General features: G+C 38.9%; 2 long non-coding RNA genes across 8 annotated transcripts; one reads left to right on the top strand and one right to left on the bottom strand.

The window, feature by feature from the left end:
- The first annotated feature begins 39552 nt into the window (after positions 1–39552).
- LOC145166477 (uncharacterized) lies at positions 39553–40734 on the top strand. The gene is made up of 2 exons (XR_013740557.1): positions 39553–39997; positions 40079–40734. It is a non-coding gene; the product is annotated as an uncharacterized LOC145166477 (long non-coding RNA).
- Positions 40735–42287: 1553 nt separating this feature from the next.
- Positions 42288–44777, bottom strand: LOC145166475 (uncharacterized). 7 transcript variants are annotated; one of them, XR_013740555.1, is made up of 4 exons: positions 44578–44777; positions 44214–44450; positions 44049–44112; positions 42840–43933 (listed from the first exon to the last, which is right to left on the bottom strand). It is a non-coding gene; the product is annotated as an uncharacterized LOC145166475 (long non-coding RNA). The 7 variants fall into 7 exon arrangements; XR_013740553.1 differs by adding an exon at positions 42288–42785 and having other exon boundaries at positions 42859–44450; XR_013740552.1 differs by adding an exon at positions 42288–42785 and having other exon boundaries at positions 43446–44450.
- Between the last annotated feature and the right edge of the window lie 27312 nt (positions 44778–72089).

Here is a 72089-nt window from a genome sequence, read left to right as displayed (position 1 = left end):
AGAGACAATAAGCGTCAAAAATAACTTTTTTTATATAAGATTATTTAGAATAAATAATCCTGACCAAGTTATAGTATATGTCACAAGGGTTCGTACATATAAAGAACGCTGAAATTCGAGTTATAACAGAGAAGTTATGACCCGTCGAAGTCGTACGGCAAAACCGACACGACACCGTGAATCGTAAAAAGTGAATTTACGATAAAATACTTTCTAGCCTTAGCGATCTAAATGAAAGTCGTAGTATATGTTAAACCAAGATTGTGCATAAAAAGAACGTCCAAATCTGACTTCATATGAGGAAGTTATGATTTTTCTAAGATTTAGCATAGTAGTGCACAACTCGAAATTCGAATTTTAGATCGGTCGATTTTTAACCAAAACAGTCTAAATGAGAATTTAAGATCTCGTTAATAGGAGCTCAACAATAAAAAGACAGTCGAAAACGGAGCTCGTATGCGAAAGATATGGACAAAACTTAATCCCTACTCTTCAAGCGCGACAAATTCGATACAGATTTGTAAATTCGAGATAGAATGAGAATTAGCCGATGGAGTCTAAATGAAAGTTGTAGTACTCATAAATACCAATGCTTGGATATAAAGAACTTCGAAAATAGAGATCGTATGTTAAAGATATGGACGAAACTTGGTCCCTACTCTTCGAGCGCGATAAATTCGATGCAGTTTTGTAAATCTGAGATAGAATGAGAATTAGCTGACGACGTCTAAATGAAAGTTGTAGTACTCGTAAATACCAACGCGTGGATATAAAGAACGTCAAAAATGAATTTCGTATGAACGAGTTATAGTTTTTAATAGCACATTTACGTATTAAAATAAAGCGTAAATCATATATACGTCTACATATATATACATATGTATATATCATTAGAAAGGTATCGACGATGCGGTCGTTATAAGAGTCGACATTAGTTTAGTACAAATATTATTAAATCTATTTAAAATCTTATTATAAATGGGTGTTTAGTCATTTAAGTAAATATAGAGGGTGGTTTTTGAAAATTCAATTACTATAAATAAGAGCCTCTAGGCTCTCATATTTCTCGCACTATTCTCTTGATTGAAGAGTCTTTCTCTTCTTATCCCCCGAGCATTTTGGTCCCTCGTGATTCGACTTCTCTTTCAGTAGTTTTTAGTAAAGTAAGGTGAGCGCTGCAAGAATCTTTCTTAGAACGATTCAGCGGCGAAGTTTTGCCCCTGCAGAGCCCGACTCCTAGCTAAGTAAGTTATGCTACCCTAATTTAAATATAGCTTATAATATCGTTATTATGAACCTATAAATAAAATTTATCAGTGATTAAAAGTCGTTATACTGATTGAACTACTTACAGGAGAGGTGTCTAGAATGGTCACGTTGGGTTTGGTTGTTGGATTTCAGAAAAGCTATATGCCGAAATGGTCCTGCCTCCCAACTGTCTTGCTTGGCTGATCCTTACTTGATAGATCATGAAGTAGACTCTGAGTTAATGACGAATCTAAACTAATAATTAGTCGCAATAAATATTAGACTAAAATTTAGCGATAATAATGCTAGGTTTCTTCGAAGGAAAATAGAATCGTTAGAAGCGAAACGCTGCCCGAGTTTGGAATCATCACTTTAACAAGTGAGTGCATAGTCCATTTTATGAACATGATTTTAATACAAGTATTGAATAATGTATTAAATGTTTGTTGGTGTGTAAAATATTTGATATTGCCTGAAATACGTGTTAAAGAACATACCTGATAATATACGATGATTTAGGATACAGAGTAAACCTAAATTAATTATGAGGAATATTGGGTAGTGTCTCTTTATGAGAACGAGTGAGATATACACGGAGAATAGAACTTTAAAATATGTCATTGATCCGGGAGCATGGATTAGACATAGTCATTGTCCCTGGTCCGAGAGTATGGATTGGACATAGTCAATTGTCACTAATCTGGGAGTATGGATTAAGACATAGTCAGGTGTCCTTAGTCCGAGAGTCTGGATAGGACATAGTTATTTGTCATTAATCCGGGAGTATGGATTTAGACATAGACATTTGTCCCTAGTCCGAGAGTATGGAATGGGAAGAGTCATTGATCCGAGAGCATGGATTAGATCCGAGAGTATGGATTAAGTAAGAGGTAAAATTTAAGGTCCGAGAGTATGGATAGTGTCATTGGGAGGATCGACGGGGTGGGGTAAGAGTTGCTTATATTTATATGGTGAAATTGTATATTTTGTGAGTTCTAAATTATATATATGATATAACATTGTGGGATTGAAATCCCTATGTACTCACCAGGTTTCCCAACCTGACCCACTCAAGTTTATTTGTATCACAGGTGTTGATACGAAGCTACTTTACACTGAGAGATTTAAAAGAGATGTAGATCACTAGTGTAAAAGAATGTAAGGTCTGTTTATGCTTTTGTTTCTGTATTGACGATGACATCCTAATGTTTTAAAAATGAATATACATTTCTTCGGAAATGCTTGATAACGTATTTCTCATGTTTTTCTGGGAACAAATTCTGCAAAACTTTTCTTTAAAATGTTACTCTAATTTTCAAAATAAAGCATAAACAAATCAGTCTTTTCTGGCCGTGAAAATGGGGATGTCACATTATTGTCCAATATCGCCACCGATCTCTCTACATAATTCAAGCGCTTATCAACCTGAATGTCGTCCGAAGGGACCACTGTTGTATCATCTACCAAGCACTTCTGGAGCTGAGAAACATGGAAAGTGCTATGAATCTGGCTCAACTCCTCAGACAAATCTAACAGGTAGGTTACCTTGCCAACCCTGTCCACCACTCGAAAAGGTACGATGAATCAAGGTCCAACTTTCTCTACTTTATGAAGTGTATAACACCCTTCCAGGGTGAGATCTTCAGCAAAACCACATATCCAGCCTGAAACTCTAAATCGGACCATCATCTATCAACATAACTATTTTGTCGACTCTATGTCGTCTGCAACCTCTGTCTGATCTGCTGAATGAGCTTTGTCGTCTGGAGTAGCACCTTAATACTCCCCATGATCATCTGCCCGACCTCACCCCAACATATAAGGGTATGACACTTTCTCCCATATAGAAGCTCGAATGGAGGTGCCCTAATGTTGGAGTGGTAGATGTTGTTCGAAAACTCTGCCAAAGGAAGGTAGATATACTAGATCCCACCAAAATCAATGATACAAACTCTCAACATGTCTTCCAAAGTCTAAATTGTCCGCTTACTCTGATCATCTGTTTGCGGATGATAGGTCATGCTGAAATGCAGTCTAGTACCCAACTCCTTATTGAATATCTTCCAAGACCTTGAAGTAAACAGAGCGTCTCGATCCGATACAATAGAGATAGGCACATCGTGGAGAGAAACCACCTCCTGAATATAAATGTCAGCTAACTTCTCCTCCGAGGAACTCTCCCAAATAGCAAGTAAGTGCACGCTCTTAGTCAACCAATCAAAAATAACCCATATAGCATCAAATCCTCTAGAAGTCCGGTGTAGCTTTGTAATGAAATCCATGAAAATATGCTCCATTTCCATATGATAATCTCCAAAGGTTGCAACTTGTAGTGAGACATCTGATGTTCGGCCTTGACTTTCCTGCAAGTGAAGCACCTCTCTACAAACTCGGCTAACTCCCTCTTCATGCAAGGCCACTAATAAATGAGCTCAAGTCCCGATAATTCCTGGTCACACCAGGATGAATGAAAAATCAAGACTTGTGTGCCTCATCCATCAGAATATGTCTAACCTCTCTAGTATCCAGAATCCAAACTCTGCCACACCGAGTCAATAACCCACAAGTATCCAAAACAAAAGTGACAACCTGTCCCTTAATCTTCTCTTTCTTTCGATTCTATTACTTGATTCCCTCGACCTGAGCCTCTCTCATCAAATCCATAAGTGGTAAAGAGATAGTCATTCTCAAAAACAGGTCTCCGATAAGAGCACTAACCACCTTGCGACTCAACACATTGGCCACCACATTGGCCTTTCCCGAGTGGTACAAAATCTCACAGTCGTAATCCTTTACCACATCGAGCCATATCCGTTGCCTCATGTTCAGATTTGGTTGATCCATCAGATACCTCAAACTCTTATGATCCATGTGGATGGTACAATGGACTCCATAATGGTAATGCCTCCAAATGTTGAGGGCAAAAACCACCGTCCCCAACTCCAAATCATAAGTAGGGTAATTATCCTCGTGAGGCTTTAGCTGCATGGAAGCATAAGTAATCACTCTACCCCGCTGCATGAGCACCGCCCCCATACCCATGATGGAAGCATTATAATAAACCACAAAATACTTGAACTTCAAGAACATATCAAAGATTTCTGGGAATCGGCTTGTGCAAGGAATTCCTAAAATGCAGTTTGTTAAAGATAAACTATGTTCAGCATGTGAAAAGGGAAAGAAAACCAAGTCATCTTTCAAGCCAAAGTCATGTTCCTCCATCACCAAATCCCTTCATCTCCTCTATATGGACAGATCCCAGTTAAGTCAACATCTGGGAAAAAGTTCATTATTGTCATCGTGGATGAGTATTCAAGATTTACACGGGTGATCTTTTTGAAAAAGAAAAGTCATGATGCTGATGAAATTATATTTCTCATTAAGCAATGGGAAGTTCTTTATGACTATCAAGTCATTAAATTGCGCAGTGATCATGGAACTGAATTCAAAATTTCCTCCTTAGAAGACTTTTGCCTAAACTCTTGAATCTCTCAAAACTTCTCTGTAGTTAGAACCCCCCCCCCTAACAAAATGACATTGTTTAGAGACAAAATCAGACTCTCATTGAACCTGGGCGAACTATGGTTGTTGAAGATGGTCTTTCTCTATCCTTTTGGGTTGAAGTTGTCAACACAACGTGTTACACTCAAAACTGTTCCATCATTGTAAAGCATCATGGTCAACTGCCTATGACCTGCTTAAAGGGAGAAAACCCAACGTTTCTTACTTTCATGTGTTTGGCTATGTCTGCTATATTCTGAATCAGAGAGATCAGCATTCAAAGTTCGAAGCTAATGCTGAGGAAGGAGTGTTTTTAAGATACTCTAGTGTGTCCAAGACTTTCAGGGTGTTCAATCTTTCAAGGAAAATTATTGAAGAAACTGCCCATGTTATGTTTGATGAAGACTCATTCATCCATGATCGGATTGATCATCCTTCTTCTGTAACACCAGTTAAAATAGGTCAATAACAATCACATGTGATTATGCCGATCATGTAATGCGATTTTGTTAAACTAGTAATATGATAAACTTACTATGTAACTCATGTTAAAGTATGAACTTTCATACATAATTTATGATACAACTCAAAGTATACGTCCATACGATTCCAAAAATATAGAGAACGTCTAAATCTGACTTCGCGTGAAGAAGTTATGATAAACCCTAACACTATAAATCTCTATAATATGAGGAATTTAAAATAGAATTAGAATTAGATATTGGAATCTAAAAGAGAGTTGTAGTAGTCGTAAATACCTATGCGTGGATATATAAAACGTCAAAAACGGAGTTCGTATGCAAAAGTTGTGGCCTTTCGAAGTTACAGCTGCCTGAGAGCATGACACGTGTCAGAAACCCTAATCTGACTGAACTCACGACGTGAGCATAAAAACTCACGACGTGAGGAGTCAAAACGCCACATTTCGAAGCTAGAAGTCTACAGAACGATAACCCAAAGCTCACGACGTGAGCAAGGTTTTCTCACGACGTGAGGACGCTGCAGGACACTAATCGAGCCTAGAAAACACCTGGGAAGACTACGGGATGACTCATGGAAGTTCACGACGTGAACCTATCATGTTCATGACGTGAATGAGCCCATAACACCTTATAAATAGCGATCAAAGCTCATTCAATCCTTACACCTTCTCCTTTCATTCTCTCTCGTTTCTGAAGGTCGTTTCCCTTCTCAAGCCTGACAACGACGAGCCTCTGAGCGTTTAGATTCAATAGATCACGCTACTAGGGTGAGTTTCACGGCCCCACTTTTAAATGTTTTCGGGGGGAAATGCATGCTAAATATTGTATTTAAGTTAATATTATGTCTATATGATAGTATATTTGTATCAACATAGATAGTTATATTAACCGGGATATAGTTGTTTTGAATATGATATTTCGAAAACATATAACTATCGTAAACTTGTTAGCATAATATTATACTAATGTAGACCCTGAGTTATACTTGGGAGTTCTATATATATGTTATGTGCGATATAGTTCCAGAGTTATACTCGGAAGTTCTATATGTTAATTGATAAGTATGTTGTTATTGTTGGTTTTATGTTAAGATAAAACCTGGTATGTCATATGTTGTTATTGTTAGTTTTATGTCAAGATAAAACTTGGTATGTTATATATTGTTATTGTTGGTTTTATGTTAAGATAAAACCGGGTTTTACCTCAAGTTATAGCTGTTGTAGTGCCTAAAGTATTATGAACTTAGTAGTAATGTTTAAAAGCATAGTCTAGTAACTTAGGGTTTTAGACACGAATATGCTTTGTTGTTAGAGTTATAGGAAGTCGACAAAGTCTACATGAGCTACCTCATTCATCAACTAATATTGGGAATCTTAGTGGAAATCCTCTGACCTGTAACCGTTAATCTCGTGTGAGCAGGAAGTTGTGTATGGATCTATGTGGGTTAACACCCCATCCATGGTTGTTGGCTACAACCCAATCGGTTTTACGATGGACTATAAATCTATGTGGGTTGACGACCCCACCCGTGGTTGCTAGCTACAACCCAATGGTCTGCGGGTGACGAACTTGTTGGATTAGTGTCTAAGTCCATAACTATTTTGGTATGTACTTGACCCGATTATGAGCATGGTCCTTTTGGGTTGCCTTCACCATAGCAATATGTAGGATGAATTAAGGAGAGAAAGGTTTAATTATGATTTATTAATATATTATAAGAATAATATATTAAAGGAGAAATCATATTGGTTAATTAATATTAGTCAAGAATTAATTAAGAATTAATTTTGTGGCTAAAAGAGATTAATTAAACTTAGGGGACTGGAATTGTAATTATAGGATAATTGCAATTGGGTTATGGATCACCTTGGAATAATAGGTTGAACGAATTCTATGGGGAAGCCCATTAGAAATCGTCCAAGGCATGTTCCAGAAGGGGTCCATGGGCTGCTTAGGGCTTAAGCAGTCAAATTAGGGTTTCCTTGTTAGATAACCCTAATTGCCTACCTATTTAAGGAGCCCCTAAGCCCCAAAAACGTGGTGAATGATTCCCTTAGGGTTTCTGGACGATTTTGGGCAGCCACTTCTGTTCTCCTCTTCATCCAATTGCTTAGTGGTGTTTGTGACTCCATTAGAGGTGCAACACTTGAGGCACTAAGCTTTCTGAAGCCAAGGAATTGATTGTTATTGCTACATAACAATCAAGGTAAGATCCAAACCCTAGTTTACATGTTTATTTGATTAATTGTGTGCTAGATCTAGGGTTTATAAGTCTTGGAAGTATATTGAATGTTCAAATTAGAAAAACTAGATCCAAGCAATTAGGGTTGCATGAACACCATAGGATTGATGTTATGCTCAAAACCCATCAGTGGTATCAGAGCCTATGTCGTTTTTCTATTGAATAGATGCATAATTGGACTGCCAAAGAACTGAAAATCGAAAATTTTTGCTCACTGCCTAATGAACTCGCCGAGTTTTCTCTAAAAACTCGACGAGTTTCATGAACTCGACGAGTTCCAAAGAGGACTCGACGAGTTGGCTGTTCTATTGACGGGATTTTCGAATTTCTGGCCAGATTTTGATGGGGATAATTACCATAACTCGTTTTTATTGCCTAAAATCGATTTTTCATGTTTGGAATGTTTATCCTTGTCAAAATTAATGGATTTGGTTAAATATGGATAATATAGGATTATTATTATATATATATTTGACCTAGTAAGTTTGAAAAGTTTCAATTTACACCCTTTAGGTCTAATAGTTTAAATTTGAACTTAAAAGTTTCTGATTTTTGAAATTTAAATAGTTAAACCTTAATGTTTTGAAAGGTTTCAAAACTTGTCCTCGAGTTTTGGAATTTAAATTTTGATTAAAAGTTTAATTTTGAAATATTTAAATTCTAAACCCTAAGTTTGAAAAAGTTTCAAAACTTGCCCTTAAGTTTTGGATTTTAATATTTAATTAAAAGTCTTAATTTGAAGTTTTTAAAATCTAAAACTCAAGTGCTTTGAAAAGTTCAAATTACACCCTTATGGTTTTATTAATTAATTAAAGTGTATAATTAAAAGAGATTTAATAAATCCATAAAGTTTTGGCTTACATTTAACTAAATTAAAAGTATAATTCATTAGATTAAATCACCTAGTATTTTAAAAGTGTAAAATACACCCTATACTATATATAACATTAAAAGTCTAATATTATATATATGTATGAGTAAACAGTCAGTCTTACCGTTAGTAGGCCTCATTCACGAAGCTAGTCTATAAGGGGTGTTTAAGGAGATTGCCTATAAAATGGCGATTGAATGGGTATCCACTCTTACCCACCGCACTCTTGACTAGTGGAGGGTCGTTAGCCGAACGGGTAGGATAGGACGAAACCTTCCATTATAAGTATAATGAAGTACAAAGTAACTAAATGTTTTACAAATTCCCAAATCATAGTTACTTTAGGCAAAATGTGAAATTGTATGCTAATCCATGGAATTACACTTCATACCCTTGTCGAAACGTTAGTGGAGCGTGTGTGGTTAACCGGCACACTAATTTGGGTTTGGCATTGGTGGCGAAGGGTGGCTCGATGTTTATTATAGATCAATGGAGCGTGTGTGGCTAACCGGCACATTGATTAGGTGATAGTAGCAATTGGGTGAACCACGTGATTCGTATGGTTATTCACACCTTGTTTGTGGTCCTCGGCATCCCAGTCGCAAACTTGAAGGGCATAATCGAGATTAAACATGCCATTGAAAAGTTTAATGAATCTCAAAAGATCTAGGAGTTTCAATTCATTTAAAACTTAAACGTCTTTTTCGTTTTTCATGGTGGAAATTGGTAAATCGTCATTTACCTACCTTCAAATATTCTGCAACTAGATTACGACATCCCTCTTCTAGGTTGTAGAGTATTGTGATGGATCCTAGCCTTGATGTTTCGTATGGGTGTTACATCAAGGATTCTAATCAACTTGACTTGAATTTTCTCCCGTTTTGTAGATGTCTGAATCTAACAATGGTCTTCCTAAATCCATTGGAACAAGCTTTCCAAATGAAGATGGCGTTCCAAGATACGATCAAGGAAATGAGAGTCATGCTTCACTTCCTCCACCTCCTCCAATTGTTCTCCCTAACCCACAAGTTCGAAGGCTTGAAATGTTCAAGCTCACTCAAGCCCTTTTGGCAAGTAAACACGAAGATGGGAAACCTGTGTGTGCACACATCTTAGAGATGAAGTCACACATTGATAGGTTAAGGATGATGGGTGTCAATATCTCATAAATGTTGGCTGTTGACTGGGTTCTTCAGTCACTTCCTGAATCATATAGTGAGTTCGTTAGAGAGTACTATATGATGGACCATGACGTGACCCTCATTGATTTGGCCTATTTGCTTATAGCTGCTGAATCAGAAATGATTTGGCGTGCTGATCAAGCAAATTTGTCTGGCAAATCAAACTCCCAAACTTCAATGGACATTGAAAATGGTGACATTGGAAATCCAGAAAAGGTAAATTTTGCAATAGTTCCTTGTGCCATTCCAAAAGAGTCCATCTGCTTCTATTGCCAAGAGAAGGGGCATTGGAGACGAAGCTGCCCTGTTTACCTGAGAGATCTAAGAGATGGGAGAGTCAAGACGTATGGCTCTACTTCAGGTAAAATCCATTAACTGACTCTATAAGTTCCTATTTTTGATTCTTAATACATGATGTGATAAGATTACATTTTGATGTTTTGCAGGATCGAAGAAAAGAAAGGAAACTTAAGGAAGAAGCGTGCTGAATCTGATCACAAAGAAATGGATTTTGATCGCAAGGATTCAAAGATCGGATTTGTGAGCTGTTACTTTAGAGTTAGGGTAGATTTCTAAGAAATATGTAATAGCATAGTTTTTCAATTGAATTGCATTGTAAGGACAAAGTTTTTTCGCAATAAAATAAAATTTGTTTTTGTCTTATTTATTTATCCTTGCAATGGCATGTATGAAAAATTGATGTTTGAATGTTTTTGATTCTTAATTGTGTTATTTGTGCAAAATGTCGAGAATTTACCAAATAGGGAGAGTTTCTCATCACCCAAGTTTCAATTGGACAGAAACTTGGAATCATGCAAACTGCATTGTGTGATGAATGAGAAACTTCATATTTAAAAAATTAAACTAATTCCTTGACAAAGTGTCAAGTGAAAGACTAAGAGATCGAGTACACTAGGTTGTGCGTCGATCAAGTCCACCACAAGAGTAATAAAGATATTCGTCATGATTTACTAAAGTTTAGTAAATATGGTTATACTTATAAGATTGAGTATAATTCTAAGTTGATTGAAAGAGTTTCAATCAATAGCAGAACGAATAAGAAGAATCTAGTAGGCAGAAAGATAAAAGTTTCTCTATTCTAAGAAGAAGGGAGAGTAACTTTTATTGTGTTTTATGATAGGTCTTAATGATTAAGAACCATGTCTCAATTGATCCTCTAAGTGAGTCTTAGTGTAATTGCATGTCTAAGAAGAGGAATCGAGACTTGTAGAAATGGTTAAATCAAGAAGTCAATCATACTTCGTTCCAATATCAAGTCTTAAAGTCTAAGATTGTGACTTGAGTGACAAGTCTTAAGAAGGTTTATGGCACTCATCAAATGTGGAATTTGGAAAAGTTTTCATATTCTTGCACATTTAAAATTGGTAAGTTGTGATGTCTTGGATAAGTCAAAGACCAACTAAGACCAATTGTGTGAAGTGTTAAGCTTGATAAGAAGCTACACTAACTCTTGAATATTTGTTTGTCAAGAAATGTTTCTTGACAAGAGAACCTTATATGTCAAGGATTCAGTGGGAGTCTTAATGGTCTTGAAAAGGTTCAAGAATAAATCAAGAATAAACCTAATTGATCATCACTAGCGCACGACTTGAGGTTTGTAACCTATCGTGGATGACAATTTTGTTTTCTGCGCTATTCCAGTTAAGTTAGTTATGCTTATGAGTTCTATGAGTTCTCATCTGTATGCATAAAGGCAAGCACCTTGATCAATGGAAGGTACATTGATATGTAAGGGTGAGTTGCTAAACTACTTGGAAGACATGGTGGGCACTCGTGTTACCATGAGACAAGAAATCAAGATTGAGAAAGATCAGTCCATATGTTTTTGGATTTGTCGCAAACCTTCGTTTTGGCAAATTCACATGGATAGGAACACATACACCATAAAATATAAGTGACATAAGGTTTCCCTCCTTCATGAAAATGATTGTGAGGAAATGCTTTCACTAAGAGAGATTTTAAGAAGATAGCAATTGTGAAAATTGTATTCTCAAATTCGATTATGATTACGGCATCCCTTTTCATAGTTCGAATTGTGAGATTTGGCAATTGGTCTGAACATCTGGGACTTAGTAACATAAATTCTGAATTGTTTAGACACACATGTGAGCTGTCTAAGGCAAAGGTGTATGAGCTTAAAAAAAACTTAGATAAAGGCTTATCAAAGCATTAGGTATTAGAAATATGAACTTACGGAATTCAATAAGCATTGTTTTCTGGAAGTTCAATTGTTTTCTGAATACATGTCAAAGCTAGTGGGAGCATAAGTGTTATGCTGGTAAGAAAATAATCATCATGTTAGTGGGAGCATGATTATTATGGTAAGTATTGCAAGTTAGCAATATTAATTATAGAAAAACAAAGATTAACTTTGCAAAGTTGTAGGGGTTGAAAAGTTGTTTTGCTATAATTAAGGGTGAGAATATTATACTTCGTTTCAATATCTAAAGCTTAGATTGAGAAATTTTAATAAATTTAGTCAAAGGCTACATAGTATGTTCTCAAATTTCGATTATGATTACGGCATCCCTCTTCATAGTTCGAATTGTGAGAACGTGACACATAAAATATTATGGCAGAAGATTGATAAAGTATCATATTTTTATGTGAGACATTATGCATCATGTCCAATACGCTTCGGGTATAGGATCGATTGCAAATGCTATAATATTTGACCATTCTAAAATTTTCCAAATGCCTAGGGCATTAAGAGGGAAAAGGGACTAGAACTGGTTTTGACTAAAATAATTAAACAACTATCAAAGGACGATCTAAGGTTCACTGAGGATTTTTCGCTTGTGAGTAATTGGAAGTATAGTATTGGATGGACTATATTGACATTATTATGAATAGATAGGATTCTATTAAGAATGAGTTGTCATATGGAAAATATGGAAATGTTTCCATTAATGGGAGTTGGATATTAAGAATCTATGTAGATTAGAAACTTTTATGCAAAAGGATGTTCAAAGGAATGTACTTTGAGTGAGAGACATCACATCTATAAAATTGTTATGTAACAATTTCTGATAGAGAACTTAGTAAATTCATTAGCCAAGTCCTGGTGACTTTTGTGCTATGACTTTACGAAAGGATCATTGCATAAAATGTTAGAATCTGACATATTCTAAAAGTGGCAAGAATTTGGTATTCTTACACTAATGATAAGGATTGGGGATTGTGAAATGAGTATCATTGGAAAAGTTTTTCAATTGATCTATTTCACAAAGTAAGGATCATAGGAAATCAAAGTGTGCATGCTTGGAGCATGGGACAATTGTGGTTATAATTCGAGTGATAAGTTGATTTTCTGAAACAGTAAGCAATGAATAATGAGTAATCAATATGGTGTTTAAATAAAAGTGTTTTATTTACGCTCAAAAGTTTTGGGGCCATATAGGATTAAGTATTATCGTTGTGTTTCATTTGGCATGTTTTGACTTCCAGAATAACTGGGTTATTCGAACCTCCACAGTCGGTCATATGTTGGAAGTAGGTATGAAGGAAGACTGTCATGAATCTGTCTATAGATTGTCTAAGTGTTTAGACATAGCACAAGTTTGCTGCAGAGTTCATGAGTGCTTTGATAAGATTAGAGTATTGGATCAAACCCACGCTCACTTGAATCACTTCATGTTTTTTATCATGAGTAATTGTGAGACGATAACATTGTATATTCTTGAAACCGAGACATGTAAGTTGTTATTTGTTGGTCGGTTGCGCATTGATAATAAGAAAACGCACCAGTAACTTGGTGTTAAAACTTATTGTTGTGTGTGATTCGATCAGTAAATGCAAGCGAGCATTTGAGTCAAAGTTTATCCATTCCTTTTACCCAAAGTGGGATAAAAGCGATATATGTGGGCCTCTCGATGATTTAGTGATGACACCCTAAGTGCTTGGCCAAGCCGGGACTAAGTTGATGTGTTCAATTGTAGTCTGTTGTCAGTCGTCATAAATCGGAAGTCGGGAAACAGTATAGAGAGAATGATCAAATTCATGTCTTGTGTCTATACGATATCTTGAGAATAGAGGAATATATAATCCCTTATCTAAAGGACACGCGTATCTGATAAGATCAGAGTTGACAGCGGCTTTTGAAAGCTACGATTGCTGATCAGGTTCTGAAGTTATACAAAATAGTTATTAGACTTATCCAAGTGGGAGACTGTTGGATTAGTGTCTAAGTCCATAACTATTTTGGTATGTACTTGACCCGATTATGAGCATGATCCTTTTGGGTTGCCTTCACCATAGCAATATGTAGGATGAATTAAGGAGAGAAAGGTTTAATTATGATTTATTAATATATTATAAGAATAATATATTAAAGGAGAAATCATATTGGTTAATTAATATTAGTCAAGAATTAATTAAGAATTAATTTTGTGGCTAAAAGAGATTAATTAAACTTAGGGGACTGAAATTGTAATTATAGGATAATTGCAATTGGGTTATGGATCACCTTGGAATAATAGGTTGGACGAATTCTATGGGGAAGCCCATTAGAAATCGTCCAAGGCATGTTCCAGAAGGGGTCCATGGGCTGCTTAGGGCTTAAGCAGTCAAATTAGGGTTTCCTTGTTAGATAACCCTAATTGCCTACCTATTTAAGGAGCCCCTAAGCCCCAAAAACGTGGTGAATGATTCCCTTAGGGTTTCTGGACGATTTTGGGCAGCCACTTCTCTTCTCCTCTTCATCCAATTGCTTAGTGGTGTTTGTGACTCCATTAGAGGTGCAACACTTGAGGCACTAAGCTTTCTGAAGCCAAGGAATTGATTGTTATTGCTACATAACAATCAAGGTAAGATCCAAACCCTAGTTTACATGTTTATTTGATTAATTGTGTACTAGATCTAGGGTTTATAAGTCTTGGAAGTATATTGCATGTTCAAAGTAGAAAAACTAGATCCAAGCAATTAGGGTTGCATGAACACCATATGATTGATGTTATGCTCAAAACCCATCAGAACTGTCCTATTGATTGATATGGACCCGGCGTTGATGAAGCGTACGGGGGAAGTATTTACCTTGGTGGAATCCTTTATGGCACCAATGGCGGTTTTATTGTGGCACCAATGGAGGAACCATTGGTGGGATATCTTTTAATCAGAGGTTTGTATGTCTAGCAGCGGTTACGGACTCATGGTAGCACAACTTTAGAAGCATTATACTTTGTCGATATACAAGTATGAATGTTAAGTATAAGTTTCCCAAAGACTTATACTCTAAGTACAAGGAACTTGTAGGTATACTACTTGCTCATTAAGTAGACAATTATACCTAACACACTTACTCGTATAGAATTGAAATAGATTTATACGTAGCGGTTTTACTCGTATAGAATTGAAATAGATTTATACGTAGCAGTTTTACTCGTATAGAATTGAAATAGATTTATACATAGCGGTTTTACTCGTATAGAGTTGAAATAGATTTATACGTAGCGGTTTTACTCGTATAGAATTGAAATAGATTTATACGTAGCGGTTTTACTCGTATAGAATTGAAATAAGATTTATACGTAGCAACCTTAGTTTGTATGGGATTACAATCATTTATTCATAATATGTGAAACTTATAGGTATATCACTTATTTAATAAGTAAACCATTATACCTAATATATATACTAAATGTTGGAGAGTCAAAATGATACTTTCAAAACTATACTTTTGAACTTGAGAAAAAGTGTTATTTTATATGGAGTCAAAACCTGTGAACTCACCAACTTTATGTTGACGTATTTTAAAATGCATGTGTTTTCAGGAAGTTGATAACTATGATACAAGAAATGACGTTACACTACCCGGTGTTTCCGTCACCGGCCGGGGTGTGACATCTTCCATTCTCAGTGAGCTCGCTTTCAGTCCATTAGACCCTGTTCCTAAGTTATTGCCAAATGTCATTGAGCCTGTTGTTCCTAATATTGATCAAATTATCAATTCTCATTCTGACTCTGAAGATCAGGCTGTCATCTCTGAAGAAGCTGAGCCATCCAATTCTTCAAATCAGGAAGATTCTAATGTGAATTAAAGTGCTAATTTTAGAATTCTTTGAGATCATCCTGAATCTCAAATCAGTGGAGATGTAAGTTCTAGGATTCTCCCTCGTAGAAGAGTTAGCAATAACTTCTGCATGTTTGTGAACTTTGTCTTGATGATCTAACCAAAGAATGTTGTTGATACCCTCAAGGAAGCTGAATGGATCTAGTATATGCAAGACGAGTTGAATGAGTTTGAATGTCATCGCGTGTGGGCTGTACTTCCTAGGCCTCAAGGAAAAACCATTATTTGTACTCTGATGTGTATATTTAATGCACTGGTTTTTTATTTATAAATCCTAGTCTATCACATCTAACCACACCTTACAGGTAGAGAACCTGATCGAGCAAAGTTTAGTTTTGATAAGCAAGGGTGTCGAACACAAGGGGAAGGGTGGTGAAATAATTTTAGAATTTTTGATTGTAGGTTATACAAAACACACAAAAGCAATAAGAAGGGTTTTATTAAATTAAAAAACTAAGATAACAACTTAACATCAAATATCAATAAACTAACTGGAAGAAAAATCTCTTTAGGTACTTTGGTTTAGACTGGATTTCATCTCAAGGCTAATTACTCAAGTGCAATGGACATTCATTCGTTATTCACCGATTCCAAAAATGACTAGCATCATGGTCATGACTACTAATCCGTTGATTTTAACACAACTATTAATTCATTGATCAAGTGAACAAACAATCATCCAAATCAGTATTTAATTTATATTAAGAAAGATTTGATCTTATTTAACCCTAATGGTCATATGAGTTAAATCATGCATAGAATAGTCATCTACTAATGCACACACACTAAAGTTCACCACTTTATTTCCTAACCCTAGGTTTTGGTCCAACTCTAGTCATAATTTCCAATGATCATGGACAACTATGATTCAAATTAACATAGTAAGAATGGTCATCTTAACTCTATTAATTCAACAATAGGGAATAAAGTAACAATCTTTACCACATATGGATCTTTCAATCAAACTTGACAAAATAAATTAAATAAGAATAAACAATTCAAATAGCAATTAATCCACAAACTCAAAAATTCATTCAATCATAAACACAAAGTAAAGGGTTTTAACACCCAAATCAGAAAGTAACACATATTGGAATCACAGTGGAATGCTAATCCTGGTCAGAACAACAAACCACATGATCTCTGATGTGAATCTGCTCTCTAATCCCTCACATCTTCGCTCCTGTCAGCTTAACGGCCCTCCGGCCACCTTCTAGACTCTCAAGCCGGCAGAAGGAATGTTACTTGTCAACTAAGGATCAATAAAAATCGAGTTCCCCCTTTTGGTTGACCGAAAATTACAATTTATAAGTTTTAGAACCGACTTACGTACGTTGGGCGTAAGTCGGTTTACGCGGGACGTACTAAGAAAGAAGTCGCGATCTGGATTCGGACACCTATCCCAGTATGTTGGGCGTACTCCGAAGTTACGCTGGGCGTACGTAAAAGCAATCCATAAATAGACATTATCAAACTACCCCACACTGGTCTTTTGCTTGCCCCTAGGAAAACTGATTTTTAATTTACCAATATCGCATAAAACAATCCATTTTAAACCCAACCATTATTCCAAGACTGCAATGCTTGTATTTGTGTCTATAATTCCTAAAAACTTCCCAACACTAAATACTCACAATCCTTTTGAACATTCACCCCTTAGTTTATACGACACTCATTTTTGCAACCCTCCGAATCCATCTTTAGAAATCTTTCTTAACCTCAAGGTATTTTTGGTTAAGCTTCCCAAGCATACATATGATCTAGAAAGAATTACAACTTTGATACGACAATGGAACTCTTTGAATTCATTACTTCTTTGATATTTGCTCTTTGATTTCTTCGAATTCAACACCTTTTTGTTTGATTTTTGGCATCTTTAATTTTTTTATTCTTCATAATTTTTTATCTTTTGATCTTCATACTTGATAACTCCAAAATTCTTTCAACTTTTGCAATTCTCTCTCTCTCTCTCTCTCTCTCTCTCTCTCTCTCTGTTTCATAGCTCACTTTTTTCGCTCAAATCCTACATAATTAGGCAAGGGAGCTTAACTTCAACCTTTATTGGTTAGAGGCATTAGTCTAAGTGCAATGACTACATAAGCTCTCCTGGATAGATTTCTGGTACACGCTGCAAAACTTTTTATATCGTACAAACTACCAGATTACCGTTCATATCTCATGACTTTTCACTAGGAATGGGAAACCACAAATACACTATAACATATATTGGCTTAGGTAAACATTTGGGTTCGCATCGGATCATTCCATACAATACTAGCATTAAGTTTTTTAATTATCACTAGATTTCATATTAAACCATTTTTCAAGTTTATACATTTTTAAATTTTCCTGATCTAGCAATTTTTAATTTTCTAATTTAAACTTAAATTCCTTTTTCGACCCTCTACCCTACACTTATTTCATACAATGCTCTCATTGTATGCATAAAACTTTTTAAGCACATAAAAGCAGTAAAAAAGGAGAAAAATGAACAAACTCCCCTGGGGTAGTAGTGACGAGATCGAATGGGCTGCTAAAAGTTGCTCCATAAATTTGCTGGAAGACTGGAAACTGGAATTCTTTCTTCTGAATGGGCCGGAAAATAAAACCAAGAACATCGACTTCTGAAATGTGGTGCAAAGGATTTCAAAGTAATGCAATGTATAGTGACCACGACATGGGAAAGTGTCGACTACGTCGTATCGTCAAATGAGAAAAAAGTTTGAATTGTGAATAATAGCATGGCCATGACGTGGTAAGTGTTAACCACGTCGTGGTGTCTAAAATGGCAGCCTCCTTTCACGATGAAAAACTCCCCCACGACATAGGAAAGTTTCAAGCATGTCGTGGCACCCGGGATGATACTTCTACTTTGCGTCAAAATAAAACTCCATGGCGTGGGAATAATTCTTCCATGGCATAGGAATCAATCTATAGTTAGAAACACCACTCTTCGAAAATAATCTCTCATGAAATCGAAGTGCACCCCACACTTATTGAAAGTTGTGGCTCTCGATTGTCATCTTCAAACTCTCACACAACTTTTTCTTTTTTGATAAAACAACAGCCGGTCCTAGCGGTTGAACTTACTGCCAGCTTTCCAAGGGCGAAGGTTCTACAAAAATCTAAAAGATCAAAGAGCATCAACATGGAAAACAAAATTACATAAACCAAAAATAAAACATCCTAATTTAAACAAACTAAATACATGTCAAAATAAAAATAAAACTAAGTATAATAAACCAAAAACAAACTAAAAATAAAATAAAAAGGATAACTCAATCACTTATCATCATCGTCGTCCTAATGCTGCATCCCGGATGGCCGTGCTCCATCACCCCTTTTTCCATATAGTGGAGGAAAGGGAACTGGATGATGATACCCATGTGAAGAAAAGAATCTGGTCAATTCCCCCTCAAACCACTGCTGCCTAGTCCAGACATAATCAAATCAGTCATCCATCTTTAGAAATAGGACATCCATACGTTGAAATAGGTAACCAATATCGATCTCCGACTGTGGTCCCTGCTGGGCTCCTTGTGGACCAGGTCTATGTCTCCCTTGTCTCTCAGGCTCTAGCTCAACTACTCCCTCCTCGTTAACCATATCATCTGGTCGTATCCGTAAAATACCATCCTCACCACGCTCAAGTACTCTCATCGACTCCAACAGCTACAAACTCATTTGCCCCGCGTCATAAAACACCATCGATCTCGTGATCTCTCTCGTCAACAATAGATATGATCTTGCCAAACATGTGATGAAGTGCCCACTACAAATTGGGCTATCCTCTTGAATCCCCTTGGCCCTCCCCCCCCCCATATAAGTAGTTAAAGAAATTGGGAGGTTCAGGTGCCTCCCTGGTGTAACAAGCATCCATAGGAAGAACAAAGCAGAAGAAGGCACTCTCTCATTATTCTTGTGATGTGTGAGAGAAATGGAGATCAATCGATGCAATAATCTATAAGTGGTGGAATGACTCATTTTTCCTCTTGCGGTTGATGGTATATACACTCCTCCTATAATCTCAGCCCAAAATGTATTTTCGTTATAGTCAGCGGGCCGTCCCATAACACTATTATCAAGGAATTTCGGGAAGTGGACACTCCTCGTCTGATTCAAAGTATAAATCCCCACTCTTACAGCAAGCTCAATCACACTGCACTCCTTAATCACTCCACCGATTTGAAAAGAAACGGTTGTCCTGTCATCACGGGTCTACATAAGATCATAGGAAACTGTAGCATAAAACTCCAGCTAAAATTCTCGGTAGACAGGTTCCCATATCTTAAACAATCTTTCCCAACTACAACATACAAACAAAGGCACTCCACTCGCGTCCAAGTGGGTGTATTGCAAAAAATTCCGGATTAGTTCATCAAGTCCAGTTCGGGTTGCCAATCCCCAATCGAATGATGGCGCGATATTTGTTTCTTTGGTGAGTAATAAAATAAGTTTTTCTTGATATCTAGCACAAGTTCCTTCGTTTAAAGATTGTGGGAATTGCAAAAAAGCGGTGATCGGTTATTTCCTCGGGAGGTTGGTTTCTTCTTTGATTTTCTCTATCCATAATCTTCAAAAGTTAAGCACAAAACAACCAACACCAAAAAAACATTAAACAGATTAAAGAATAAAAGAAAAAAAATAGAGATATAGACACACCAACGTACGTTGGGCGTACGTCCTGCGTACGTTGGGCGCACGTCCAGAGGCACAATTTGCAGGGGTGTTTGTCGAGTTTTGGGTCAAAATCAGTCCAAAGGTTTAGTTCTTAGGGTCTTAATCAGTCCATTTAAGTATTATGTAGTACCAATTGCATGAAAAATCGACCCGAAATCAAGATTGGTATAAACCCTGGATTTCTAATTCCGCACAATGCAGCAAGATTATGAAATTAAACCACAAATTAAAGTAAAAGGGTTAACATACAACATACCTTTTTGTCGATTTTATCAAAGAAGAAGAAGAATCAAAACCTTTTTTGAAGTACCAGCCGCTATAGTGAGAGAGGTCTTGGAAAATAAGTAAAAGAAGAATGAAATAAGGAAGAAAAATATAACATGGTCGATGAGTTACGCTGGGCGTAAGGCCTATGTACGTTTGGCGTACTCGGTGAGGTCAAAACATAAAAGTCGCGACTACTTTAAGTACGTGTGGCGTAACATAATTTACGTTGGGCGTAATCATTGTTCCAAGAATCCTCAATGTGATCCCCTTTCCTGGTACGCGTTGCGTTCTAAAAATTACGTTTGGTGTAATTTAGTTATTTTTATCCTTTTTGTGCATTTATTATTTCTTCAATCACATTCCATTAGGCACCTTTGAATAATTAGATGTTGAACAAAACAACAACAACCTTCCGACAAGTGACATGTTATCAATGAAATAAAAAATAAAATAAAACTAAATACGAAAAACAAATAACGAATAATCAAATAAACCAAATTAATTGAAAACCGTTCCCCGGAAACGGCGCCAAAAACTTGATCAAGTGAACAAACAATCATGCAAATCAGTATTTAATTCGTATTAAGCAATATTTGATCTTATTTAACCCTAACGGTCATAGGAGTCAAATCATGCATGTAATGGTTATCTACTCATGCACACACATTAAAGTTCACCACTTTATTTAATAATCCTAGGTATTGGTCCAACTCTAGTCATAATTACCAATTATCATGGACAACTATGATTCAAATTAACATAGTTAGGATGATCATCTCAACTCTATTAATTCAACAATAGGGAATAAAGTAACAATCTTTAACATATATGGATCTTTCAGTCAAACTTGAGAAAATAAATTAAATAAGATTAAACAATCCAAATAGCAGTTAATCCATAAACTCAAAGATCATTCAATCATAAACACAAAGTAAATGGTTTTAACACCCAAATCAGAAGGTAGCACATAATGGAATCACATTGTAATTCTAATCATGGTCAGAAAAAAAAACCACATGATCTCTGATACGAATCTATTCTCTAATCCCTCAGATCTTCGTTCCTATCAGCTTAACGGCCTTCCAGCCGCCTTCTAGACTCTCAAAATGGCAGAAGGAAGGTTACTTGTCGACCAAGGATCAATGAAAATCGAGTTCCCCCTTCTGATTGACTAAAAATTTCAATTTATATGTTTTAGAACCGACTTACATACGTTGGACGTAAGTCGGTTTATGTGGGGCGTACTAAGAAAGAAGTCGCGATCTGGATCCGGACACCTATCCTAGTACGTTGGGCGTACTCTGAAGTTACGCTAGGCGTACTCGTTGAACTTAGTGTACGCTTGGCGTACACCCATTATGCTGGGCGTAATGGGCCTCTTCAACCTCTCTTCCACTTTTTGCAATCCAATTCCAATTTCCGTCTTTTTCGCATCGTTTCCGCTCTAGCAACAATTTATACTTGTAAAATGTATATTTAAACATTATAAGTACCTCTTAGTTCTAAATAGCATAAAAACTTAGTATAAAATAATAAGAAAACGCCATATATATATATATATATATATATATATATATATATATATATATATATATATATATATATATATATATATATATATATATATAATAGACGTTATCAAACTACCCCACGCTAGTCTTTTTCTTGCCCCCAAGCAAACTGATTTTTAATTTACAAATATCGTATAAAACAATCCATTTTAAACCCAACCACTATCCCAAGACCGCAATACATGTATTTGTGCCTAAATTCCTACAAACTTCCCAACCCTAGATACCCACAATCCTTATGAACATTCACCCCTTAGTTTATAATTACAACTTTGATACCACAATGAAGCTCTTTGAATTCATTACTTCTTTGATATTTGCTCTTTGATTTCTTCGAATTCAACACCTTTTTGATTGATTTTTGGCATCTTCAATTTTTTCATTCTTCAGAATTTTTGATTTTTTTTATCTTCATGCTTTCAATGACTTAATTTTCTTTATCTTGCTTTGAAAACTTTGCTTTTATTTTCTTTATTGAACAAAAAAACACAAAAAAACAAGTACTTTATTTATCTTGCTTTCATCAAGAAGTTTACATAACTTGCTTAATTTTTGTATCTAATATTTACAAGTGCATTCTTTTCTCTCGGTTCTCTCTTTCAGGTCTATTAATCTTTTATCTATAGTTGATCTGCATCTATTCTTTCTGGAGTTAGAAAGATCCGGGGCCATGCAACATGTTGTGAATGCTCTGGTTGGTAAGGAGAATGTTGGCACCATGTCTTCTTCTTGTTAACAATACCCTCTTTCTCCTCCACTCACTGTTATGGATGAAAAAAGCCAGCATCAATACAATAAGTCTTACTTTCATCTACTGACGCATAATCTAATAAAACCTCGAGTGTCCTCGTGTTTATCTTGTCAACTCGATGGTTACACAGATTAGAGCCTATTAACTCATTGGTTACAAAGACTGGTACTTGTTCTTCTCTTTTCCTTGGTGATCATGATGCTTGGAATCTATCTTCAATACTTCAATGATTAAATGCATCCTCTCTCTTGGTTTGTTATAAATTTTGTTTTATGTTGATGTATTTGATCTTGCTTGTGTATTCTTATATAGACAGTGTTGAGGGAAAGATATCTCGAAGAAATGAAACTGATTCATGAGCTTTTAAATCAAAAGATTTTCTAGCATCAGTTTTATGATTCTCCAGAAAAAGGCTACGTATAGGTCATCTAAAAAAGCTGTGTATTCCATTTTAACTATCATCTGTTGACCATCTCTTATGCCATTATCTTCTTACCATTTTTGTTTTCTACCATATTAAATGAATTGATGGTGAATTCTAAATTCTAGACTGAAACTTAACTTCATGATACATAAGATAAACCACTTCTCATTGATAAGTTTACATTGTTTATAATTCACGTTGTTTCCACCTCAGCGTGATTGAAACATTCCATTCTCTCATTAATTTCTTCTTCATAAAACTTAACGATTCACTGTGATATACCACATACTGATAAAAGTTTGAAACTCTGTGCCGATGGTTAGTCTATATACCGTTGGTTATCATACACAACAATCCCTTCTTGCCCTTAAATTATTCTTAAAAGCTTATGATTCAACGTACCATACCATAAGGTGATGAGAGCTTGAAAAATATATGCCGATGGTTAGGCTATGTACCATAGCTTATCATACACACCTACCATTCTCGACATACATTCTTCTTTTGAATTCTATGATTCAGCGTATGAAACCAGACGTTGATGAAAATTTGAAAACTCTGTGTCGATGGGTACATCACGTCCCGTGATGTATTACACGCGCCTACCCATTCTCTCCCAACAAATCTTCTATTAAAGAAGTTTATGATTCATTATATAGACCATACACTATAAAACTTCAACACTCTTTGCCGATAGGTACATTCTGTACCGGAATGTATTACACGCATCATTCCATTCTCGCCTTTTATTCTTCTAATAAAAGAAGTTGATGATTCGGCATATAAAACCATACGCTGATGAGATTTCACAATACTATGCCAGTAAATGAAAGTCCAAACCCATGCTATCACGAGACATCTTAATATAACTCGTTTGTAAGCTGCAACTTTGATCCACTGATAGAGTAACTCTGATACGCTGACCGCTTCCGTTAATACTATAATGTTGCTGATGTCAAAAAGGGGGAGATTAAGATACTTTCAATGACATATTCATTTTCTCAGGTGTAGATACTTTCAAGATGCCCTCATTTGCTCAGGGGGAAATATTTTCATTTGTGACCAGGCAAATATCTCTAAGTGAATAATAGACTTTTCCATCAGATATAAGAAAGGAAGTTCTCATTTTTAGGGGGAGCAAATGTTGAAGAACTTGTTGAAGATTAGTTTTCACATCATCATATGAGGGGAGATTGTAAGGTCACACCTTATGATCTGATAAGTCAAACACTACATGCTGACCACCAGTGCCAATATCAGATTGATTAACGTCAGCACGAACTCAATGATCTTGGTGATCATATGTATATTAGGCAGTTGTGTTGAATCATGAAAAGTGACCCTCTTAAACTTCAGCTACCGCAGTCAAGCTCCCTCTTCAGCATCCGAAGTCATCAAAGCCAACCGCAATCACTCTTTACTTAGTTTATTTTGTCTTTCTGTAATTCTCTCTATTGTCCAGTATGCCTTGCATGGCTACTCTTAGAGAGTGAATGTAACTTCTTGAGTCTCTATAAATAGAGCTCATTCTCATTAACGAATCAATCTATCATTCTGAATACACATCTCTGAAGTTATCTTTTCTATCTCTCTTACTCACACTTCTTACTCTCACATAACCGATTACAATCTCTCTTCGGAGCAAGTCGTTTGTGACTTAATCACTAAGTTTGATCTCACTTACTAACTTGGCTTGAATGCATTCCTCGTTATGAATAAAATTATGTGTATACTTGATATAACAATTGTTGTCATTTCCATTTCTTTTCTATTCCGCAACTAACTCTCTAACTCTCTAACTCTAACTCATTAATATTATTGTTAAGCTTTTAGATCCTTCGAGATTAACTATTCCGCAACTATACTTGTTCTAACGTTTGTTCAAGTGTATCTCAAAGTTTTTCTCTCAACAATTGGTATCAGAGCCATAGTGGTTGCTTTTTGAAAAACGGAACTCTGATTTTCAAAGGGCCTTCTATACCACTGAAGCTCATTTCTTAAAAAAAACTTAAAAAAAACAAGGAAATATGGCTCAATCGTTATCTCTGAATGTTTCCAACAGTGTTGGTGGTTCTAATCGAGCCCCAATATTGGTTGCAAATGAATATCATCATTGGTCCCAGAGAATGGAAAGATACTTAAGGAGACTTGGTAGAGATGTATGGTGATCCGTAGAAGAAGGACCACATGTCCCAGTCCTTACACCAGTCCAAACTGACGGCGCTACAACCAGACTAGGAGGAGGTCAACCAGTCATGAACCGTCCCACCAAGGATGATCTTGATAAAATGGAAAATGATGCTGTTGCTTTTTATGAAATCTCCTGTGGAGTTGCTCCTGACAACTTCGATATTATCATAAATTACAAATCAGCAAAAGAGATCTGGGAAGTTCTCAAGAATCTGTATGAAGGCTCAGAACAAGCACAAGACAAGAAGCTTACAACCACACTCAATGAGTTCAACAACTTCAAAGCTCATACTGGAGAAAGTTTGGAAGACTCCTTCAAAAGATTCAACATGATAGTCACCAAGTTATCCAATGCGGGCACCATCCGCAGTAACCATGAAAAAAATCTTCAGTTTCTTAATGGTTTGGGAAGACACTGGACTACGGCTAAGATGATAGTCCAAGGCGATAGAAAGATTCATTCTTTGTCACTCTACAAGCTCTATGGAGAACTGCAAGCACAAGAATCCACCGTACTCAAAGACTGTGCTGACTTCGGAGGACCAGTTGCTCTCATAGCACAAGCTCCACATAATCAATCTTACTTTCCCTCATATGACACTCCACCGCAGTCATACGAAGCTGATTCAGAGTATGATGATGAAGAAGAATTTCAGAAGGCTATTGCTCTGGTTAGCCAACAGTTCAACCGTCTACCACCTCCTTCATTCCGCAAGAATCAACAGTTCAACAAACCTCCATTCAACCGTAACTTCAGTCCCCAGAATAACCATCCTCGATATCTCAAAAGTTCTTATCCACCACCGCAATCTCAAAATACTCAACCAAAGGAGACACCGCAGTCTACTCAAACCACTGACTCCGGTACTCCCTCAGAAGACAAGACTGATGTTGTAATTTGCCACAAATGCAACAAAGAGAATCACTTTGCAAGAGATTGTAAGGCCAATGTAGTAAAAGACAGAGCATTCTACCTTAGAATGGCTCAAGAGTTGGAACATAAGGAAAAGGCAAGGGCATACGTAGCCCATGTCAAAAGAGACCATCAAGTTTGGTCATCTGGAGATGAAGATGAAGCCATTAGCAGTGTCAAAGGAAAAGGAAAAATCTGCATGCTGGCAACTGCGGATGATGATGGGTCTACAAAACTGGAAAAGAACTACTGCTACATGGCAAAGGATGGAACTATAAGCATCGTCAAACAGGTAAAACTCGTGATCCAACCTCTAAACTATAGCATGCATGACTGTCAACCCTACATAGATGATCTTAATGAAACTTGTGTTGCCGTCCTTACAGACTATAACAAAGCCTTAGATGAGAAGAACATTGCGTCCCAAGAGATGTTCCATGTGATAGGACGACTGGATAACAAAAGACTCAAAATGGCTATGTTAGAAAAGGACCTAGAGTTAGAAAAAGATGCAAGAATGTTGAGTGAAACACAATTAGAAATAGCTTTAAACCAGAGAGATTTAGCTCAGAGTGAAATTGTACGTTTAAATCTCTTAATCGAAAAATTGTTCAATGAAAGTGAAGCTATTGAAAATTTGGTAAATAATGGAACCATGGACAATACATACAATTGGGGTTGGTCAAATGGATATCCTACCGCAATGGATTCCTCACCCCGGTTCAACAAAGACAGACTATATGTCCCTCCAGACCGAGAATTTCATTTCCCAGTCAATGACAAGACCTTTCCCGAAGACATCAAAACTCACTTCGGTAGACTTCATAATCTAAGCAATAATTGTGTCATTGAGGAAATTGTGCCTGAGGTTTCGGGTCACACATGTGATCAAATTCCTACCTATGGCACCATTTACCCAAATTCTCAAACCTCATCCGTAGTTGATGAAAAAATTGTCATTGAGGGCCCCGAAGTCTTGAAAGATTTCCCATCTCTGTCCTCAGACCGCAGTGTCTCACACTGCAGTCAGAAGTCCCACAAAAGTCCCACTGAAGCCCCAACTCAGACTTACTCTGCGGTAGTCAAATCATCCCTACCGCAGTCCTCGGTAAAAGGAACTGTTACTCTTCAGCCTATTCATCATGAATTACCCATAGAGAACTTTGAAGTGGGTCAATGCTCTCAGACCCCTGAATCTTCAAGTTCGGATGACTCAAGCCCACGTTTTCAAGAAATTTCTAAGAATTCCAGGAATCCGCAGTTGAACATCAAGGACTGCGGTTCCCCAAAAACTTTAGCAAAAAAGGCTTTCAAAGAGGAAATTCGCTCCTGAGGCACAAATAGACAAATTTTTTCGAAAAACAAGAAGCATGTCAGATTTCAAAAGTCCAAAAGTCCAGAAAATTTTGTTTTCTCACACTATTTTTTGAAAAACTCTCCTATCAAGAAAACATACCAAAAGGAATGTACAGTTTCAACAGTCATTCCTAATTCATCTGACACAACCCAAAAGAGTGTAAAGTCTTTTCGAAACAATGGTTTTCAAGTCTATTCCTCAGATGATCCGAAATGGAAGGGTATCTTACCCACTCCAACACTTTTAAAGTCACATCAAAATTTTAACAAGTGGAAGGGTATTCTACCAAATCCAACAAAAAGGACACAAAGATCTACACGTGCTAAACCTTTTTCAACACAAACTTTTCAGAAACCAAACAACACTCATGTCAGATCTTTTCAACCTCGTACCGGTCACAAGCCTAACTCATCCTTTAGACCGCTGACCAATCGTGGTGTCAGAACAAAAGCCAAAATCTCAACATGTCATTGTCAATGTAGCTGTCAAAAAGATTTATCCTATGTCAAATCTAGTTGGAGTCAGAAACCTCGTAATTTTTCAAAAACACACAACACTCCAAAACTGCATAATCACCCAGGACTAGGATTAAAAGTTGACAAGAAACCAGTCCCTACAACCTCGGTCCCTGCATCATTCAGAAACTCATATGTTGTCCCAGGCTCCAAACTAGTTTGGATGCCTAAACTAACCCTGTAATTCTCAGGCTTTGTGCAAGGAGGAACAAGAAGAAGAATGGTTAATCGACAGTGCCTGCTCTTTGCATATGACCGGAAGGTTAGAATACCTTCGGGATTTCAGGCCAATTTGCAACGGTGGAAATGTTACATTCGGCAACAATGCGAATGGAATCATCCGAGGTTACGGTGTACTCACTACGGGGAACTTCTCTATTCAAAAGGTTACTTATGTAGAAAGCCTTAAACACAATCTTATCAGTGTTGGCCAACTATGTAAGGCAGGCCATCGAGTTGAATTTGATGATCAGTTTTGTTATGTAATGACAAGTGATAGGAGCACATGTTTGATCAAGTCACGATCCGAAGGTACTATGTATCCTCTGGATGTCTCTCTGATCATAGGCAAACCGCATTTATGTTTCCTTTCCAAAGCCGTATCCGAAGTCAGCTGGCTATGGCACCGCAAGCTAGCTCATCTCAACTTTAGATACATCAACAATTTGGTCACTGGAGAACTAGTCAGAGGACTTCCTATTCTCAAGTTCAGCAATGATACTCTCTGTCCTGCATGTGAATGTGGTAAGCAATCCAAAGCAAGTCACCCCATGGTGATTGACTCTTCAATTTCTGAACCACTTGAGCTCCTGCACATTGATCTCTGCGGTCCATCCACCGTAGCTAGTCTCCATCACAAGAAATACATACTGGTTATAGTAGATGACTTCACATGCTTCACATGGGTTTTCTTCCTCCGACTCAAGTCAGAAACACCGTAGATTCTCATCAACTTCATCAAGGAAATAGAACTTCAGATCAAGCTGCCAGTAAGACGTATCCGCAGTGATAATGGAACCGAGTTTACTAATCATCCTCTCAACAGTTTCTTGGTGTCCAAAGGCATCACTCACAACTTTTCAGCTCCCTACACACCTCAACAAAATGGAGTAGTAGAGAGAAGGAACCACACTCTAGTAGAAGCAGCTAGATCCATGCTCAACTTCGCACACCTTCCTCTATACTTCTGGGCTGAAGCAGTAGCAACCGCATGCTTTGTACAGAACCGAAGCATTGTGTGCAAACGTCTCAAGAAAACACCATATGTGGGCCTTAACAACCGCAAGCCAAATGTTCGCTTCTTTCATATCTTTGGGTGTAGATGTTTTGTGATCAACAACCGAGATCAGCTTAACAAGTTTGCACCGAAGTCTGATGAAGGCATCTTCCTTGGCTACTCCACTAACAAGGTTGCTTATCGAGTTCTCATTAGATGCACAAGGTTGATCATTGAAAGCTTTGATGTGAAAATTGATGACTATCACATCCGCAACACCCCTCCATCCACTGAAACCACAGCAATCCTGGAAAGTGATATTCCTGCCTCTTCGGGTCCATTAAATCTTGTTGAAGTCAACTATGACAATCTCTTCGACCCTGTCGAAACAGCGAAATTATCCGAAGTCCTTGTGTCTCAAGAAGCTCAACAGCAGCACGCTGATGTATCTGGTCGTTCAATATCCGAAGTCGCATCTCTCAATACTTCCACCACGCCGGTTGAGGGGGAAAGCTCTACTCCGGATCAAGCAACAACCATCGAGGTTTCAGTACTTGATATAGCTCAAGTTCCCATCCGCAGAGAATCATTACCATCAAACGTCTCTTCGGACTCGGATGATGAAAACATAGAGAACATTGACACAATAACAGACTCTAGGATTATCACTCTTCCATCCGCAGTCCAGGGGGAACCTTCTCAGGTTCCAGAGGAACTCCCATCAGCAATCCAGGGGGAACCTCTTCCAACGGCTCAAGCAACAACCATTCTCGTTCCAACAAACCAAGATGATTCTGCAGGATGTTCTCAAATCCAGGGGGAACTGCCATATCTAACCGCAGAATCTTTTGATATTGAAGACATTCCCTCTACCGCAGCTGCTGATCATCTACAACCCCATCTACAAGTATGGACGAAGGACCACCCACCAGGACAAATCATTGGCAACCCATCCGCAGGTATCCAGACTCGATCTTCCAAGGACTTATCTGATCATTGTCACTACACAGCATTTATGTCCTCAGTCGAGCCTCGAACGATCAAAGAAGCATTACTAGAATCTGATTGGATATCCGCAATGCAAGAAGAGCTTGAAGAATTCAAAAGAAACAAAGTGTGGCAGCTCATCCCGAAGCCACATGGTCACACCATTGTTGGTACTAGATGGGTATTCAAAAACAAGCTGGATGAATCTGGTGCGGTAGTCAGAAACAAGGCAAGGTTAGTTGCAAAAGGCTACAGTCAACTTGAAGGTGTTGACTATGATGAAACGTATGCTCCGGTGGCACGAATGGAAGCCATCCGAATCTTCTTAGCATACGCAGCCCACAAAAAAGTCAAGGTACACCAAATGGACGTAAAGAGTGCATTTCTCAATGGGGAATTAAAAGAAGAGGTTTATCTTCAGCAACCTCCAGTCTTTGAAAGTATTGAATTCCCAAACAACTGCTGTAAACTTGAAAAAGCAGTCTACGGTCTGAAGCAAGCCCCAAGAGCGTGGTACGAGACTCTCTCTGAATTTCTTGTCTCATCCGGATACAAAAGAGGAGTGATTGATCCCACTTTATTTAGAAAAGCAAATGGAGATCACCTCATGCTTGTACAAATATATGTGGATGATATCATCTTCGGATCGACTGATCAAGGAATGGTGGATGAATTTGCTAAGCTCATGACCAACAAGTTCAAAATGAGCATGAATAGAGAGATTAACTTCTTTCTAGGACTTCAAGTGTAACAAGTTCCGCAAGGGATATTCATTCATCAGGAGAAATACACCACTGAATTGTTAAAGAAATATTATATGGACAACTGTTCTTCGGCTAAGGTCCCTATGGCCTTCGGATATAAGATCTCTGCTGATCCCTCAGGCGAATCTGTGGATCACAAGACTTATAGAGGTATCATAGGCTCTTTGATGTACCTCACCGCAAGCAGGCCAGATATTGTCTTTGCAACTGGTGTATGCGCAAGGTATCAGGCTGACCCAAAAGTGTTACACATGACCGCAGCCAAACAAATACTATGGTACCTGAAAGGAAGCAAGTCTCTTGGATTATGGTACCCCGCAAGAAATGATTTCAGCCTTCAAGCATTCACAGATGCGGATCACGCCGGATGCAGACTAGATCGAAAAAGCACTTCAGGTGGATGTCAATTTCTGGGTGGAAGACTCGTCAGCTGGTCATCAAGGAAACAAAGTTGTGTATCTCTGTCTACCGCAGAAGCTGAATATGTGGCCATAGCCAGCTGTTGTTCACAAGTCCTATGGATGAAGACACAACTTATGGACTACGGATACAGAATGTTGCGGATACCAATTTACTGTGACTCTGAAAGTGCTATAGCGATCTCTCACAATCCTATTCAGCACTCCAAGACCAAGCATATTGAACTACGGTATCACTTCATCAAAGACCACATCCTGAAATGTAACATTGAACTCATCTTTGTCCATACTCATGAAGAGATTGCTGATGTGTTCACAAAGGCACTTGACTCTACAAAGCTCAACACTTTCTTACAAATGTTAGGAATGATGAATACGGACCCTCAATTCTTCTTGAATTGATAGGTACCGTAGACCATCCTTGGTCTCTGTTGCGGTCCTAACTGAATGTTACCTATGACAGATGGTTTTGGTAGATCCGATGTACCGCAACCATATATCATATTTATCCTTCATTGGTCCTTATTGTTTGTTATTACTAACTTATTGTATAAGTGCTTTCCTCAGTTCTTCTACTGCAGTCATACATCTACCCATCCACAATGACAAAAGATCCATCCGCAATGAAGTTTCCAACCGCAACCACATTGATAGTTTTCTCAACTGCTTCATTAATTTTTGAATCATGGTGTGCTATTTAATGATCCTTCATTAAATAAGAAAAACATTAAATAAAAACATTCCTTGAGAAACTGTCCCATCTCCTTTTTGAATAAACCTTGTGTCAGACCTATTTTAGGAATGATGACAAAAAGAACGTTTTTCCATAAACAAATCCTTAATCTGTCTTTTCCTCTTCCCAGCACGTCCCATCCGTTACAACTTCTTTTCCCCTCACCACACGATCACCAGACGTGATGATGTACGTCTGACTTTTCATTAAATGCAAACCCCCTTTTGGTAAAATCCAAAAAAAAAAAAAAAAAACCATTTCATATCTTGTGGCTGAGATTTCATCTCCCAAAATCAATAGAACCCCAAACCTTTACTTTTACCCTATCCTCTTTCACCTAGGGTAAAAAACGTTTCCCGCTCCCTTAAGCCCCCATAAAAACCCTTCTTCTTCCTCAAGAACGGTTTACGCTCTCTGAACATTGAATCCTTTCTCCATTATCACACTCTGTTTTCTACACTTTCTCTTAAACTGCTACAATGGTGAAATTCGGTGTATCCAAGAAACAATCCAAAGCTTCTGGATCAGTGAACCCTACTGGTTCAGTCTCTGCTTCAAGAAATCCCACTCCTACGATAGCATCAAGCAATTTCAGAGCTATATTCGAAGACCATTCATCTTACAATGCCCCGATCAAACTGATGATCAAGTTCTTGAACAATCACCCCCTGTTTGGTCCTTTCGATTCGTTTACAAACGTTGTCCCCCTTTCAACCCTTTTCAAATGTGCCTTTTCAGCCTATCGACCAGTCGAGAACCCACAAGAAGTGCATCTAAACCTAGTTAACGATTCTTTAGTCATCCTGTCTAAAGAAAAGTTTCTTTCTGCCATTAACCTTCTGGTTCATCCTTCCATCAAGATTTTTACTCCATCAATGGCGGACATCACTTCTGCACTTTACTAAATGGGTTATCAGAAGAAAATCAAAGGCATTGGAGAATTCAAGAAAAACCAACTGCCTGCGGTCTGGCAATTCGTTTGCCATTTTGTCATTCGCAGTCTATCCTGCAGAACCGGAGGCACGGATAATATGGGACTCAAACTCCTAGAGTTGGTATGGAGTATCTTCACTGGCCATGACGTAAACTACGGTCAGATTCTATGGGACGATTTTCTTCAATACATTCCCAAGGAGAGCCCAAGGGAGAACCCTACCGAACTCACTTTTGCAAGGTTCTGGTCCCTCTGTATTTCAGACCTCCATGCGGATGCAGGAATAAGCATGGGCAACGACATCGACTTCTTTGTCACCAAGGATCTTAAAAGGTACAATCCCTCATCTGATCAATCTATTTTTGGACCTATTAGAAGACTTCCAACCCATATTGTCTCCACTCTTGGTCTCGAGACTGCTGATGTCTCAGATCATATTGAGGCTACGAAAGGTATTGCCCCATACCCTCCTACCCCGCCTCTTCCAACCCCATCCGTAATCATTACCCCTGGAAGTACCGCAGTCCCTTCCTCCACTACTCTCTCCAATCTTTCTCAAAGAAGAAAGAAACTGGCCTCAACCCGTCAAGGCCCCCGCAATGTCTCCAAGAAGCAAAGAACCCCAAAGAAAGATGTTCCCAAACCATCCGCACCCTCAAAGAAACGCAAAACCAAATCAACCACACCCACAAATGACAGTGACTCTGATGAGGATGCGCAACCAATTGCCATCCTTAAGAAAAGAAAAACCAATCCCACTGGCCATATGCGTGACCGGACTGATACCTCAGCCTCTCAAAAGGCTCCGGTAGTCCTTGGGGTGGCCGCAGACCCATTCAACACCACTATCGAATACCAATCAAGCTCAGAAAGTGAGTCTGTTTCATCATCTCGTGGAGACTCCCCCCCCCCCGTTCAATCCCTAGAGGATAACACTGGTTCTCGCCCTAAGGTCTCCAGGGCTTCCCGACTGCATTTCTTTTCACCTGAGGAGTTGAACTCCATCCTCTTGAACGTAACCCATACACTTCAAACACCTTCCCAACCGCAGGGCACTTCTTCCGCCCATGCTAGAACTGAGCCGAGGCCAAACTTGACTACGGGTCAAGGAGACCGAGGAAGCTCAGGAAATCCTACTCTGCTTACATCAGTAACAGGTGGTTTAGGCACGGTGAGCACTAATGTGCAAGGATCTATGGACCCGAAGGACACTTCGGTGCGATACAAAGGATTTGACGGTGAAGACTCAAATGACTCATGGTTAAACTACACTCCGGTATCTGAGGCCGACATTCAGATATATGTCGCTTTCTGTAGGGCATTCCAAGCACGCAAAGATCAACAAATCAAGCAACAGCAACAGAAGGAACAAGAAATCCAAGTTGTGGCTAAGTATTGGGCAGATGCAATTAACAATGCCAATACCGTAGCCACCATATTGAAAGTTCAAGACTGGATGTCTGAGATGGCAGAAACTCTCCGCAAGGCTCAGAAGCAACTGCTGATCAAAATGCTTCCAAAGTTCCTCCCACTCCCACTATCCAAGAATCACAAGACGAAGGAACCGCAATAGAAGTTAGCTCTGCTCCCACCTTCGGTCTTGATGATGTTGATCTGCAAGAGGTAAACAATACCTCTCCCTCTGATGATGATCTTATGATGTTTGATGAAGAAGAAGAATCCAGTGGCTCTCACCATTCAACTTCAAAGCCCAAAGAGAAGAAGAAAAAGAAGAAGAATGCTGTCACAATAAAGGAATTTTTGAGCCTACAAGCAAAGGTCGATCAAATCCTTGCTGTGGTCAAACCAACTCAACCGTAACCAGAAGACACACCCGGACCGCAGTCATTGATCGAAAGAATCGAACGCTTTGAAACTCGTGAGAGATTGGCTGCTGAGCGTATCTCCCTCAAAGTGGAAATGGGAATCCGGTCCCTTGACAACAATCGACAAGCAGATCACAAGGACTTCATGGCTGCTGCAGAACGCCTCATCTCTGAGGTAACCGCAATCAAGAAAGATCTCCAAGCAGCCATTGCGGATCAAGCCTCTCAATCTCAAAAGCTGATAGCTGAGACTCACACTGCCTATGAGTCCACTATCTCAGTCCTTCAAGCTACAATCAACCGCCTGCAGCGATCTCTGTCAACCAACTTCCATGGCCAAGAAATCCTTCAACTCACCAAAGAAATTCACAGGCTTCTCTTCAACTCCACCATCCCCAACAATCAACAGTTGGCAGATGCCCTTAAAGCCCAATTTCAGGAAGTGTTTGCCAAAGTTGATGGCCTTCGACAATGGCTTGAGGAAGCTCCTCCGTTGCATTCCTCAAGAGGGGGAAGTGAAGAAGAAGTAGACCATCACTCACATCACTCCAAAAGCCTTTCCCAACATCAAAGCCCCCCTCATCATTATAGAAAAAATTCCTACACCGCAACCATCTCATCATACTCCACCTCATCATACTCCACCACAAAAGGATATCACTCCTGAGAAACCAGAGACCCCTCCTCACTTCAAAATTTTGGTGGATCACATGTCCTCTCCAAGCTCAAACGACTCCCCTGCCACTACCCAAAGGAAAAAAGATTGGAAACCAGCTAAAATTGTTGAGCTTATATGGAGAGAATGCGGTTTTGACACTATCATGGATGAATCCTTGATAAACTCCTGGATCAATCCTCACCACAGACTGCTGGATGATGACTACAAGCCTTACCTCACATATGTTGAACCCCCCTCGGATGGCTACTGGGATGTTCCAATCTCCCCAAATGCTAAATACTTCACAGTGTTTGAGCCATTTGACCACAGCCTTCCAGACCACAAACGACTGCCAATGGAGTTCGAGAGACTTAACCATTTTTATGCTAAGCATTCCTCTCCCATTGAGAAAATCTGGTCTAACGACAGACCATCCGCAGTTAAAAACTACAAGCCTCGGAAGTTCATGAAGGCTGACTTCATCCAATACACTCTCACTAGAAGGGAACACGACTATGTCCGCACCCAAGCTGACTTCCCATGCATGAATCCTGAAGAAGTCTTTCTAATAGCTAAGGTGTTCCAGAACAAGTCGGAGAAACACCCGAAGATGAAGATAGCTCTTGAAAGAGCTAGTACGTTTTTAAAAGAGACTGCCTGTGATTTTGCTAAAATCGACGCAGACATCTACCCCACCATTGCCAAGAAGTTTGATCTACCACCACTAGATCCTGCACCGATGCCTACCGAAGGCTATGAAGAAAGATCCTTAGGTGCAACCAACTTCCCTGAACTCAGAGTCATTTTCAAAAGGAAGACCGATAAAGTCAAATACTTTATTCCTATGACTGCCATGAATCGCCTCACCAGGAAACAACTTGAAATCTGCCGAACCGCAGTTGAAAGATCAAAGCATACAACTGCCGAAGTCAAGTTCGAGATTTTAAGGAGGATCACTTGGTTGGAAAACATCAGGAAGTTTTGGTGGATCCTGATCAAGTTTCTTAAACTTGATAGTTGAACAAAAAGTTAAAGAGGTCACTTAGGGGGAAATTGTTGAATCATGAAAAGTGACCCTCTTAAACTTCAGCTACCGCAGTCAAGCTCCCTCTTCAGCATCCGAAGTCATCAAAGCCAACCGCAGTCACTCTTTACTTAGTTTATTTTGTCTTTCTGTAATTCTCTCTATTGTCCAGTATGCCTTGCATGGCTACTCTTAGAGAGTGAATGTAACTTCTTGAGTCTCTATAAATAGAGCTCATTCTCATTAACGAATCAATCTATCATTCTGAATACACATCTCTGAAGTAATCTTTTCTATCTCTCTTACTCACACTTCTTACTCTCACATAACCGATTACAATCTCTCTTCGGAGCAAGTCGTTTGTGACTTAATCACTAAGTTTGATCTCACTTACTAACTTGGCTTGAATGCATTCCTCGTTATGAATCAACTTATGTGTATACTTGATATAACAATTGTTGTCATTTCCATTTCTTTTCTATTCCGCAACTAACTCTCTAACTCTCTAACTCTAACTCATTAATATTATTGTTGAGCTTTTAGATCCTTCGAGATTAACTATTCCGCAACTATACTTGTTCTAACGTTTGTTCAAGTGTGTCTCAAAGTTTTTTTCTCAACAAGTTGTACGTTGTATATATAAAATAGATGTCTGATCCATCTTAGTGATTAGGATCGGACCTTTACATATATGAGTATACATCCCCTAAATAGTGGGATCTTCGTTAATTTTAATCATATATAATGTACTATTAGGGTTAAACCCTAATAAAGTGTCACACCCCCGGCCGAGGTGGCGGAACACGTCGGGTTGTTCGATTAAGTTCATGGATCACGGGTAAACCGAATATATTGCAGAAATACAACAATAAAAAAATAGCATTCCTATTCTATCTTGATGTTTGAATATAAGGGTCTTACAGATAATAATAGTACATGAATTGCCTTAATAGATAGGCAAATAATACAACAACTAGTAAACTAAGTCACCTATAATCCAATCCGTCTTGAATGTCTGTTTAGTGATTTCTTAAGAATACATGTAATTTTGAGGGTCAAAACAAGGTTGGTGAGAGTTACAGGTTTTCTGCTAACAACAGTAATACTTTTAAAAGTCTAAAAAGTATTTTCTTTTTATGTATAACAATAGTTAAAACTATGTTTGCAACGAGTCTTTGAAAGCCAAAATGTATATTTGTATAAGTAAATCCATACTTAAAATTGTGTTTGTAAAGAATCTTTGAAAGCCAAAATGTATCTTTGTATAAGTAATCCATACTTAAAATTGTGTTCGTAAGAATCCTTGAATATACTTGAAAACCAAATTGTACTGTTCTATAAGTAATTCCATACTTAAAATAGTTTTGAAAGCGACCAAGCCCATGGTTTTTAGTGTGTGTGTGTGTGTGTGTGTGTGAGAGAGAGAGAGAGAGAGAGAGAGATTCCAGTTAATGTTTATAGTGAGTCCTATAACCGAGCTATGTGATTGAATGTACCCCCGTACAACGCTTCATTGGACGTTGTAGTAAAAATTGTAGACACTTATCACCCGTTTCAATTGATCGGTCGAGGTTGTAACTAGCAACCGCAGGTGGGGATGTCAACCCCGTATAGATCTATACATATGTATCTCGCTCCGAAGATTAACACTTATAGTAGTGTAGGTATGCTAATTGTTTCGATCGACTAATGAATATAGTCTCACTAAAAAGCCCTTAACTAAAGTATGTGAATAACTCTCAGCCCTAACTTAATTGTGGCTAAGTCACTATGCATAATGAATTTCATTGTATAAAGTTTATAAAAGCCGAGTATGCTTGGTATGTATGTAAAAGTATAATGTACTCTCTTTTATAAAGAGGTACGTTCCAAAGTAATGAACAAATGTACATGTATAAACTTTATGTATTTAAACATATAAATATGCGTGCATAGTAATAGTTTGAATCCTTGAAATACTATAAAGTTTTATGATGTGCTTTTTATGATATGCAATGTCACATAAAAATCATATATTTTTGTATCATGTAACATTTGTTTTGTGGAGTAGTTATTTCACGATAAAGTAACAATAATACGTATACGAAAAGTTTATACTAGTTTATTTGTAACAATATGTTACATTGTTAAATAACATTTTTATAAACTAGACTTATTGTATTTTCGCATAAAAGGATAATATGTTTGTATAAACAAAGTATACAGGCACATGTATTCCCCCCCCCCCCCCCCCCCCAAAAAAAAAAAAAAAAAAAAACAAACAAACAAACAAAAAAATACTTAAAATTATTAAAAAGGGGCCGTAAGCACTCACCCTTGATGCGTGAGTTCGATTTGTACGGAATCAGTTTATTTTGAGAAACTCGACATGAGAAATTGCAAAACCACAATTCTTGAACTTTGAAATATTTTCGGGACCGTTTCGTACCGAATTTAAACTATTGGGGGTTGTTTGGTAATCTATTTAACCAAAGTAGGACTGATTTGGTTAAAATAAATCAAGGGAGGGACTGAAATGGTTCAGATGGAATTAATGTTTGAAAATTTGGGCCGACTTGGTTAAGAATTTCCAATGAAGGGGCTGAAATGCTTGTTTTAATTCAAAGTTTGAAGATTTGGGATTTATTTTGTTAAAAGAACTCATGGAGGGACTGATTTTGTTTAATGGTCCAAACTTAAAGAAAATTAGGGCTTTTAATTTGCCCTCGTCATTTCGACTGATCGGGCAAGGAAACGAAAGATGAACGAAGGAGATTGAAGGGAACACGAGGGCAGTCGGCCATTCGCCCCTAACGCTGACTCGATTTGGGGAAACGACGATTGAAAACGGAAGGGGGTGGTCTCGGTGATGGTAATCAATCGAATTGAGGGATCTTTTCCGGTGTTCGGCCGAACCGAAGAAGGGAAGAGACGAAAGCAGCTAGGCTCTCTCTTTCTCATCCGGCTGCGAGGTGCGAAGGAAGAATGACGTCCGAAGAGGGTCCGGTCGGCAGCAACACGTCGCAGGTGGGGGCTTCGTTGGTGTTTGGTCGACGGAAGAAGAAGAGAAGGTTGCGAGGGGAGAGCTTGATCGATGAAAAGAAAGACGAAGGCAGCAGGGCTGCTGTCGCCGTCGGTGATGGCAGCGAGAGGGGAGTTGCTCCAGTCGATAGCAGGTGAGTGGATGGGGGCTGCTCCGGCAGCCTCGCCGTTTTTTTTTTTTTTTGAAAAAAACCAATGAAAGAGAATGAAAGCAGGTAGAAAAAACGATCCAAGGGGTGTTTGTTCTTGGTTGAAAAATTGAAGAAGGCAGGAGATGTTTTTGGGTGATTGTTTCTCGATGGCAGAAAGAGGAACAAAAGAGAAGAACGGGCTGCTATGATCGATCTCAATGGCATAACCCCACGGTAATTTTTCTGTGATTTCTTTGTACAAGTTGAGATGGGATAGAAGATTATGAGATAACAAGAAACACATAAATGTTGGGTCTTTTTCGAAAAAGAAAAAAATTGTAGGACTAAAAAAAAAAAAAAGTCAGAGGGTCTTTTATGGAAATAACCCTATATATTATTTTGTGGATGTGTTGAATGTATGGCCGGAGGCTTATAGACAGGACACGAATAAAAGAAAGGATGTGAGGGGCCGTTCCTGACTAACAGCTTCAACTGAGAAGAACACGTTGTCTTTTTGTGTATGGTTCTGTATAAAAAAAAAAAAGATGTTTACTTTGTGTGTAAAATTGGGTGTGTTGAAATGTGGAAGTAAAGTTATGGTTATTGGCTGTCAATTTGGTGTACCTTGAGTCAATTTTTGTAAACATTGTTTTGGTTTAATGATTCATGTATTTTAGGTAGAGATTTAAGAAAAGTATTTGTTTGATTTGGTATGTATTTATGTATGTATTGATGTATTATTGAGCTTTTTGTACACCAAGGTATGCATGCGTTTAGTTTTTGCCATTTGATACCAATGCATTATGCATATACATGTAATATATGTGTATCATTTTATGGGTTAAATGGACCCACATGAGTAGGATTTGAGCTTTATATAAATAATAACCCAAAATTTTGATCATATTTGTTTTATTATTAAGCTTAGTAAATCATCTATGATATATATATATATATATATATATATATATATATATATATATATATATATATATATATATATATATATATATATATACTAGCTGTTTACCCGCGCTAAACGACGGGTGCTAATAATAGTTAGGATTAGTTTCTAGAGGCTATTAGTTTTTTTTTGCACAAATAGTTTACAATATCTAAACAATTACCAATAAGAGTCATGCTTGAAAATACCAACTTAGTAAAAAATAAAAAAATGAACAGTTATGAATGTTCACAAATTTATACGGACACATGATTAATTATAAATTATTAGTCGTGCAACACTTCTTTATACACCATTTTTGATTTATAGATTTTAATGTCTTCGAATTTCTTGTCATGATTCACTAATATTTTTGTATTGGCACTTGATAACCATCCGGAGAATGTCACATAAAGTTGGTCATGCGAGAAAACCGATTCTTGAAGATGAATATCTACATTTGGAAGCATTTGAGCTACTTGTGTATTATCTTATTTATATTTTATATAATGTTTTCTATATATTTTAAATTCTAGAAACATTTCAAAACTCAATCAAAACTAAAAAGGAATAATGGTAACAGAGTGACTTGCATTTATGACAACTTGGTCTTTTTTTAATTTGATACTACAACTAAAAATGAATAATTGTAAAAGGAAACAATTTTCTCGTGTTTTGTAGTAATGAATTGAAAAAAAAAACTCAATTTAAGATATTTTTTACTAAATTTCTCGTGTAAAAATTCAAATAAACAATCATAAAAAATTTCAAATGGTTTAATTTAAAATACTTAAATAGGTATTACAGCTTTTCAACTCTTAGTTTCTGAATGCCAATTACCTAGATGATTAAATCATAATATGTATATGTATAATATGTATATGTGTAATGTATATGAAATGTATTGTTAAAATATGACTTATGTATCTTTTGTATTTAGGATCTCAGTTCTATCTAGCCTTTTATAGATGGAAAATATATTATATATTTTTTGTTGAATTACTACTCGTTTAATTATATATAGTGTATAAAACATAACTCTATTTTAGTTTCTACGTGTTAAATAATTAATTCCGTACAAATTCAAAATATAAAAAATATATATATTATGTTATAAAAATAATGTTTTTTATTATTGTTTGATAAACCAACATACGTAAAAAGATGCTTGAAAAATAGTATGACATTTTTTTATTAGTTTCTAGAACTATTTTTTTCTAATATAATCATGATTTTAAATAAATAATTTTCCATTGTGCTAAAAAAGTTATGTTTTTATTAGAATGTCATTCACAACAATACAAAGCAATCAAAGTCACAATAAAAAAAATAAAACAAAACAAACACCCAAGAAACAGAGGTGCAACTGAAGGTACTTATTCAAACAGAGTTAAAGAATTAATTTCATTCTTTAGTATTCACCTACTGCTTGAAAGCTACAAAATAAATAATCATTTGATTGAGTTCACACAAAGACAGTCGCACACAAATAAAAAGTCTTCAATTGTTCAGAAAAGACCCCAACAGCTTGGCATACTTAATACAATACTTCTCTTACAACTTTTCATTAAAAGACCAAGATACCCTGCAATTTTTTTTTTTGGAATAATCCAAAAGCTCTAGAAATTTATATTGCTTATTTTTGAATTTTTAGTAATTATCATTCTTCCTATATTTAAGAGATAAACCCATCAAGTTAGTTATGATTTGTTCTTTTCCAAGTATAAAAAGAACATTATTTTGATGTTACTGTAAGTTTTTAGTTCAATAAAAATCACAGCAAAAAGTTGGACCAAAATACCCCTCATTTGTTTCTTCTTGTTCACTTTTCTCCTATGCTCTTCATTCCTACAGATTGAATCATGCAAACCTAATTACTCAATCCAACCAAATACGAATGAATTCATGTTTGAATTATGACCTTGACATATATAGCCGACTTGTGAAAATAAGTGGCAGACCCTATAAAGTACATGTTTTGAAAATCTAATCCAATCAGGCACATCACGATATGACATGCTACATTCAAAAGACAACATAACCCACATTAAAGGATACTAATCAACAACATTGTAACATGTTCCACTCTAAGGAACAATACTTGATCTGTGCAGGAATTTCTTGCCATGGTTACATTTTCTGTAACCTGACTCCAAAGTTCAAACACAGTTATAACTGAAACATATGACACACATACACACAACAATCACACAATAGACACACATGATTAGTGTACTATGTCATCTTACTTTTACACACACACACACATACACACACACACACACACCGTCACATACACATAACATATGGCACACAAAATACTCACATAGTAGACACACATGCTCAACTGTTATTATTATTATTATTATTTTTTTTTGAAAATTAACATGTTTGCCTTTCATTCAAACTTCAGAATAGGATAAATGTAAGTAAACCCAAAAAAATAAAAGATAAATATTTTTATTTAAAATATTAAACTGTGAGAAATAGCATAAATGACATGTTTACCCTTAATTTGAAATTCAGAAGGATGTTATCCAAAGAAGTTATTGTTGAATTTTTAAGAAATCAAAGTGAATCCACCCTAGTGTGACCAACTGTAATTAGACAAAACCACCTGCAAAGAAAAATCACAACAATTCTTAGAAATGAACAATTAAAAAAAAGAATACTGACAGAAGCCCATTGAAGATGTAATGAAGATGGAGTATAACACTTATAAGAAATAAGTATAGAACACTTACAACAGTCATTAGACACCACCATCTGAAATTCAGAATTAGGAGGTGTATTTTTGGAGAATAAGTAAAGGCATTTATTAAATAATAATCAATAAATTTGTACCTATAATTCAATACATTTTCATGAAAAAACATGAGATGAGGAACTATTTACCTTGCTTCTACAACATATTTGGAACATTAGACTATTTTTTTTTATCATGATGAAGCCTTAATCATGGAAGAAAACAACCTTTTTCACAGGCTCACATCCTCCTAGTGTTGAATAGTTGTTGCAATACCAACATCATTGACCATTAGATGAATTAGAACTAATAAAAAACTGAAGTCAATTTAAGACTCAGAAAAATAAAGACGGTCGATGCCTTACCCCCAAAAGGTATTTCATCGAACACTTGGCGTGCACCATTAATGTATCAAAGCAGATAAGAAAACTATAGAAAAGTAGTTAAACCAATTACCTTAGCAACTAAAAAATATAAAAACAAAACTTTAATTTTGAAGTTTGAACATTATCAAAAGAGTAAAATCTTACTTCCAAGGTCTTATCCGATTGGAGATTAATAACTCGACACAACGATTGGAACCTACTTGGGTTTGTCGGTAACCTATAACAAACAGTAAACACAAACAAACACCAGGATGGTCGATTAACTGTGTGTGTGTGTGAGAGTGAGAGAGAGATTTGTGTGGTGGTACCATTGTTGGCTGAGATTTGATTTCTTCTTACCTAGATATGAATGGATAAGAATAAAGGACCAAAATTCTGGACCTGTAAACACAAGCAAACATACATTCACACATCGTGTGTAGTGGTGTGATTGTGGTAAAAGGTGGAAGCGGTGGTAATTGAAGGCAATATTAAGAGAGTAAGAGATGGATGAAGAGAGTAGACAAACCGTGAATGCTAATTCGGTGGTTTTAACTGATGTGAGGTCTGAGTTGTGTGCTAATGCAAAGGTAATTATCCGGTGGTGGTGAGCGGTCCAGTGGGTGGCTGTGTCGATGAACCAGGAAGGGAGATACCGAGATAGGGATGAATAGGGGAAGAGAATGGCGAAATCTGGGATGCCAATTAATCTATAATTTAGGTATATAATATCGATCTAACCGATTGAATTGGTTTTGACCAATTCAATTGGCTGAAATTGAGGAATGGTGGTTCTTGACCTTGACCGATTCAGTTGTTTACCCGATAAAATTAACTTATCCTACAATGCATAAAATTGTTGTACATGATGCATTATGGTTTGTACCTCTTAAAATTCAGCATTTTAAGCTAAATGCTTATTAAGGTGTATATATATATATATATATATATATATATATATATATATATATATATATATATATATATATATATATATATATATATATATATATATATATATATTCTGGGGGGACAGTTCAAATAAAAACAGTAAATAGTGTGAGAACGTAAAAACACTTTTTTATGTTATTATTCTGCAATGAATTTTGTATCGACAACTTTATGTCATTATTCAGCAAAGAATAAATGAATAGTCAAAGGTTAAAATTAAAATTAGAATTTACTACAAAAATGCACATATATAAGTTTATAATAGAATAATAACATTGTAATGAATATATGACTAATCGAAAGTTAATATTTATATTAGAATTACTTCAACAATACACATATACAAAATTCATTACAGAATAATAACATAAACATAGTGTTTTTACGTTCTCACACTATTTACTGTTTTTATTTGAACTTACTTCTATATTCTGATATATAATATTAGTGAAATGTCACACTTCTTATTATATATATATATATATATATATATATATATATATATATATATATATATATATATATATATAGTTAATTTATGTTCATTAGACACATAAATTATTGTATGATTTATAAAATCTATAATAACTTATCTATAGTTGATCACAGGCTATTAGTTATGTATCAATATAAATGGTTATACCCGAAAATGAAAATATAATGTTATCTCTATCGTTAAAACTCACATTTGTTGGATTGTATAATAATATTTTGTTTCTAAAATATATTGTCAATAATTGAAATCATATCGAAATCAATAGTTTTACTGATTCAAAACGTCTGATTTTTTTTTTACTTTTATAAATATTTTTACTAAAAATATTTCAAGTATGAATTAAATAATAGACTATGACTTGAGTCCAAAAATGTTCTCAGAATTTCTATCTGAGATGTGCTTGTGCCTCAACGGATAGAAATAGTTTTAACAGTTTTAAGAAAATTAGTATTATATTGGTTTGGACTCTTAAAACGGTCGTATCTTTTACATACGAACTTCGTTTTGGACGTTATTTATATTTGGAAATAGAGAACATTTACTACGATACTAGAGTGTTTGCTTTGCTCACAACTACCTAATACAAAATGTCAGTTTTTCAAAAGCATTAACTATGGTTGCAGTTTGAGCTGTTTGATTCGTTTGTCAGGTTACATATTTGGAAGTAAGATACCATCTGGTATCTTATAATAGTTGTAATGAACTCATTTAATTTACAAAAGATGCACTAAAACTCAAAGAATCAAACTACAAAGAGATTTACTGTGAACTTGACCGTTCATAGTCTTTGACCTAAATTTCGGGATGTTACATAGAGCTTGGTGTCGTCCTTGTGACCTCGTTCTCTTTGTGAGAACCTTCTTTCTTAGTGAAAGTATCTTTGTGATCATCTCTTTGTTTGTTGTTTGTTTGTTGTTTGTTTTTTCTTTATTGTTCATACTTGATTGTATCCGATCGATACAAACCTTCAGAGAGTCACCAAATTCCACCAGTCCTTCGCTCCCCAACGAAGAAGGTTCAGTGCAAACTTGACCTTCTGGTTCTCCGGACACAGATAAGTGAAGAAACAACCCTCAACATCATATATCCATCTCATAGCAACAATCGGGTCCTTGATCCCATCAAACTTCAGGGGTTTCATGTTACTGAAGTCATGGTACTACATCGATCCCCCTCCCTATAGTCCCGCTGCAGTGGATGCGGTATCATCAGCCTTAGTGACAGCGTCATAGCGCTCCTTGAACATCTCGATCAGTGTGATCTTGACAGACCCAAACATCTCCGAGATCACCTCCCTGACCGCCAAAATCACCTGAGTGGTGATCAACTCACGGATCTCGCCATCGCTTAACCCTAGCCTATTCGTTCCATCAACACTGATCTTGAACCTCTTGTCACCACTATAGTGAAAATAAATAGGGAACACGTCAAAGAATCATATCATAGCATAACATAACATAACTCGACTACTTATTCCTTGGGATTCGTGACTTCCTAGACATGCGTGTGGGTCCTTAGCTTTCAGTAGTACGGGCCCATACTACCTTGCAAACCTACCCGTATTTGTCTTAAAAGTCGCCACAAAATCCCTAGGCCAATAGGCCACTAAAACTAACTCATAGTTCCTACTAGGACTCCACCAACCCGCTCCCATCCATGAAACCTCCACTAACACTGTGGTCACCTTGCGTATGCTAATAGTACATAGTGTCGTATTCGATAGACAGTTGAGTAAATGATTTTACTCTAAGCCCACAACCAAACAAGGAAGATGAATTAAGGCTAAATCAAGCATTCTAAGGCTATAAAATCCTAACTATGTACAGTTACGGTGCATACACTTAGTTACTAACAACAATAGTCTTAGTTTCATAAAGCACATTAAAGCAATCCCCTAGGATACTACGCATCATACATAAGGCAATTCTATCGTATAATTCTTAAAGATTCCTTAGCCTATATACTAGCATGCAATTCTACCTTATAACATATCAACATATATTCATATCACATGCGTGGGTATTTCGGGGGATAACTTTCTCTTGAGCTCTGGCTGATTGTACACGTCGCATCCTCCTTGTTAAGTTATTGAAAAGAGTTATAAAATCATTTGCAGATCCTTAGTTTGAGTTTGGAATCACACAAGTGTTCATCCAAATCCCGCAAAACATGGCTTTGATACAACCTTGTAACGTCCCAAAAACCTTAGTAAAATTTTTCATTTTTAAAAGATATTTTCCTAGAAATCATTATTCATCAAAACATTGTTTTACAACCATATCAAAATCAGAGTAATAAAATTAGGGCATCTTTCAAAACATGAAACTACTGGATGATGTGTACAATCACGCCTTCACTTTCCCTAATCTTCTAATGTACCTACAACATTTTATCCACAACTGTAAGCAAAAGATTAATAAGTTCCCCAAAATACCCCACACAACAATACACATACAAGCATGCACACATGAGCCTTCAATATGATCGGACCGCCTCGCAAGGCCTACAATACACCTGGACCACTCTCCTTAGACCTTCAGTCTGATCGGATCACCTCGAAAGGCCTAGAGTACACCTGGACTGCCCGCGTATCTTGGCCTACAACACAAAGTAGGATCGCCTCAACCCAACCACAACATGTCGACACATACACATAAAACGAATAAGCAACACAGGTAATCATCACATATCTACCCGCCTAACAGAGCATAACAACATCCTATACACACATATACATGGATTACTACAACATAACAACATCCTACACACAAGGATACCTACTATAATACAAAGTATAGTGAGAAAACTCACCTCAAAGTCTACCACCTAATCAACACAGTTCACACGAAGACATGAAATGGTACTACAAGTCACCTATACAACAAACAGAGGCCAATCCACAATCTATAGCCCCAAGACCCTCAAGTTGACCAAAAGTCAATTTGGTCAAAGTTAACGGTCAAAATTCAACATGATTTGCCACCATGTTATGGCCAAGAACCTGCCACGACGTGGCACTCTCATGACAAAATAGTCGCGAGGAATCTTATCACCACGATGTGGTGAGCATGTTGTTACGTTGTAGGAACAGTCCAGAAACAACTTAATGGATTATGCCCTAAATCCATTAAGCCACACACTCATCTCTTCTAGAAGGATTCTAAACGTCCATCTCCATAAAAATCCTTGCTTTATGGACACATATGTCTTGAACTTGGTTAAGTCAAAATGGTGAAAATAAGGTCAAAACCTCATGTATGGAACCAAAACGCAACCAATCTTCAGATCTGGAACACTAAACCTCAAAGGGACCCCAAGGATCCATAAAGTTGCCAACTTTATGGAATCCATCCATTTAAACTTTCCTAAACATGGAGAAAAGTGCATAAAAGCCTAGATCTAGAAGCATAACACATAATGTTTAGAACTTGAGGACTTATAATGGTACATAATGTGTGCTAGAATGTGGTGGGGAACTTGCTTGCTGGAACTATGCTCAATGGACACCTTATTCTTCTTCAAAGCACCAAAAATCCACCACAAGAGCTCAAAATGTCAACAATGGAGGCTAGGGTTTCTTTATGTTGAAAGGGAGGTGATTGAGACTAAGGGTGAGCAAACCCTATCCATCACATCCCTTAAATAGGGCTTAAAGCCCGGAAAATTAGGGATTTGCATGTTGGTGGCCGCCATGTCGTGGCCATCACCCTGCCACATCGTGACACCTTAAATGAAGGTGCATTTTCATCGGGTGACATAACGTCGTGGTACTATCACCACCACATCATGGCCACCAAAAATCTTATACTTTTAAGTCTTAAATGCCAAAATCACAAAAGCAATTATATGTGGAACTTGGTGTTACAAATATGGCATGAACATCTCACTCATCCAGACGATCAAGTCTTGAAAATTTTAATTTTTAATAAGTATATTTCTTGTAATAAAGCCAATCGTTATGTTGTATCAATGTATGTTAAGCTTATCAATTTGGAAAACAAATCAAACTTCCTTTCAGTACTTCAAACTCAATAGTTTCTCATCCACTTGTTACTATTCATCCTAACTTGGCATTTCTAATTCCAGGTGTTAATCGTTTATGTTATTATGTCATGATTTTGGAATACTTCATTCATCCCCTTTGGGTATAGTGTGACATCCCCATTTTTACGGCCAGAAAAGACCGATTTCGTTTATGCTTTTTAATAAAAATCAGAGTAACTTCTTAAGAAAAGTATTGCGGAATTTGTTCCCAAAACAAATATATGATATAAATTTTATCAAATTATTTCTTAAAGAAATGTATTTCCATTACATTACAAAAACTCAGGATGTCAATCATCGATACAGACCATAAGCATAAACTAAAAGAAATAAACATCTTAGGCCACAAAACACTATCTGGCCTCAAATCCGTAATCTCTCGTCAATTCATCCAACTATGCTTTTGCCACTACCTATAATACAAGAAACTGAGTGGGTCAGGCTGGGGAGCCTGGTGAGCATAAAGTATCTCGCAATCGTAATCCTTAAGCAACTCTAGCCATCGTCGTTTCCTCATATTCAACTCTTTTTGATCAAAGAGATACTGAAGACTCTTATGATCAGTGAAAAGGTTGCACCTCGTGCCGTAAAGATAATGTCTCCAAATCTTTAGAGCAAATACCACTGCTGCCAACTCCAGATCATGAGTGGGGTAGTTCTTTTCGTGTTCTTTCAATTGTCTTGATGCATATGCTATCACCTTATCCCTTTGGGTCAAAACGCAACCTAACCCAACTCCATATGCATTGCTATAGACTGCGAAGTCTTCAACTCCATCGGGCAGAGAAAGAATCGGTGCTTCACACAACTTCTTCTTTAACTTCTCGAATGCTTCTTCGTGTTTCTCACTCCACGTATATGTGGCTTCTTTATGGGTCAAAGCTGTCAATGGAGTAGCTATCGAAGAAAACCCTTGGATAAACCTTCGGTAATATCCAGCTAATCCTAGAAAGCTTCGGATCTCCGTAGGACTCTTTGGTCGCTCCCACTTCGTCACAACTTCAATCTTCGCTGGGTCAACCATGATCCCTTCTTGGTTAACCACGTGACCTAAGAATTGGACTTCTCGAATCCAAAAATCACATTTGGAGAACTTTGCATACAGGTTCTCCCTCTTCAAAACTTCTAGCACCTCTCGAATATGCTTGCCATGCTCCTGCTCGCTTTTAGAGTAAACCAGAATGTCATCTATGAACACTATTACAGATTTATCGAGGAATGGTTTACAAACCCTGTTCATCAAATCCATGAATGCTGCTGGAGCATTGGTTAGTCCAAACGACATAACCAAGAATTCATAGTGTCCATATCTTGTTCTGAAGGCGGTTTTCTCAATATCTTGTTCTCGCAGCTTCAACTGATGATATCCTGACCTGAGATCGATCTTGGAGAAATAACTCGAACCTTGGAGCTAATCGAAAAGGTCATCAATCCTCGGCAATGGGTACTTGTTCTTCACCGTTTCCTTGTTCAGCTCTCTATAATCTATGCACATCCTCATGATTCCATCTTTCTTCTTTACAAATAACACCGGAGCTCCCCAGGGTGATGAACTAGGTCTAATGAAACTGTTGTCCAACAACTCCTGAAGTTGCGTCATAAGCTCCTTCATCTCCTTCGGTGCTAATAGGTATGGTGCTTTTGCTATTGGTGTCGTTCCTGGTAACAAGTCTATTCGAAACTCCACTTGTCTATCAGGGGGCAATCCAGGAAGATCTTCGGGAAAGACTTCCGGATAGTCACACACCACTGGTATATTTTGCATCTCCTTCTTCTCTTTCTTAGCATCGATCACAAATGCCAAGTATGATGTGCATCCTTTGGACAAACATTTTATGGCTTTCATTAGGGAAATGATTCCAGAATTCACTCTACATTTGTCTCCGTAGACCACAAATGACTCTTTCCCAGGCGGGTTCACTCTTACTATCTTCTTCTTGCATAGTATCTCGGCATCATTATTGCTAAGCCAATCCATTCCCAGTACGATATCGAAACCATTTAGCTCAATAGGTAACAGCTCCTCGTGGAATTCGTTTCCGTTCAAGTCGATGACGATATTCCTAATGCAATTGCTAACAGGTATGAAATTTCCACTGGCAACTTCTACGACTAGGGCATCATCAATTTTTTCTATAGGCAATGCTAGTCTTTCACCAAATTTATATGATATAAAGGAGTAATTCGCTCCAGAATCAAACAATATATTGGCAGGCAATCCATTTACAAGAAAGGTACCTGAAGCGACGTCCGCTGCTTCCTTCGCGGCTTCCAGAGTCATCTGGAAAGCTCTGTCTTTTGGCTTCGATGGGACATTGGGCCTTGCCATTTCCTTCTTCTTCGGGCAGTCCTTCAAAAGGTTCCCTTCCTCATTGCAACCGTAACAAACTTTCTTCTTGAATGTGCACTCGTTGGCATAGTGCCCAGGCTTCCCACATTTAAAGCAAGTGACCTCCCCGTCACACTTCCCATGATGTTTCTTTTTGCACTTTTCGCACCATTTCACTTCGCCTCCTCCTCCTCTCGTACCAGACTTCGAGGATTTACTTTTCTTGTTGGATCTTTAAGATCCCTCAAACTTCCTCTTTTCACCCACCTCAGTTCTCTCCAGACCCCTTTCCTTTAACTGGGTCTCAACATTTTTGGCTGCTCTAACGGCTGCCTTCAGCGTGCTTGCCATTTTGACTGTTGGGCCAAAGTCTGATGGCAATCCGTTAGCAAATCTCTCGATCTTGGCGAGCTCAGTCGGCACCAGGTATGGAAATAACTTCATCTTCTCAGTAAACGCAATAGCATAGTCATCAATGCTCATTTTCCCTTTCTTCAAGTTTTGGAACTCATTGTTTAGATCGATCATATCTATCTCGGAGCAGTACTGCATCTTTAACTACTCCAGGAACGCTTCCCAAGACATCTTCAAGGCTTCTCCTCGTGACATCATATCCGCCAACAATTTCCACCAGCTCAAGACTCCGGTCTTCAGTTTTCGAACCGCAAAGACGGTTTTCTGCTTATCACTACAGTTGCAGCTTTCAAATACCATCTCCAATTCGGAGATCCAGTCCATGATCTCCACAGGCTTTGGGTTTCCGGAAAGACTTGGTGGTTTGGCACCCAAGAAGTGTTGGATTAGTGTCTAAGCCCATAACTATATTTGGTAAGTACTTGACCCGGTTGTGCATGGTCCTTTTGGGTTGCCTTCACCATAGCAACTTGACAGGGTGATTTATGAAGAGAGAAGAGATATTATTATATTAATATATTATGAGAATAATATATTAAAGGAATAATAATATTATTTGATTAATATTAGTGATAAATTAATTAGGAATTAATTTGGTGACTAAAAGAGGTTAATTGAATAAAGGGGCTTAAACTGTCAAATGTGTGATAGTTGAGTTTTTGGGCTATGGATCCTTATAGGATATAGGGTGGCCGAAATTAAGGAGTATGGGCTCCTTGAATTCATCCAAGCCTTACTCTAGAAGGATCATTGGATTGCTTAAGGCCTAAGTTATTCAATTAGGGTTAAGGAGGTAACCCTAGTAGCTCATAGTATAAATAGACCCTATGGGTTGGAGAAATCGGCCACCTTTCTTCCTTGGGAACCCTAGAGCCGATTTCCACACCTCTCCTCTCCCTCCAAATCAACCTCTTGCTAGTTGGTGTTTGTAAGCCATTAGAGGAGTGACAATTGTGACTCTAAGCTCCAAGAACAAGAAGATTCAAGCAAGTAACTTAAGGTATTCATCTAGATCTGATTTCATGTGTTATGTTTCAATTGTATTCACTAGATCTAGCATTGAAAGTCTTGGATATATTGCATGTTCAATTAGAGAAACCTAGATCCAAGCATTAGGGTTTGCATGTGCACATAGGAAAGTTCTTATGGCTCAAACCCATCAGTGCTATCAGAGCTTAGATTGATTTCTATTGAATTGATGCATTGTTTGATTGTTCTTGCCATGAAAAATCGTTTTTTGTGCCCCTGACTGACAGACTCGGCGAGTCCCATTGTGGACTCGGCGAGTTCATGTGACTCGGTGAGTCCATGATGGTACTCGGCGAGTCTAAGCGTCTGTCAGAGTGATTTTCGAGATTTCTTGCTGTTTTGCTTGAGGATACTTGCCTTAATCGTTTTGGGTCAATAAAATCCGAATTTTATCATATATTTGACTATATCCTTGACAAAACAAAAGATAATTTCCATTTGGTTAAATAATAATTTCCTTATGTGATAATAATTGATTATTTGAATTAATTGGTAGATTGTCTTGCAAGTAATATTGACTAGGTCAAATTTAGATAACCACTAAATTAATTAGTTAATTTATATTATTTGCTATTTGATCCTTTATGTTTTGAATAGTTCAAAACTTGTCCTCAAGTTTTGAAATTTAAGTTTTGTGATTAAAAGTTTTAATTTGAACCATTTAAATTTCAAATCTTAGAATTTTACAAGTTTTAAAATTCAACCTTATACTTATAGTATTATAAGATTAATATATATATGTATAACTTAAACTTAAGTCTTACCGTTAGTAGGCCTCATTCACGAAGCCGATCTATAAGGGGGGTATAAGGTTATGGCTTATAAAATGGTCGTTTAATGGGTGTCCATTCTCGCCCACCGCTTCCTTGATTGGTGGAGGGTCGTTAGCCGAACGGGTAGGATCGGACAAACCTTTCCTCATTAAAAGTATAATGAATCTATATAAAGTAACTAGAACGTTTTCATAAAATTTCCAATATTAGTTACTTTAGGCAAAAGGAATTGATGCAATTCCATGAAATTACACTTTGTGCCCTTGCTAAGACGTTAATGGAGCGCGTGTGGTTAACCGACACATTAATTGGGTTCTAAGAAATGGTAGCAAAGGGTTACTTATTGTTTGTCATAGTTCAATGGAGCGTGTGTGGTTAACCAGCACATCGAATAGGTGACTGTAACAATAAAGGCACCATGTACATTTGCATGGTTATTCACACCCACTTTGTGATCCTCGGCATCCCAGTCACAAACGAGAGGGGCATATCGAGATTTAAACATGCCATTGAAAGGTTCAATGTATCTCAAAAGATCTAGGAGTTTTCAATACATTTAAAACCTAATTTCTTTTTCGTTTTTCATGGTGGAGAATTAGTGAATCGACATTCACTTGCCTTTAAATTATTTACTTGTTAGATTACGGCATCCCTTTTCTAATTTGTAAATAATGTTGTTGGTTCCTAGCCCTAATTTCTCATTTGGGTGATTAATTGGGGAAATTCATTTCTAATCAACATTGTTCTTTATCCTTTTCAGATGTCGAACGCAAACAACAACGCTTTTGGGTCAAACTCCTCTGGTTCATTCTCACTCATGAACTTGTGTGGGAAAGTGATCTTCGATGGGACCAATTTCAGTAATTGGATCCGCAACATTCGCATGGTCACTCGCTACGAGGACAAAGAATATGTCCTCGACGAGAAGCTAAAGGAGATTGACATCGAAACTGCTACTGCCGATGAGATCGCGGTCTACGAGGCCCACGAGCGTGATGCCACGAAAGTCCATTGTATCATGCTCGCGACTATGACTGCTGAACTTCAAAAGTCCTATGAGGACAAGTACCCCTATGAGATGCATCAAGATCTGCTGGAACGCTACCACCAGAGCGCTAGGCAAGAGAGGTATGAGATCATCACTTCGATGATCACTACCAAAATGGGCAATGGAGAGTCCCTTACTGCCCATCTGAAAAAGATGCAGAGATATGATCGCCTGTTGAAGTTGAATGTGAACTTCGATGAAGAGCTGGCAATTGACATTATCCTTCACTCATTGCCTTCCTGCTATAGCCAGTTCCGTATGACCTACCACATGAATAAGGAAGAGGTCTCCTTGAGCAAGCTTCAGGGCTTGTTGAGGACTGCTGAGAGCAACCTCAAGGATAAATCTGTTGCATCACCTCCTACTCCAGCTGCTGCCCCTGTCTTGGAAATAGGGTAAGAAGAGGAAGGCCTCTTCAAGGGGCTACCACAAGGGAAAGTCCCAAGATGGCACCTCTTCTAGTGGAACCAAAGTTGGTTCTACTAAACCCAACTCTAACCCTAAGGAGGTAGAGTGCCACCACTGGCACAAGATAGGGCATTGGAAGAGAAGCTGCCCAGAATATCTGCAAGCCATCAAGGATGGAAAGATCAAGCCATCTTTCGCAAGTATTTACACAATTAAATCTAATAGTTTATCACATGCTACTTCTTGGGTTCTTGATACAGGATGTGGTTTTCACATATGTTCTGATTTGCAGGGACGAAAAGGAAATAGGGATGTGGAGCGTGGAAGGATGAATCTGATCATGGGAAACAGAAGATCGTCGCCTGTGACCAAGATTGGAGTTTATTCCTTAGTGCTTAGTAATGGTTTAGATTTAAATTTGAATAATTGTAGCTATTCGCCAGATATGGCTAGAAACATCATTTCATTTCATGGTTTATATAAACAAGGTTTTAGATATTCATTTGATAATGAAAAGGGTTCTATTTATGCTTATTTTAATAATGTTTTATATTTTGAAGCATTGCCTTGTAATGGAATATATGAAACTGTGATGGTTGTAGACAATTTAGGAAATGATGTGTTGTGTGTGGATTCTTCCAATAGTATGCATAAAGCATGCTTGTGGCATTGTCGTCTAGGACATGTCAACAAGAAACGCATAGCCCAACTCCAAAAGGATGGAGTGTTGGAGTCATTCGACCTTAGGGACGATGACGTGTGCGAGTCTTGTTTACTTGGAAAGATGACCAAGTCACCCTTCACTGGCACTTGTGCAAGGGGTGATGGTTTATTGGATCTCATACATACAGATGTATGTGGACCCTTTAGATTCACCACGAGGGATGCGAATCGCTTCTATGTGACTTTCACAGATGATTATAGCAGATATGGGTATATCTACTTAATCAAGCACAAGTCAGAAACCTTTGAAAAGTTCAAAGAGTTTAAACAAGAAGTGGAGAATCAATTGGGTAGGAAAATCAAGATGCTTCGATCTGATCGATGTGGAGAGTACCTAAGTCTTGAGTTCCACGACTACCTCAAGGAATGTGGAATAGTTTCACAATTGACGCCACCTAGGACACCACAATTAAATGGTGTAGCTGAGAGGCGTAATCGAACCTTGCTAGACATGGTTCGTTCCATGATGAGTCGTGCTTCACTACCTATCTCATTCTGGGGGTATGCCTTAGAGACTGCCGCCCATATCCTTAACTTAGTACCTACGAAGAAGGTTGCCAAAACACCTCACGAGATGTGGACAAGGAAGGCTCCCTCGTTGGCACATATCAAGGTTTGGGGTTGCGAAGTTTTCATAAGACGAGAAACTCACGACAAACTCGAACCTCGTAGTGAGCGATGTATTTTCATTAGCTACCCACAGAAATCCTTTGGATATCTCTTCTACAGACCGAGTGACAATGTTGTCTTCGTTGCGAGGAGAGGGGTTTTCCGAGAGCGAGAACTCATAAGCCAAGGGGAGAGTGGGAGGCAAATCAATCTTGAAGAGCTTCAAGAGTCAAGCGATGAAGGAACCTCTAACACTGGCGCTCAACCCGAGGAGGAAACTCCGGTTGAACCGATTGACGAGTCATTACCTCTTAGACGTTCTGAAAGGGTTAGTGTTCCACCCCAGTTCTATGGTTTTCATATTACTGTGAAAGGGGATACGTTCATTAGTGATAATACACTAGTGAATATAGACGAACCTAAAAGCTATAAGGAAGCCATGGCAGGCCGAGAGTCTGCGAAATGGAAAGAGGCTATGGACAGCGAGATTCAATCCATGTATGACAACCAAGTTTGGAATTTGGTTGACAATGTACCAGGTCGTAAGACGGTCGGGTGCAAGTGGATCTTCAAGAAGAAGACTGACATGGATGGAAACGTGCACACTTATAAAGCGCGATTGGTTGCGAAGGGTTTCACTCAAACTCCTAGAGTTGACTACGACGAAACCTTCTCACCAGGTGCGAAGATAAAGTCTATCAGGGTGATGCTGGCCATTGCTGCATTTCATGACTATGAAATATGGAAAATGGATGTCAAAACCGCTTTCCTTAATGGGAAGTTGGCTGAGGATGTTTACATGGCTCAGCCAGAGGGTTTTGTCAATGTGAAGCATCCCAACAGAGTGTGTAAGCTTGAGAAGTCCATTTATGGACTTAAGCAAGCGTCTCGCAGATGGAATCTTTGTTTTGACGAGAAGGTCAAAGAGTTTGGCTTTCAGCAAAGCGAAGATGAATCGTGTGTATATGTCAAGGCCAGTGGGAGTGTAGTAAGCTTTCTCGTATTGTATGTCGACGACATACTGCTCATAGGAAACGACATCCCGATACTATAGGAGGTTAAGTCCTGGCTCGGGAAGTGCTTCGCTATGAAGGACCTCGGAGAGGCTTCCTATATTCTGGGAATAAGGATAGTGAGAGACAGAAGTAAGAGACTAATAGGACTTAGTCAGAATACTTACTTGGACAAGGTACTAAAATGTTTTAGTATGGAGAATTCGAAGAAAGGGGAGTTACCAATCCAGAGTAATGCCAAGTTGAATAAGACTCAAAGTCCGAGTACTGAAGTCCAGATAGCAGAGATGAGCCGAGTACCATACGCTTCCGCAGTTGGCTGAATCATGTATGCTATGACTTGTACTCACCCTGATGTGGCCTTCGCTTTGAGCATGGTCAGCAGATATCAAGGGAACCCTGGCAGAGCGCATTGGATCGCAGTCAAGAATATTCTTAAGTACCTTCGGAGGACTAAGGAATGGTTTCTAGTCCTCGGTGGGAGTGATGACTTAAAGGTGCGAGGGTACAGTGACACCAGTTTTCAGACCGACAGGGACAACTATCGTTCGCAATCGGGCTGGGTCTTTACCCTCAATGGAGGAGCAGTGACTTGGAAAAGTTCCAAGCAGGAAACTGTAGTTGATTCAACGTGCGAATCAGAGTACATTGCGGCGAGCGAAGCTTCAAAGGAGGCGATATGGCTAAAGAACTTCATTGGAGACCTTGGAGTTGTGCCAGCCATAAAGGAGCCTATGGAGATTTTCTGTGATAATGAAGGAGCAGTTGCCTTGACCAAGGAACCAAGAGATCACGGTAGATCTCGACATATCGACAAAAAATATCACTTTATTCGACATCGGGTGGAAGAAGGACTCCTCGTAGTGAAGAGGGTATCGTCAGAGGATAACCCAGCAGATCCGCTTACGAAGGGACTGAGCAGGGTTAAGCACTTGCAGCACGCTAGGAGCATTGGGCTGAAGGACGATATTAGTTTAGATTAGATAGTTTGGAAACGTGTAAGATAAGTTATTAACATTTAATGATTAAATAAAGGAGTATTATTTATTAGTAATGTTACTGTCTTATGTTAATCTTTTACCTATTGTTTCAATTTTGCATGTTTTGCCTTCCTGAATAATTGAGTTAATTAATAATAATCGAATTATTCGAACGGTCCACAGTCGTTCATATGTTGGAAGTAGATATGAATGAAAACTGTCATGAATTGGTGTGTAGATTGTCTAAAGTGTATCAGACATAGCAAAGGTTTGCTACAACATTCATGAGTGCTTATGAACTTGATTTGAGAATTGGAATAAACCCACACTTGCTGGAATCACTTCATGGAATTTATCACGAGTGATCGCAAGATGGTAATATCATATGGTCTTGAAACCTAGATATATGGTTTATTATTTATTAATTAGTTGTGCATTGATAATGCGTAAACGCATCAGTAACTTGATGTTATAAAACGCATTGTTGTGTATGATTTGATTAATGGATAATAAATGCATATAAGTCGAAGTTTATCTGTTCCTTTTATCCTAAGAGGGTAAAAGCGATATCATGGCCCCTCGATGATTTGATTTGACTTATGTGCTTGGCCCGGTCAGGACTGAATTGATGTGTTCAATTAAGTTCTATGTCAAATGAATCTGAGATCGAAAAACCAATTGATGGACAATAAGTATGACAATGTTCCATGTAATTGTCCGCACGATATCTAGAACAGAGGATTATACGGTCCCTTATCTGAAGGACAGGTTACTGATAAGATCAGAGTTTTGAGAGCTACGATTGCTAATCGGATTAGGTTTGCATTTATAGTTACTAGACTTATCCAAGTGGGAGACTGTTGGATTAGTGTCTAAGCCCGTAACTATATTTGGTAAGTACTTGACCCGGTTGTGCATGGTCCTTTTGGGTTGCCTTCACCATAGCAACTTGACAGGGTGATTTATGAAGAGAGAAGAGATATTATTATATTAATATATTATGAGAATAATATATTAAAGGAATAATAATATTATTTGATTAATATTAGTGATAATCTAATTAGGAATTAATTTGGTGACTAAAAGAGGTTAATTGAATAAAGGGGCTTAAACTGTCAAATGTGTGATAGTTGAGTTTTTGGGCTATGGATCCTTATAGGATATAGGGTGGCCGAAATTAAGGAGTAGGGCTCCTTGAATTCATCCAAGCCTTACTCTGGAAGGATCATTGGATTGCTTAAGCCCTAAGTTATTCAATTAGGGTTAAGGAGGTAACCCTAGTAGCTCATAGTATAAATAGACCCTATGGGTTGGAGAAATCGGCCACCTTTCTTCCTTGGGAACCCTAGAGCCGATTTCCACACCTCTCCTCTCTCTCCAAATCAACCTCTTGCTAGTTGGTGTTTGTAAGCCATTAGATGAGTGACAATTGTGACTCTAAGCTCCAAGAACAAGAAGATTCAAGCAAGTAACCTAAGGTATTCATCTAGATCTGATTTCATGTGTTATGTTTCAATTGTATTCACTAGATCTAGCATTGAAAGTCTTGGATATATTGCATGTTCAATTAGAGAAACCTAGATCCAAGCATTAGGGTTTGCATGTGCACATAGGAAAGTTCTTATGGCTCAAACCCATCAAGAAGTTCTTATATATACGTCACTCTTGGTCGATTTCCCTCTCCAGGTCATTCATTCTTACCACTGGGGGTTCCACTTGACTGACAGTGCGGCTGTTATTCCCTTCTTCTGACTCTCCGTCACTTCGTTCTGGTTGTTCAACAGGAATTGAAGGTTCACTTCTGTTATTCAGCAACAGTTGTCTCATTTCTTCCCTCTGTTCCTGTAACGACGTAAATTTTCAAAACAATTTTTCATTTTTAAATCATACTTTCAATCATAAAAAACAATGTCAACAACTGTATCCAATATCATCATAACAATAAATCCCAGAATCTCAAAACATAATCTCTATGAGTGTGTACGAATCATGCCGGCGCCTTCCCGCGATCATTGCTAGTACCTGAAACACATAACACAACAATTGTAAGCATAAATGCTTAGTGAGTCCCCCAAAATACCACATACAACACATACGCCTTTCCAGGCCATAACTCTGTAGGATCTTCCGATCCATGTCTCAGGGGACTTCCGTCCCAAATCCCGGTAGACCTTCCGGTCCTACCCGTATCGACCTTCCGGTCCGTAACCTCTTGACCTTCCGGTCCATATCATCTTGACCTTCCGGTCCTTACCATACATAACATACATAGCACATACATATCACATAACCGCATATAGCACATACATATCACATAACCGCATATAGCACATACATCTCATAACATACAAGACCTTCCGGTCGCACATAGGTACCCTTCCAGGTACAGTATAGTGAGAAGACTCACCTCAATGAAGTCGGATAAACTCTCGTGCTCAACGTCCTGACCTAGCCTCCTCCTATTATTCAAATAACATTCCCGATCAATATAGCCTCATCTCTACAGATTGGGTAGAAGGCCATTCTACCCCTCCCTGAACTCTCCTGAATCAGTCTTGACCAGAACCCTAAGGTCAACGAAAGTCAACAGTCAAACTTTGACCCGACTCGTCGAGTGCACATGGGCAACTCGGCGAGTCCATGCGGGTCCTCTGAATCCTTCTAGCCTCTTTTGGCTCGTCGAGTCATCCTTCCACTCGACGGGTTCCTCCTGTCACGAATCGCAGGGCAACCCCGACTCGACTCGTCGAGTCCACTTATGGACTCGGCGAGTTGCTTCCATGTTCTTACTCAAATGACCTTCTAAGGTCAGATCTACTTCCCCAACTATTAGATCTATCCTTCAAACGCTCAAATGTCACGTAAAGGTGCAACCTTTACGTGCGTGCAACCCACATCAAGTCATAAATGGAGAAATAACTCTAGAAATGGCAACCTAGTTTCCAATCCTCCATGAACAAACATAAAGCAGAATGGGAAAGGTTCTCTGAACCTCTATGGGTCCAGATCTGAGGTCTAACCCAGCAAGGGACCATAAACTCAACTTTTCAAGCCTTAAAGGTTTATAGAAAACCCTAAATCATAGATCTTAACCCAAAACAGAAAGGAAGTTCGATTTGATACCTCAATAGTGTAGATCTGAACTTGAAAACCCTGGATCCACAGCTCCATTGACCTCCTCTTGTTGGAAACCACTTCTCCTTTGCTAAAACACCCAAGAAATGGTGAATTAGCCTTCCTCTTGCACTACAAGCTTACTCTCTGCTCTCTAGGGTTTCTCAGGGGTGCATTGGCCGTAAATGGAGGCTATAAAGACCTTTAAATAGGGCACAGACCCCGAGAATTAGGGTTTCCATTTACAGCGCGGACTCGCCGAGTCCACGCATCGACTCGTCGAGTCCTTCATTAAATCAGACCAGAAATGCGCGATCCTACTCGGCGAGTCTGAGCGTCTACTCGCCGAGTCTCTCTCTAAATCTCAATATAAATACTTAAAATAAGATACCTGGGAATCCGGATGTTACAATTCCCCCCCACTAGAATCAGACTTCGCCCTCGAAGTCCTGCTCGGCAAACAACTCTGGATGCTGCTCCCGCATCTCCAACTCCGGCTCCCAGGTCAGTTCGGACCCTTTCCGATGTTGCCACTGGACTTGCACCAGGGACACTTCCTTGTTCCTCAGAACCTTGATCTTCCGATCCCGGATCGCGATTGGCCTCTCAACATAATTCAGGCTCGCATCCACCTGAATATCCTCCAGCGTTACCACCGCCGATTCGTCGGCTATACACTTCCTCAACTGAGACACATGAAAGGTATCATGAATCTGGCTCAGCTCCTCAGGTAGCTCCAACCGATAAGTTACCCTGACCACCCTCGCGGTCACCCTGAACGGACCGATGTACCGGGGCCCCAGCTTGCCCCTCTTCCTGAATCAGATCACTCCTTTCCAAGGAGATACTTTCAGGAGTACGAAGTCTCCCACTTGGAACTCAAGCTCGGATCGTCGTCTATCCGCATAACTCTTCTGACGAATCTGAGCCGTCAGTAACCTCTGTCTAACCTGCTGTATCTGCTATGTCGTCTGAAGCACTATCTCAGTGCTACCCATCACACGCTGCCCTACCTCTCCCCAACAAATGGGAGTCCGACACCTCCTACCATATAACAGCTCGAAGGGAGGCATGCCAATACTCGAATGGTGGCTATTGTTGTAGGAAAACTCAGCCAACGGCAAGTACGTGTCCCAACTTCCTCCGAAGTCCAACACACATGCCTGAAGCATGTCCTCGAGTGTCTGAATCGTCCGCTCACTATGCCCGTCCGTCTGTGGGTGGTAGGCGGTACTGAAATGCAGCCTCGTGCCCAACTCCTCGTGGAACTTCTTCCAGAACCTGGAAGTGAAACGTACATCTCGATCTGACACAATTGAGATCGGCACCCCATGCCGCGATACCACCTCCCTCACATACAACTCTGCCAGCCTCTCAGCAGAAGAGCTCTCACTGATAACAAGAAAATGCGCGCTCTTCGTCAGTCGGTCGACGATCACCCAAATTGCATCGACACCCCTCGCGGTCCTCGGCAATTTGGTGATGAAATCCATGGAAATATGTTCCCACTTCCACTGGGGAACCTCAAGCGGCTGCAACTTGCCATGCGGACGTTGGTGGTCGGCCTTAACCCTGCGACAGGTCAAGCACCTCTCAACAAACCATGCTACATCCCTCTTCATACAGGGCCACCAATAATCTTTCCTCAGGTCCAAATACATCTTAGTGGCCCCGGGATGGATCGAGAACCTCGATCGGTGCGCCTCCTCCATCAAAGTGGTGCGTGTCCCGCATGTATACGGCACCCAAATCCGACCCTGAAAGGTCATAAACCCACGACTATCGGTAACAAACTCAGGTACCTGTCCAATCACCCGCTCTCTCTTGCGGTTCTCCGGTCTCACGGCCCCCGCCTGGGCCTCTCGAATGGTGTCCAACACCGGAGTCATCACTGTCAATCGCATACAAATGTCTCGAATCGGGGCACTCTCCGCCCTACGACTCAGCGCATCATCTACAACATTAGCTTTGCCCGGGTGATACAGGATCTCACAATCGTAATCCTTTACCACGCCTAACCATCTCCTCTGATGCACATTCAGATTGGGCTGATCCATCAAATACTTCAAGCTCTTGTGGTCCGTGTATATGGTACACCGAACCCCATATAAATAGTGACGCCTGATCTTGAGGTCGAACACCACTGCCCCCAACTCCAGATCGTGGGTGGGATACCTCGTCTCATGAGGCTTCAGCTGCCTTGATGCATATGCTATCACGTGCCCCCTCTGCATAAGTACTGCTCCCAACCCTGATATCGATGCGTCACAATACACCACCAAATCCTCCATCCCTTCCGGGAGGGCTAACACAGGGGCTTCGCATAACTTCTGGCGAAGTGTCTCAAACGAGGTCTGCTGCTCCGGACCCCATGAAAAAGCAACACCCTTCCGGGTCAACCTGGTGAGAGGCACGACGATCTTGGAGAAATCTCTGATAAATCTCCGATAGTAGCCGGCCAATCCCAAAAAACTCTTGATCTCGGTGGGTGATCTCGACACTTCCCACCTCATAACCGCCTCAATCTTGGCCGGATCGACCAAAATCTCATTCTGGTTGACGAGATGCCCCAAAAACTGGACCTCCCATAACCAGAACTCGCACTTGGAGAATTTGGCATAAAGCCTCTCCGCCCTCAATACCCCAAGGATCTCTCTCAGATGCTCCTCGTGCTGCTCTCTAGATCTCGAATACACCAGTATATCGTCGATGAACACGATCACCGAACGATCCAACATCGGTCTACACACCCTGTTCATGAGATCCATGAACGTTGTTGGTGCATTGGTGAGCCCGAAAGGCATCACCACGAACTCGTAATGCCCATAACGAGTCCTGAACGCCGTTTTCTGGATATCCTCATCACGCACTCTCATCTGGTGATATCTAGACCTCAGATCAATCTTGGAGAACCAAGACGCTCCCTGCAACTGATCGAACAAATCGTCAATCCTCGGTAATGGGTAACGGTTCTTGACCGTCAACTTGTTCAACTCCCGGTAATCAATACACATCCGGTGTGAACCATCCTTTTTCTTGACAAAAAGGATCGGCGCTCCCCAAGGGGAACTACTCGGTCTAATAAACCCCTTCCCCAGCAGCTTTTGAAGCTGCGAGGATAACTCCTGCATCTTTGGCGGCGCAAGGCGATAAGGCGCCTTGGCGATAGGCGCTGCCCCCGGAACCAAATCGATGTGGAACTCTACCTGCCTCTCGGGAGGCACACCCGGCAACTCCTCGGGAAAAACATCCGGGAACTCACGCACTATCGGAACGTCATCCACCGAACTTGGCCTCCCAGCGGCCTCTCGTGTGTCCATCACATAGGCTACAAACCCGTTGCAGCCCTGCTGTAAACTCTGTCTCGCTCTGGCAGCCGAACAAAACGTTGACCCACATCGGGTACCCTTGTCGTACACCGTAAGTACTCCCCCACTAGGGTCTCGTATCGTCACCAACTATCGCTCGCAGTCTATAACTGCCCCAAATCGGCTCAACCAATCCATGCCCACTATGACACATACGTCCCCCATTGCAATCGGGACTAGATCTATCGGAAACTCAACACCGAAGATCTCAAGTACACATCCTCGAATCACATCCGTAGCGTACACCGCTCGCTCGTCAGCTATAGAAACTCGTAGAGGTCGAATCAACGCCTCACGTCGACTACTGATGTGCCGGCTAAACGCTAGCGACACAAATGATCGACTCGCACCCGAGTCAAATAACACTAAGGCAGGTACAGAACTAACAAGAAAAGTACCTACGCATATCATAATATAAGCACAATATCTCATCTCGGCATAAGTAAATAAAGAATACATACCAGCCACAACATCGGGCGCTGCGCGGACCTCCTCCGCTGTCAACTGGAAAGCTCTCCCGCGAGCCTTCGGTGCCTCGGCCTTTGCTGGCCGAACCTCGGAAACCCTAGCAGCAGGTGCAGACCCCTGTGCTGATCCCTGATGCAACTGCGGGCACTCGGACTTCCGATGGCCAGTCTGGTTGCAATGAAAGCAAACCATAAACCCCTTGGGGCAATCCTTGGCGATATGCCCCTCCTTGCCACATTTGTAGCAAGCACCCGATCGACAGACCCCATCATGTCCCTTGCCGCACTTCCCACAAGTATGGCCCTTCTGGCCTCCAGATCTCGTATCAGCGGACTTTGCCCGCTTGGCTGCCGGCTGAGACTGTGTTGGCCGCCGATCCATCCTCTGAGACTCGGCCTCCTCCATGGCCTGCGTCTCCAACTCAATCTCTCTCTCTTCCGGGTATTTGCCTGGAGCTCAGCAAATGTCTGGTAAGTCGAGTTCGACACGAACTCCCGAATATCCCTCCTCAAAACGCCCAAATACCGGCTCATGCGTGCCTGCTCAGTAGACATCTGCTCAGGGCAGAACATCGCCCTCTCATGAAACTTCCTGGTAACCACAGTAACCGAATCAGTACCCTGCTTGAGGGTCAAGAACTCCTGAACCAACTGTTCCCTCTCCATTGGGGGAACATACTCGTCTCTGAACATGGTGGTGAACCTCTCCCAGGTCACCGCTGAAATCTCTGCAAGAGTGAAGCTCGCCGTCACGAATTTCCACCAGTCCTTCGCTCCCAAGCGAAGCTGGTTCAACGCGAACCTTACCCTCAGATGCTCCGGACATGAACACGTATAGAAGCATCCCTCGATATCAGAAATCCATCTCATCACAGCGATCGGATCCTGCGTCCCGTCAAACTCTGGTGGCTTCGTGTTGCTGAACTCTCGAAGCAATAACGAGTCACCTCCCTGAGGTCTGGCAGCAGCTACAGCTGCAGTAGCCGCAGTAGCCGCAGCCTCAGTCACCGCTGCGTACCGCTCATCAAAAGTCTCAATCAATGTGGTCTTGATAGACCCAAACATCTCCGGAATCTCGGCCCGAATCGCCGCCGCCACCTCATCGTGGATCATCTGACGAAGCTCCTCGTCACTCACGCCGCTCGGCTCAGGTCTGTGGCGTGTCCCAACCATGATGTCTCTGAAATACAACATAATAATATCAGAGACTCGCTCGAGCATACTCGCACTCGATAACTCAACCCTACTTGTTCCCTAGTACCCAAAAGATTCTTACTTAGAGTGCGCACTGCTCCGGTGTCTTCAGTAGTACGGGCCCTATACTACCATCCACACCACATCAGTATTCACCCTAAGTCCTCCTCCTTGGATCCCAGATCACAAGTACCCTACATCTCGCTGGCATAGGCTACCCTTCGGTAGGCCTCTCATAAGCTCCTCACTGCTATCTACTCACTCTCAAGCATCACATAGCAGCAGAAATATCCCTAGGCTAAGGCATCACAAATCAGGCCCCTCTAGTCCTAATATGAATACCTAGCCTACTCTAGCATGCATATCATAACATATCTCATAACACATAATGTAAGGGTATCTTGGGAAATCACCGTTCAGGCGTTGGCTGATCGTACACACTGCTTCCTTCTGCCTTTTTCCAAAATCCTTTACTCTCTTAGAAAAATTGTTTATTTTATGAAAACTCTTTCAATTCCTCAGTTTGAGTTCAGGTTTATCCGAAGATGCACCCGAATCCCTCAAACCAAGGCTCTGATACTAACTTGTAACGACGTAAACTTTCAAAACAATTTTTCATTTTTAAATCATACTTTCAATCATCAAAAACAATGTCAACAACTGTATCCAATATCATCATAACAACAAATCCCAGAATCTCAAAACATAATCTCTATGAGTGTGTACGAATCATGTCGGCGCCTTCCCGCGATCCTCGCTAGTACCTGAAACACATAACACAACAACTGTAAGCATAAATGCTTAGTGAGTTCCCCAAAATACCACATACAACACATACGCCTTTCCAGGCCATAACTCTGTAGGATCTTCTGATCCATGTGTCTCAGGGGACTTCCGTCCCGAATCCCGGTAGACCTTCTGGTCCTACCCGTATCGACCTTCCGGTCCGTAACCTCTTGACCTTCCGGTCCATATCATCTTGACCTTCCGGTCCTTACCATACATAACATACATAGCACATACATATCACATAACCGCATATAGCACATACATATCACATAACCGCATATATCACATACATCTCATAACATACAAGACCTTCCGGTCACACATAGGTACCCTTCCAGGTACAGTATAGTGAAAAGACTCACCTCAATGAAGTCGGATAAACTCTCATGCTCAACGCCCCGACCTAGCCTCCTCCTATTATTCAAATAACATTCCCGATCAATATAGCCTCATCTCTACAAATTGGGTAGAAGGTCATTCTACCCCTCCCTGAACTCTCCTGAATCAGTCTTGACCAGAACCCTAAGGTCAACGAAAGTCAAAGGTCAAACTTTGACCCGACTCGTCGAGTGCACATGGGTGACTCGGCGAGCCCATGCGGGTCCTCTGAATCCTTCTAGCCTCTCTTGGCTCGTCGAGTCATCCTTCTACTCGACGGGTTCCTCCTGTCACGAATCGCGGGGCAACCCCGACTCGACTCGTCGAGTCCACTTATGGACTCGGCGAGTTGCTTCCATGTTCTTACTCAAATGACCTTCTAAGGTCAGATCTGCTTCCCTAACTATCAGATCTATCCTTCAAACGCTCAAATGTCACGTAAAGGTGCAACCTTTACGTGCATGCAACCCACATCAAGTCATAAATGGAGAAATAACTCTAGAAATGGCAACCTAGTTTCCAATCCTCCATGAACAAACATAAAGCAGAATGGGAAAGGTTCTCTGAACCTCTATGGGTCCAGATCTGAGGTCTAACCCAGCAAGGGACCATAAACTCAACTTTTCAAGCCTTAAAGGTTTATAGAAAACCCTAAATCATAGATCTTAACCCAAAACAGAAAGGAAGTTCGATTTGATACCTCAATAGTGTAGATCTGAACTTGAAAACCGTAGTGACATAAGAACATGGTTTGGCATGCGGAATTAAAGATTGCACAATGAACATGGTGATTTGGGTGTTCAAGAAATGTATTGATTGTATATGGTGTTACACAAAAAGGATCTAGATCTAGACTACATAAATAACACACACTTACACACTCACTTTTACATCTCTCAAGCACACCTCTACAAGTGGACTAAACCCACCTTATATAGAGGTGTTTACATGTCTCTCTCTCACTCTCACTAACTCATGGGTCTAAAGGCTAATGCACCACATGTAAGTGGGTCTACAAGAGTCAAACCATTACAAAGTCATACATGAAGAACTTTGCATCCCAACATTCTCCCCCTCAAAGTTAGGAATGGATGACCCACTTCAAATCTTCCAAAATCGAGCAACTACGCGGTTCGAGCCTCAAAGGTGACACATGTCGAAACGAACTTCAATCTTCAATTCTTCCATGATTCTTCAATTTGGGCTGTAGGATGTGAGACCGTACAAACTGAGCATCAACGAATGATCACGAGCTTCTCAAACTCCAAATTGATCACCAAAAGTTGAGCATAAAGCACACCCCAAAAATCTTCAATAAAACCAAACCCATTTCGAATACATCATTTCCGAACTTCCAATTGCATCATTTCGTAAGATTCAAAAATTAAGGTCACTTCGGTCGTCAAATCCGCGTAATATGAAAAATTCAAGTTCGAATTTCCATATAAATTTCTCCCTCTTTTTATAATTGAAATTTGATTATAAAACCTTCAAGGAAAGAGAACATGCTCTATTCGGAATTTTTCGTGTCAAAACTCCCCCTTAACATGTGGCATAAACTTTGTGCTTCAATCCGGAAAATCCAAAAAATATTGAATTTTTAGCTTCGTTCACGGACCGCCTTTGACAAAATTTCTCAAAAATGGGTAGAAATTGTCAATTTCAAAATTCTGCAGTGACCCGGTGCGCCTAAAACAGCAAAGTATGCAAAACTCTCCCCCTTTTCCAAAGTTGGGTAGAAAGCGTCAATTTGCACAAACTGCAGGGGCTTGAAATGTATTTTCTTCAATTTTCAGCAAAAACAGTCCTTTTTTCGAATTTGGGTATGAACCGCCAACCATTCGAAGCCTCTGGGACTATTTTCAAAAATTCTGCCATCTGTTGACCAAACATTCGAAATTTCAGAAAATATTCGAATTTGGGTGAAAAGTGTCAAACATTCGAAACTTCAATTAATTGTTGAGTTTGCCAAACATTCAAAATTTCAGGGGCTGAATTCGAAAAATCTGTTTTTTGAGCAAAACATACGAAGACTTGATCAATCATACGAAGGGTCGAACCATTTATGCCACTTCGTTAAAAGAACAGGGACCAAAATTGTAACTGTTTGTTTTCTTCTTCCATTCATACGAAATTAAGCACCCTTCGTATGAAATTAAACCATTTTCTCTCTCCTCTTCGCATGTTCATCTGCCCATTTTCTCTGTCCTCTTCGTATGTTCATCTTCCCCAATCAAACGAAAAATCTCAACATACGAAGCATACGAAGCCTTACCCAGTGAACAGTAACCCTTCGTTATTCCATATCTTCCCAAATCATTGACTACACTGGAAATCTTCGTTAACAAATTCTTTTGCAAAAAGTCGATATCAATGACTCCAAATTTCAATTCTTCGTACATGAGACCCGTCACACCATTATCTGTTCGTTCCATTTGAAATCGACACAATACATCAAAATCGATTTTGATTTGAACATAACCGAATCCAATTTTAACTTCGACTCCAGGCAACATCCCAATACATCATTCAAAGATTTCAACTTATCAAAAACTCCAATTCGTTTCCAGTTCGTTTCCAATCAACCAACAAAACTCAAAAACCATTCGATTCAAAAACTCAAGCTTTTTCGTTTCCACATAGGCAAGAACATGAGTTTTGACAACTGTTGAGCACTTCAATCAATTCAACTATCGAACCTCTTTAAATCCAAACTTTCTTCATATATAGAAATCATCGACATTGAATCAACCATTAACAAACCCTTTCAATAACAATTCCAATCCGTGACCAATCCTTCGCTAATCGATCACAGTTCTTCGCTTTTACTGTTCAAAATCAATTTATTATTTTCAAAATCAATAGAGTCTCTGACTTCGAAATCAGATCATCATTCAATATCGATTTCAATATCCAATCTCCAAATCCAGTTCAACTTTCAAGTTCGTGTTCAATTGATCAAGAACATGAATGTTGACTTTAAGATTGACTTTTCAATAGAATCAGTTATCGACATTTTGATCATAATCGACTTTATGTTGGTACAAACCAAATAAAATCGATTCACAAAACACATTCTACAAGCAAGGATTGCTAAGAAAGACAAGATAAAATCACGTTCGACTCAATAAACAATCAAGAACAGGAAGAGTACAAGTCCTTTAAGCATATAAGGATGAATAAGAGCAACACTTCATATCCGATTAATATAAACTGATATCGGATCAAAACAAATATTGATGGGCTTAAAGTAAACCGATTATGAACAATATTGCATTGAAGATTGGGCTTATGAATTGATAATCAATAAATTGTCATTGAATTTGGGCTTTATGATGATAAAACGAACAGTAACTCAAGATTGGGCTAAAAATAGACATGAACAGTAGTTTCGGAATTTTGGGCTCTCAAAACAAACAATGAACAGTAATCGAATTTAAATTTTGTTTTTGGTTGGATTTGATCTTAAAAAAAAATTATTGGATCATCAATGGGGTTTTTCAAGAAAAATTTGATCCAACGAATCAAACGATCAAAAATTAAGAACGTAACGCACGATTCAATGAGATTAAGAGAGATCATAGAGAGAGACTCACCAAAAATTTGTTCAAATTGCGACAAAATTTGTCAAACCGAGAATCGTTCTTCAAAAATCACCTTGATCTTGAAGACCCGCTCTGATACCAATTGTAGTGACATAAGAACATGGTTTGGCATGCAGAATTAAAGATTGCACAATGAACATGGTGATTTGGGTGTTCAAGAAATGTATTGATTGTATATGGTGTTACAAAAAAAGGATCTAGATCTAGACTACATAAATAACACACACTTACACACTCACTTTTACATCTCTCAAGCACACCTCTACAAGTGGACTAAACCCACCTTATATAGAGGTGTTTACATGTCTC

Source organism: Lactuca virosa, chromosome 3, assembly GCF_052849685.1.
Source record: "Lactuca virosa cultivar CGN04683 chromosome 3, Lactuca_virosa_CGN04683_v6, whole genome shotgun sequence".
Taxonomy (NCBI): domain Eukaryota; kingdom Viridiplantae; phylum Streptophyta; class Magnoliopsida; order Asterales; family Asteraceae; genus Lactuca; species Lactuca virosa.
The sequence above is the reverse complement of the archived record's forward strand: the minus strand, read 5'-3'. Positions and strand labels throughout refer to the sequence as shown.